Source organism: Rhineura floridana, chromosome 2, assembly GCF_030035675.1.
Source record: "Rhineura floridana isolate rRhiFlo1 chromosome 2, rRhiFlo1.hap2, whole genome shotgun sequence".
Lineage (NCBI taxonomy): Eukaryota > Metazoa > Chordata > Lepidosauria > Squamata > Rhineuridae > Rhineura > Rhineura floridana.
Genome location: NC_084481.1, coordinates 97558738 through 97629442, shown reverse-complemented (window position 1 = coordinate 97629442; position 70705 = coordinate 97558738). Strand labels below are relative to the sequence as shown.

The 70705-nt window shown below is 43.4% G+C and overlaps 3 protein-coding genes across 16 annotated transcripts; 2 read left to right on the top strand and 1 right to left on the bottom strand.

Moving 5' to 3' along the window:
* Window positions 1-15937: 15937 nt before the first annotated feature.
* Window positions 15938-43290, top strand: UBE2L6 (ubiquitin conjugating enzyme E2 L6). Of its 9 annotated transcripts, none has more exons than XM_061609649.1 (8): window positions 16115-16368; window positions 16734-16765; window positions 18967-19062; window positions 19498-19684; window positions 19803-19949; window positions 21450-21476; window positions 30933-31056; window positions 34987-35079. In XM_061609649.1, exons 1-8 carry the CDS (start codon window positions 16362-16364, stop codon window positions 34994-34996), a joined length of 630 nt encoding a protein of 209 aa, XP_061465633.1. In that variant the 5' UTR covers window positions 16115-16361; the 3' UTR covers window positions 34997-35079. The 9 variants fall into 9 exon arrangements, with proteins under 9 accessions (XP_061465630.1, XP_061465637.1, XP_061465633.1 ...); XM_061609645.1 differs by lacking the exon at window positions 30933-31056 and adding an exon at window positions 40660-43290 and having other exon boundaries at window positions 16116-16368; window positions 34987-35091; XM_061609646.1 differs by lacking the exons at window positions 16115-16368; window positions 16734-16765; window positions 30933-31056 and adding exons at window positions 15938-16023; window positions 40660-43290 and having other exon boundaries at window positions 34987-35091.
* On the bottom strand, window positions 22006-40589 carry SMTNL1 (smoothelin like 1). Of its 3 annotated transcripts, none has more exons than XR_009760574.1 (9): window positions 40388-40589; window positions 35519-36025; window positions 34482-34617; window positions 33951-34005; window positions 31536-31703; window positions 29650-29752; window positions 25462-25613; window positions 23347-23553; window positions 22006-22402 (listed from the first exon to the last, which is right to left on the bottom strand). XR_009760574.1 is itself a non-coding variant. In XM_061609644.1 (8 exons), exons 2-8 carry the CDS (start codon window positions 35960-35962, stop codon window positions 23409-23411), a joined length of 1203 nt encoding a protein of 400 aa, XP_061465628.1. In that variant the 5' UTR covers window positions 35963-36025; window positions 40471-40589; the 3' UTR covers window positions 23346-23408. The 3 variants fall into 3 exon arrangements, 1 of the variants encoding a protein (XP_061465628.1); XR_009760573.1 differs by having other exon boundaries at window positions 40471-40589; XM_061609644.1 differs by lacking the exon at window positions 22006-22402 and having other exon boundaries at window positions 23346-23553; window positions 40471-40589.
* A 7635-nt stretch (window positions 43291-50925) lies between the features above and the next one.
* TIMM10 (translocase of inner mitochondrial membrane 10) lies at window positions 50926-59872 on the top strand. Of its 4 annotated transcripts, none has more exons than XM_061609655.1 (3): window positions 50926-51031; window positions 51743-51840; window positions 59550-59872. In XM_061609655.1, the coding sequence occupies exons 2-3, from the start codon at window positions 51770-51772 to the stop codon at window positions 59749-59751; spliced, it is 273 nt and encodes a 90-aa protein (XP_061465639.1). In that variant the 5' UTR covers window positions 50926-51031; window positions 51743-51769; the 3' UTR covers window positions 59752-59872. The 4 variants fall into 4 exon arrangements, with proteins under 4 accessions (XP_061465639.1, XP_061465638.1, XP_061465641.1 ...); XM_061609654.1 differs by having other exon boundaries at window positions 51740-51840; XM_061609657.1 differs by lacking the exon at window positions 50926-51031 and adding an exon at window positions 51060-51269.
* The last annotated feature ends 10833 nt before the right edge of the window (window positions 59873-70705 follow it).

Genomic DNA, 70705 nt, shown 5'->3' with positions numbered 1-70705 from the left:
AGAAAGAAAGAAAGAAAGAAAGAAAGAAAGAAAGAAAGAAAGAAAGAAAGAAAGAAAGAAAGAAAGAAAGAAAGAAAGAAAGAAAGAAAGAAAGAAAGAAAGAAAGAAAGAAAGAAAGAAAGAAAGAAAGAAAGAAAGAAAGAAAGAAAGAAAGAAAGAAAGAAAGAAAGAAAGAAAGAAAGAAAGAAAGAAAGAAAGAAAGAAAGAAAGAAAGAAAGAAAGAAAGAAAGAAAGAAAGAAAGAAAGAAAGAAAGAAAGAAAGAAAGAAAGAAAGAAAGAAAGAAAGGTGTAATCTGTTTTCTAGGTCCCAACAAGTAAGTGCAGAGTCTTATTTGCTGTGCCTTGGGAGTAGGGATGGAGGAATACGCCCATTTCAGTTTCTCGTTGTTCAGTTCTTAATGTTGGTTTTCCATATTTCCATATCAGTTTGCATTTTTTTTTAAAGAAAAGTCATCAGCACTTCAGTGTTAATCTCTCTCTCTCTCTCTCTCTCTCTCTCTCTCTGTGTGTGTGTGTGTGTGTGTGTGTGTGTGTGTGTGTAATTTCCCTAATGCACATTTTTGCAAAGCAATTTTCCAGAATACATACACATTTTACCACAACATACACATTTTTGTACACATTACTTGGCTGGAGAGTTGCATTGTAAAAGTCAAAGAAGTGCGAATTTCAAAGGATGACTGTGTTTTGGTTTGCTTTGCGTATTGCTTGGGAAAGTGTGAATTAGGTAAGTTTGCCTTTCAACACAAACAAGATCTCAGTTTTTCTTTCATCCCTCCTTGGGACCTATCTGCTGTGGAGGCAAGAGCTGACCTGAAAGCTAATATGTGGAGAGCGGGAGACAGAGCTGGGGCTGAGAGTGAAGGAGCTGAACAATGAGTTTTTAGTTCTTCTGTCATTCTATAACATTCATGAACTGTATCTTCTCAGTACAGTACACACTCTCCACCTTAAAATACATCTGGGGTCACTTGTATTGTATTGTGTAGTGTCTTCAAGTCGATTCCGACTTATGGCAACCCTATGAATAGGGTTTTCATGAGGCTGAGAGGCAGTGACTTGCCCAAGGTCACCCAGTGAGCTTCATGGCTGTGTGGGGATTCAAACCCTAGTCTCCCAGGTCATAGTCCAGCACCTTAACCACTACACCACACTGTGTCTCCCCAAATGGCCGAATTCCTGTTTCTTTACACACAGGCACTTTACATGATTGGCTCCTCTCATAAACACAAAGGTGTATTCTTTCTCAGGTCTAATAGCTAACAATCAAGAGCGCTCTCCAGCAATCAAAAGGCCATCTCCTACTAATTACTACCATTAAGGAAACATCAACCAACCACGGCCTATAAACAAGAAATCTTCCTAGCAAAGGAATGGTTACTAAAGTTACTAAAGTCATCTTGCAGTGCTGATTTGTTCAAATTCCCCAGTTCCTTATTCAGGCTGCATCTTGGTATTGAATAAACTAAGAATTACAAATAAGGCAACCAGGAGCCATCTTCAGCGCTGTGTCCAATAGAGAGGAAAGAGCAGAGATGGCAAAATCAGTAGGATGCTTTGCAGGAACTTGCCAGCAGAACAGAGGAGAGCAAAAGCAAACAGGAATTGAACCAAGCCCTTGTGCCTTTATCCTGGGAGTGACATGGCATTAAAGGTGGCTTGCATTCATCCTTTTAAGAATGTTAAGCAACCTTAAACTGAGCAGAGTGGGTCTTGTCAAGGGTGTTTCATTGAAATGAAATTGATTGGATTTATTCCTCAAAAGACACAGCCTGTAGGACAGTATTTGGAATGGCATGGGATCTAAGCAGAAGAGAAGAAGTAAATCCAATTCCATGTTATGGTCAATAAATTGACAGAACTTACTTTTCTGACATCTGAACTGAGCTCCTCTTGATATGACAGAAATGACCAGGTGTGAACTTAGAACTGCTCTTTGAATGGGGTGTAGTCCTTAATTTGGGCTCAGCAGGAGTCCCGGGAGCTCAGCCTTGGCACTTCTTTTCAGTGTCAGGACTGAATCTTGGAAATAAAGGGCACATGTAGAGTGCATGTCCCTCACCACAACTAAAGAGTTTTAGAGGGAAAAGCTCATAACGTCAAACAATTTCCTAGAGATGAACCAATGCATCTTCAAAATAAAAATTGCAGTGTTAAGGATACTTTTAAAAAAGTGTGCCTAGTATAAGTATCCTTAACACTAATACTATGTTTGCAGTAATCAATCAAGAGTTCCTTCTGTTTCCTGTTAAGCACTTTAGCACTGAAAAGGAGACTCCCTCTAGCCTGTAAAAGAAGTGGGGCAATGGCTAGAGTGTCTGACTCGGACCTGGAAGACCAGGCTTCAGATCCCCACACAGCCATGAAACTCACTGGGTGACCTTGGGCCAGCCACTGTTGCTCAGCCTAACCTACCTCAAAGTGTTATTGTGAGGATAATGTGGAGAGGGGGAAAGCCCTGTACATGAGCTTGAGCTCTTTGGATGACCTTTATTGGGAGAAGGACAGGGGGAGTGCGACCTTGTTATTCTTACTTGATCTCTCAGGGGCTTTTGATACCACTGACCATGGTATCCTTCTGAGCTGACTTGGTGAGATGGGTGCAGGTGGCACTGTTTACAGTGTTCTGATCCTACCTCCAGGGTCATTTTCAGAGAATAGCATTGGGTGACTGTCTCTGGCCCCTGGCAATTGTGCTGTGGGGTGCTGCAGGGTACCATCTTGTCCCCAATGCTGTTTAACATCTATATGAAGTCCTTGGGAGTGGTCATCAGGAGATTTGGGGTGAAGTGTCAGCAGTATGTTGACAATACCCAGCTCTATTTCTCTGTAACATCTGAATCGGGAAAGGCTATGAAAGCCCTGGACCAGTGCCTGGACTCAGTGGTGGGTTGAATGAGGGCCAAGAAACTGAGTCTGAATCCTAGCAAGTTGCTTTGCCTGCTTTGGATGGGGAAAGAGCAGGTTCATAGTCTGGGGATGATCCTGGACCCATCCTTGTTGCAGAGGCCCAGGTGACCTCAGTGGCTAGGAGTGCCTTTTTCCAGCTTCAGCTGGTAAGACAGCTGTGGTGTTTCTGGACCGGTATAGCCTGACCACTGTTGTCCATGAACTGGTAACCTCCAGGCTGGATTACTGTAATGTGCTCTATGTGGGCTCCCTTTGAGGTAGGTCTGGAAGCTGCAGCTGGTGCAAACTGCAGCAGTGTGACTGCTCAGTGGGGCAGGGTATTGTCAACATGTCACGCCACTGCTGAAAGAATTGCACTGGCTGCCTATTAGCTACTGGGCTAAGTACAAGGTTCTGGTTTTCGTGTACAAAGCCCTATGCAGCTTTGGACTAGGATGCCTGAAAGATCGTATTACCTCTGATATACTTAGTCAGTTGCTGCACTCTGCAGATGGGGGCTTCCTGAAGATATCGTCTTATCAGGAGGTCTGTTCTGCACAAGGTAGGAAGCAGACCTTTAGTGTATTGGCCCCTACCCTTTGGAATTCCTTCCCCTTAAATATTAGACAGGCGCTATCTCTGGGTTTTTTTCAGTGCCTACTGAAGACCTTCCTGTTTCAACAAGCCTTTTAAGTAGAGATCTTATCCCAGTCTTCATCTATGTTGGAATTGCTTTTTAATATGTTTTTAAAGATGTTTTGTTTTAATATGTTTTTAAAGATGTTTTGTTTTAATATGTTTTTAAAGATGTTTTCTTTTAATATATTTTGAAGTCTGTTTTTAAGATGTTTTAGAGTTTTTTTAGTGTTTTGTTTGCTGCCTTGGGCTCCTTCTGGGAGGAATAGAAGAAGAAGAAGGAGGAGGAGGAGGAGGAGGAGGAGGTGGTGGTGGTTTGATGGGGTATTGAGTTACCCAGTGCCAATATTGCAACTTGCATTTTGCAGGCATCACAGTGTGTATTATGCATATAATGCACGCTCTCTCTGTGTGCCATGCAGATGGGCAAGCAACTGCAGTAGGCTGAATACCTACAAGTGTGTGGGCTACAAGGATTAGAGATGCTGAATATAGGGATGCTGTTCCTTCTCTGGCAAAGCTCCTTTGTCCTTCACAGATGCAAGATTGGCAGAATTTCAACAAGCCAAGCTTTTCCTTTCAATATCATTGTATCTCCTTCCCAGAAAAAAACTGTACCTCTGGGGTGTGGGGGTGGAGGTGGGGGATTGGGGAACACACACTAAACAGCAACGGTTTCCATGCAAAATCTTCTGCAATCAGGGCCTCTCTGACTCACCTTGTGGATCTTACAAAAATATATCAGAAATGCAACCTGCCCTTTGTCCAGGAACGCCTTAAAGAAGCAAGCACATTTGTTACACATAGGTTATGGTGGGTACCATTGTGACATTTCAGCCACTATAATAGCTGATCAAACAAGTGATTTAGCTGGATTCGGGAGCAATCTGGCACATCTTCTAACTCGGGCAGCTTGATTGGGATGTAGAAAGTGACTCCAACTATACAAATAATTATAGAAATACAATAGATAAAGACAGAAAAAAATACGACACTAAAACTTTGTAACTTAAAAGAAGAACAGAGCAGCAAACGCTGGGGTGGGGTGGGGAGTAAGAACAGCAGTAAAAACCCACTAACCAAGTTGCACTAAAATCACTAACAACTGAAGACCTTCCTAAAAACAAAGGTCTTTATATTGTGGTGGAGAACCATTGAGGAAGGGGCAAAGCAGAATCCTCTGGGCAAGAAACTGCAGTGTCTGGGTGCTGCCACTGAAAGTGACCCCCATTACTTTCTGCCATAGAGGTAAAGTGTGTTAGGGCAAAACCTACCTTTACCTTGCTATTGGCCATCCCTTTCTTTGTTGACAGGATCTCTGTGCACAGATGCTATGCAGTGTACGCTGACCCAGTGCACCCTCCCCAGGGTTTCCTGCACTCCACAGGCTTTCCCTTCTGATACGGTCTCCTCCCCATCTCAATGACAAGCATTTTGCTGGACATTTTAAAAAAAATGGCTGCTGATTCTCTTGAGCATTATCCAATGTCTGAATCCCTTTCAAGATTCTATGTGGTTTGCTCACAGCATCCCCTAGGAAACCAAAGCCTGTGAAGACGTTTTGCAGATAGTTTAGTAGTATAGTACATGCATTGTCTGCAGAAGGTCCCAGGTTCAATCCCTGGGCTCTCTAGGTTGGGCTGGGAGAGATCCTTGTCTGAATCCCTAGAGGAGATGTGGGGAACATATGGCATGACTGATGCTGATGAACTACAACTCCCATCATCCTTAGCCACTGGCCATGCTTGCTGGGGCTGATGGGAGTTGTAGTTCGTGGGAGTTGTAGTTCGGCAACATTTGGAGGGCCGCAGGTTCCCTTGAGAGACGCTGCCAGTCAGTGCAGACAATACTAAGCTAGAGGGACCCATGATCTGACTTGGTCTAAGGAAGATTTCCATATTCCTTTGGGCAAATTATGTGTATGTGTACATAGATGTATTTATGGATGCAATATGAAAGGAGGTGAATATGCCTGTGTTGGTATGTGTGTACATTTCTGTATGTGTTTTGTTCCCTGGGGCAGCAAGGGCATGTGAGTCTGTGACTGAGGATGATGTATGGCGACTTAACTTTCTAACAGAAATACCTGACTTATCCTGAGGGCATATTGGAATGACATACACCTTCCATTACATGTTTCATAACAAAGAGACTGTAGAATTAACACTGGAGAAGTCCCATGACTAAGGTCAAGGCTGAGGACTGGCTGCGTCATCTCTGTTACAATTGGCATTGTACAGAAGCCTATGATGGGAGACACAGATAGGCCATACAGAGGCACCAGCCAAGGGGGAAATGGAAGCACAAAAAGGGGAGAAGTTTTGCCTCAAGGTAACTGATCAGATCATTGATAGGCCTTGGTGTGAAACCAATTTTCTTAGTCCCCATCTTAGAACAAAATGTCTTGCAATGACTCACAAGCGTTTAGCAAATTTGGTTTTCCTTGCATTTGAAAACAAAAGGATAGCTAATCTTAACTTTGATACTTTTTAAAAACATTTTAATTCTAGGAAAAACCGAAAGCTGCAACTGTTTTGAAATAGGACTTTTAGGTGCGGTGCATTTTTTCTCTCTGTCTGCAAGGAGTATTGTGAACCTACCCTTCAGAAAGCTTTCTTGTATGTTTATCAAGAATTTTGATAGGTTTACAAAAGGAAATCTATTTTGCAGTGTATTTTACAAAGTTAAGGACTCAGTCTCATTAACTTCAACAAGAATGTTCTACATATTGTTCTCAGCACCACTTCCCCTAATGCTTGCATATGGTTGCATTGTAATGTGCTCTTGCTCTGTTTCTAAACCTGTTTTTTTGTATTAGTGTTCTCATAATACAAGATTAAAATGAATTTTTTTATAATAACAGGCTCCACACTAGTCTTTAACTTTGTACTTATAGCATAATCTATTTTATTTGTCTTGCACCTTTTAGCATCCCCTTGTTCACTGTATCCCTAACATTTTTTTCATATATTAAAAAAAGATGCCAGTCATTTAATTCCTGCTGTTCATACCAAATTTGCTGTTAACTTGACCTTTACATTGCCCATTATGTAAGTTGACATTCTCTTTGGATAGAGGAGGAGTGAGGGGGAAGGTCACTGCCTGGCCTGGCCCTCACATCCTCTCCACCAGTGAGTGGGGAGGGCATATGCACCTCCCCCCCCACCTAACAAGGAAGGCTGGCTATAGGGCGGCTGGCAAGTGATGGGGAGCTCAGCTGTCAGTCCCCCTATTCCCACTTAAGTAAGCCATAAGCTATGGGAAGTTTACTTTGCCCTGTCTGAGGCCGACTAGGAATGAAAGGTGGCAATAGCAAAAAGATGGAAGATGCATTGTTGGTTGTCTATGCTGTAGTGATGGTAGTCCTCTCCTCCAAACTTGTCAACGCTCATATCACTGAAACATTTGTCAGTGAAGACATTACCGTTTGGGGCCAGCGCGCTCTAAACTGGAGTGTCTTAAGAAACATCTTTGCAACACAGAGCCTACCCCAGCCTAGTGATGCTTATCCTAAGTGTTTAGCATTCCTGCATTAAATGCAGAACAAATTAATTTGTTATTTGTAGGCATGGAACAGAAGTTTGATTCAGTTCATATTTTAAGCCAAATCTACCTAATTTGCACTTTCCAAAACAATGCACAAACCTAAACGCAGCTATTATTTGAAATTTGCCCTTCTCCAAATGCTGCAACGCAGTTGTCCAACCAAGTAATATGTACAAAAATGCATATATCAGGTAAAGTGTGCATAAAATGCACATATTACTGATAATAGCATACAAAACTGTTATATTAGGGAACATTTCTTTGTAAAAAGTGTGAATTATGCAGAATTGCACGCAACAGAGAGAAAGGTAAAGGTAAAGGTGTCCCCGCACTTGTAGTGTGAGTCGTTTCCGACTCTTAGGGTGACGTCTTGCGATGTTTACTAGGCAGACCGTATATATGGGGTGGGGTTGCCAGTTCCTTCCCCAGCTGAGTGGACCTCGACCCCTTTTACCGGAGATTCGACTTCCTCCTTCTGTTGGAATCGAACTCCGGCCGTGAGCAGAGTTTCAGCTGCGTTACCGCCGCTTACCACTCTGCGCCACGGAGGATTAGCACTAAAATAGTGATAATTTTTCATGAGGACTTTTTTTGGGGGGAAATCACAAACTTAAGACTAGGGAAAATGAGAAACTGAGAAAAACCCAGATTGATATATTTGCCCATCCTTAGTTGCCTAAATATTTCCCTGTAATGTGGTGTAGCAGTTAGTGATGGACTCGGACTGGGAGACCAGGGTTCAAATCCCCATGCAACCATGAAGCTTGCTGGGTGACCTTGGGCCCGTCACAGTCTCTCAGCCTAACCTACCTCACAGGGTTATTGTGAGAATCAGCTGGAGGAGGAGGAGAACTATGTATGCACCTTGAACTCCTTGGAGAAAATGTGGGATAGAAATGTAATAATAAATAGATAATGTGTCTGTGGTATGTATGTCAACACTCTAGCATTTAACAGCTGATGGTTATCGGCTGATTTAGGGCTTATCATGTTTCATCTGTTTGTTTAATTGTTGATTTGATGATTATGTGGTTTTAAAATTGAAATGTAAATTTATATTTTTATTGTTGTACACCGCCCAGAGAGCTTTGCTATGGGCGGTATAAAAATTGAATTAAATAAATAAATAAATAAATGTTGTGTATAACCAAACGTGCACTGTAGATTTCAGATCACAGCTGTGCAGCTCAACCCAGTAGATGCCTTCTCAGTAATAACTCCCTGGTAAGTGTGTTTCGGATTGCAGCTGAAGAATCCCTGGATTACGATATACAGCTGCCTGCTGTTAATAGTAGTATGATATACAGAACATGGGTGATACAAGCAACTTCTAGCAAATAATGCAAGAGCTATGAGCCAATACTGGTTGACTGGGATTGTAGCCTGTGAAAACCAGCAAGTTGTCTAGCTATAATGGTTCTAGTCCTGGAAACAGATTCCCACATGGCCAGTCTTAAACCTGCCTAACTGGGTTCTTTGCCAGCCCCTGCCAGCCCAGTTGTTTTTTAAACTCGGTGTCAATATTAGGCAACAGGCACTTTGAATTTTTCTATAAATGTCAAATAGGCTTGTATATGCAAAAGAACGTGGCTGGTTTTTCCCCTTCTGCGAGAGATGGCATCCTCTTCTGGGAAACAGGCATTGCCCCATTCATTTCAGTTAAGATCAATTTGGTGGTTGTGGAATGTGGCGGACAGTGAGTCAGGCTGCTGCAACAGGTAAAGTGGCTTGAAGACAGAAAGGACTGGTCCACAATGTTCTGAAGAGTGCCTGCCTGGCTTATGACTAGGCCCCTACTCCTTATGACCCTTCTTCACCTATGCCCTCTTTCCTAGTTAACTGGTTGTTTTTGATAGATTGGTGTGTGAACTGAGGCACTTTAGCCATATTTCAGACAACTTAAGGATGCTCTGAGGATGATTGTTGCCACTGAGTCGGGTCTGCCCTTTTAGAATGTAAGTCTTTAGTGACACAGCAAGTGTCACTTAGACACTCATACCTCCATGCTGACTTTATTAGGCACATTTTTAAAAGGCAAAATTTTTATTTTAACTGAGTGGGGATCTTTTCATGTAAGCTAAGCTTTTGAAATGGTGGGTGAATTCTTTGCAGTCATGCCTTCAAGTGTCTCTCTGCAGCCATAAGGCCTAGAAGCACACTTTTATGTAAGAAAAAAAAGATATTTTGGGTTTTTAACATTCAAACTTTTCAATTGAAGATCAAAGCCCTGAGAGACGGCTCCCTTGCATTATAGACAGCCATGCATACTCTAAAAGCACAGTGCACTATACATGTGACAATACACTAGGCTATGCACCCACCCACTCACCCCCATTATTCCAGGAGCTAAGGGAGTGAGGAGGTAGCCTAGAGGGCCTAAACTGCACATAATTGTTGCTGGGATCCAGATCTTCTGCCATTTCTATCCTTAAAAAAAACAAAACTTTGCTTACAGGGTGGGAGGTGCACTGCAAAATGTAGTGTAATTGTGGTCTCTGCCACTCACCATCTTAATTTGCCCAGAGGCGCTCTGTACATTTATGCAAAGTTGTGTCCTAGGCCTTGAGTCCTCTAAGTACCTAGTGACACCATTGCCAGGAGCTGAAGCACATGTATTTTGTCAATACAAAATCTGCAAGCGAGGGCCTCCTGCAGATACTATATCATCAGGAGGTCCATTCCGCACAACATAGGACGCAGACCTTTTGTACTGTGGCATTGACACTTTGGAATTCCCGCCCCTTAAAAATTAGACAGGCACCATCCATCTGTGTTATCTGTTGTTCCTGGGCTCCTACTTGGAGGAAGGGTGGGATATAAATTTAATAAATAAATAAATAAATATTTTTGTCACCTTCTGAAAACTTTCCTCTTTCAACAACTCTTTTAAGTAGAGACCTTATCGCAGTCTGCATACATGCTGGAATTGTTTTTTAAGATGTTTTTAAACATTTATTTAAAAAAAATTTAAAGATTTTTTTTTGTTTTTAATGTGTTTTTAAGATGTTTTTAGTGTTTTATTGCTTGTTTGCCACCCTGGTCTGTTTCTGGAAGGGCGGGAATAAATTTAATAAATAATGTGAATGGAATGTGGAAATCAAGCATGGATGGAAGGAACGACGGAATCTGAGCAGAATGATGTGACGATGTGGCACTTGTGATTTCCTGTGATTTTGCAACTCCATTAGAGCAGTGGGCCCAAGACTGAGCCCTGGGGTACCCCACTCGTTACTTCCACCCAAGTTTGAGAAGGAACCATTGATAAGCACTCTTTGAGTACGATTCTGGAGCCAACTGTGGATCCACCTGACAGTTGCTCCATCCAGCCCACATTTAGCTAGTTTGCTAATCAGAATATCATGGGGCACTTTGTCAAAAACTTTGCTGAAGTTGAGATATGTTATGTCTAATTGTGATTCTAATTAAAAGGTTGTATCTGACTAAGAGTGTTTCCTGATGTGAATTTATTGTGGAATTGGTGCTGCTCATGCATGAAGCATGCACACTATGTTTTTGTCATCAAAATCCCATCCCATACTTTTTAAACACTTAATCCAGGTTGCTTCTACCATAGAAAAGACGGTAAGTAAAAAGAACCTGCTTATACATTTGCAATCACTGTTGGTGTAAAAGCTCATTAGCACGTTTTGGTGTGTGGGCTGGTTGTCACATGTGTGGTGATATTTTGATGGGTGGCCTCTTACACCACACTCCTACTTCTGTTTGCCCTTCAGCGGAGCACATCCTAGCCGTTTTGTCTCTGGCAGGCCAAATGATACGAAGCTGAGCATGCCTATTTTCACCAATTGCTATATGCTGAAAGCATGTTCAAGTATCAAAAACCCTACTAGGAGGAGCTGTTCTCTCAAGATCGCCAGACGGTACATACAGGGGATTACTGTAATCACAGTATATACAGCGAGCTGCTTCTTTTTTTAAAAAAAAGCATGCTGTTACACTCGGGTCCTGCTCACAGAGTTCCTATAGGCATCTGATTGGTCACTGTGAGGATGTTGGACTAGATGGGTCTTTATAAGGTCTGATTCAGCAGGGCTCTTCTTATTGACTTAATTGGGACTTACTCCCAGGTAACTTACCTAGAAACAACCCCATTATATGCAATACCATTTACTTTTGCCTAGACACGCATAGGATTGCACTGTAACTGCTGCAAAGAGACTGGATAGAGAGTACTAGGGCTGCAGGTTATTTCCTGATCCTGTTTCTCTATCTCTAACAGCACTGTGGCAGGCAGAAATGTGGTGGATGAAGCTTTCCAGGCATGGGGATAAACAGCGGGAAAACTTCCCACCGCTTCACTTCTGTCTTATAGGCTATTACTAGAGAGGCACAGGATCAAGGCCTGTAAAGAAAAAGTTGGCAATCCTGATTCGAGTTCCTTGCCTTTCCTCAAAATGAAAGCAGAAAGGGTGCTGTTCTCTCTAACCAGCATGATGGATTTTCATCAGCTGCCAGCCTTTAGTTTCACTATTTAAAATTAGGCATGTGACAAGAGGCCAGGGGCTTTGTTTTGTTTAAAAACTTTGGCTTAGCAGCTTCAAGAAGTGTATCTCCCTCTTTCTAAAACGTTTCTCTGTTCTAATAGCTAGCAAAGTTAAGATGTTTTCCATTTATGTTTGTCACAACAGAAGATACAAAGAGCAGTCCTCCGTCTGTCAAATCACTGCCAGGAAGCTCATTCTCTTCCTCATGAGTCATTTTATCTGGTCTCCTAGTTTATTCAATTTTCCAGATAACTCCATCCCCCCCCCCCACTACTGATAATCAGAAAATAGGGTGCTATTTTCTGGAAACCTCAGTTCTATTATTTTCTGCACACTGTTTAATCACTATACGAAACTGCTGGGAGACATGTATGCAGCCTTAGTCTAAAGTGTCACCATATGCAGATGATGATACCCTCCTTTATCTGTTTCTTTCATCTGATGTTAGCGAGGCTGTGGCTGTAATGAACCACTGCTTGGGTGTGGTGATGTAATGGGCCAAGTGCAATACTATCTCTCATTAATTTTTTTCATTGGCGATCACTCGTGGCTGAGTAAGATTGTCTTCCAAGATAAGGTCTTTAACGGTGGGTCCGTAAGTGACTGTGAAGGCCAATTCTAGATCCACACAGCCTCCCACAGAGAGGACATAGGTTTCCAGATGGAAGACAGTCGCAATGAGGATTTGCTTGACGTGCCTTCCTCTTAACTCATTTGTCCCTTTCGCCCTGTAGTTGTGCTTCTTCAAAGTCCATAGCACCTTTGATACACCCTCTCTCACACACCAGGGTCGCTAAGCCTGGGCCGGGGATCTTACTGTATTCCGATGGGGCAAATAATGACATCAAAACTAGGTGTTAATGTAGTTTATGAAAAGATAAGGTTAACAGCCGGAACAGCAGACAGTCACAGCCCTCCCACTGTTGGGACATCACCAACAGCCAGTCTCCATGGGTCAGATGACAGGCCTTTGTATGTCTCTCAAGTCCTGCCTGATGTTCACGAGGCGCTGCTATGGGCAAGCTTTTATAATAGGGGCCTGTATGACTCTTGAGCCCCATGCAGCTGAGATGGCCATTTTAATGTCATTTATTATGCTCCCACATTGTTTACTGCCTCTTAAGCGTGTACTGTCCTAGTCAAAACATACTGATATATAAAATATTATTATTGGACTTCTCAGATTTTAAATCTTGTGTTCTAACTTCGGTGCAGTGAGTTTTTTGTGGTTTTTGATTTGATGGGTTTATGTCTTGTGTTCAACTTCTTTTCTTATTTATTATTAGATGCCCAGAGGACTTGGTTATAGGGCAGCATGCTAATGCCATGAATGAATGAATTTATGTACAGGTAGGGCTGTAGGATGGGGACCATGTGATTGCGCAGGAGGTATGGAGCATGTATACAGGATGCTGGTGGCTTAGAACGCAATGTTACACACTTGCCTGGGCATATGTCCTACTACACACAGTGGGGGTTACTTCTGAGTTAATGCATAGGATTGCACTGTTAATTATCCTATAGTGGAGGGTGTTACAGAGTAGCGAAATTAGATATTTGAGCGTCTGAGTGAGCTTTGTGTATCTGAATCTTTGTTAAAGATTACACCTTCCCTGGAATTTAAGCTTTAAAATAAGAAATAGCTACTTTATTCTGGAAGTACATACTTGATAGGAAAGAGATCTACATCTGGCTAACTAGCTAAGTTGGAGATGCAAACACTAAGCCTAGTGTTTGCCCTCATGCTTGGAGGAGAGGGAGAGACGAAGAGGTCTGCTCTCCCTCTCAAGAGAAAGAAGTAAGGAGACCGGAAGATGTGGTCAACGTCCTAAGCATATCAGTCTAGCAGGAAGGGAGAGTCAGCAGGAGATCAAAGGATAGGTATGAGCCTAGCAATCAGGAGATCTCCTCTCTAGCTACCCTTTTAACCCCATGCAGCCTCAACCCATGAGTTCGAGTTGAACCACATATTCCAACAGAGGGTTGGGGAGGGGTCTGCACCTACATCAAAGTGTGTGTTCCACTGAAGTAATCAAAGCTTATTTAAGAGCAAACATGTTTAGGATCAGATTGGAAGAATATATAAAAAAAATATTCTCCTCATAAAACTACAATTTCTGTGTGGGTAGCCGTGCTACTTAAGGATGCAATTTAATTTGTACACACTTATTTGGAAGGAAATCCCCACCAGTAGGACTTAAGGTGCTTCAAGACTGTTGATGTTTTGGAGATGGGATTCAAATGCATCCCGGTAAATTCAGGTGGTACAACTGAAGTGGATTTGGAGCTTTTGAGTAACAAATCCACTTCCTCACTTTTTGTGGTAAGGAAAGTGATGGAAAAATGCACGGGAAAGTGTGGGATAATAACTGCTTGATATGAGGTCATACAATCTCCCTGCAAAGTAATTAAAATGAATGCCCAATAAATATGGTCATCTGGAAGAGACCTTACTTCCTCATAACATGCATAGCCACATATCACTTTAAAATAAAAAAATTGGTAGTATATGAGTCCTAAATGGCAGTCCTTGTCATTTTTTACCCATTCCAACTTGCACCACTACTATAAGGTAGAAAAAAGGGGCAAAATAATAGCAATGGCCAGCAAAGGCAAATGACCAGCAAAGTGGGTAGGTGTGTGTGTGTGTGTGCATGGTGGAGGGGAAGGAAGGATGCTTCCAGTCTCTATGTTCAGGTGGGTTTCAATTATATACCAGCAAATTCAGGTTGTGCAATTCAGAAATCTTGTGCAACAATCCCACTTCCCCCAAACATTCAGACTTGGATTTATAGCTCAAACTGGTTTTCACAGCCACCCATAGTATTGGAGGGGAGGGGCAGGATAAAGACTTCTTGAGAAAAAGGCGTATGATTCCAGTATTCTCAAGCCCCCGAGCAAGTCCTGCACTTTTTACTTAGTTTAGTGCCATCAGTAGAAATAGTTCTGCAAGGGCTGGATGCCATGTAGGTAGATCCTCTTAAATTGATGCAGGGGTCCCAGAAGTTGAACTAAGGGCCTGCCTCCTGTGTCTATCTGGGTAGGTCAATACAGCCACCAAAGATACTTTCCCCCCCAATGGTTTGCAGCCACTGACCTCACAGCTCATACATACAGCACTTTTTAAAGAATGTGGTCAAAACTGAAAGAAACTCTATTCAAAGCAGTTATTCATGTTTTTTATTTTCTTAGAAGAGTTCCGATGAAACGAAAACCAAGAATACATATTTGAAAAATATGAACCACCCTTTAACCACCATCCCATATTTAGTCAGGGTGATTGGCTAAACTAGAGTAGGAAAGAAGAGGTGGGCTTCTTCCTACCCCTTCCACTCATGCGTAAGAACATAAGAAGAGTTGTGCTAGATCAGGCCTGTGGCCATCTAGTCCAACATGCTGTTCTCACAATGGCCAACCAGATGCTTATGAAAAGCCTGAAAGCAGGACCTGAGCGCAACAGAACTTTCAGCACTTGCAATTCCCAGCAACTGGTATCCAGAAGCACACTGCCTCTGTCCACGGAGAGAGAGTACAGCTATCATGGCTAGTAGCCACTGATAGCTTATCCTCCATCAATCTGTCCAATCCTTTTAAAGGTGTCCAAGTTGGTGGCCATCACTGCGTCCTGTGGGAACGAATGCTATAGTTTACCTATGTGCTGTGTGAAGAAGTACTTTTGTTTGCCTCAAATCTTCCAGCTTCATTGCATGTCACAAATTCTAGTGTTATGAGAGAGGGAGAAAAAAACTCTGTCCACTTTCTCTGTGCCATGCCGATAATGAAATCGGAACAAGGGTCCCAATTCTATTCTGGATTAGGTAGCATAGAGTACCAGGGTTGTTATGTTGTGTTCGTCATTACCATGGGTGGTTCAAGAGTGGCTTTCTAACCCACGGGGTCTAACCTAGTTATTGGAAAATGGAAATGGACTGCCTTCAAGTCGATTCCGACTTTTGGCAACCCTACGAATAGGGTTTTCATGGTAAGTGGTATTCAGAGGGGGTTTACCATTGCCTTCCTCTGAGGCTGAGAGGCAGTGACTGGCCCAAGGTCACCCAGTGAGCTTCGTGGTTGTGTGGGGATTTGAACCCTGGTCTCCCAGGTCGTAGTCCAACACCTTAACACAGCACTGGCTCTCAGCCTAGTTATTAGGGGTCTATAAATCCGTCATCTTGCACTGGAAGAGTTGCAACACTTAACAAGCGTGAGACGGGAGTTGCATGAAACGCTGCGGCGAAACCCAGACCCGCCCACCGGTTTTGCTCCACTGTTGCCAAAGGAAAGTCTGCTCTTGCGCCATTCCCCGTTTCTTTCCGCGGTGGGGTGGGCCGTGGTGAGTGGCACCACCGGTGGGAGGGGCATCGGTAGCCACCTCACTTTGCGCAACGTCTCCGCTCCTAGAGCGGGTTAAAGCAAGATGGCAGCTGCGAGTAGGAGAGTGGGGAAGGTAGGCGGGGAGGGGAGGGCGGAAGCGTCAAGAACTTTTCGGTTCTGCGCAGTTGCCTTTTGCCAGCTTCTGATCCGCGGGGTATTTAGGAAGGAAAGAAAAGGGGATGTGGGTCCGGGACGGGCGTGTTAAGGAGAGGAGATGTAATCTGATGTTAAAGGGAGAGCCTGGTGGTGCTTGGGAGGGCGTAACGGTTGCTGTTGTCTTTCCGCTTGTTGTGGGGTGGGTGCCATGGGTTTGGGTGATCGCAGGACAGTCTCCGGAATTTGCCCGTTCCTAGACTAGGATCGGGTTGCTTCCTTTTTGTCGGACAAGGCTCTAGTGCCCTGGACAGCAAGATGAGAGGTGAAGCGTTTCTCAGTACAGCACCGCTAGGCTCAGTGAATGCTACTCCTGTTGAATGTCTACCTGCCACAGAGTGGTTCAGAAGACTGAAGCCCTAACCGGGGGGGGGTATATTTATATATGTTGGAAAATATATAAATACGCTCCTTTGGGTGTGTACAAAGTGTCTTTATTTTACCATTAAATAATACAAAAACCCCTTTTAGAGAGACTTCTAGAAAAAATGGTGAGGAGGCTAACAGACGACAAATTCCTAGGGGCAACTTCCCTCAACTTTTGCTATTAAGGGGTAGCTTGAGTTTACTTAGTCATTATGGAATTGACAAGCATCTCTCAGTAACCACTTTTAATTTGGTAATACGCAGCTGCTTTGGAGAAAAGGCTCAAAACGTCCCAGGTGAGATTCTCACTATAATTCTGAATCCTTACCTGGATGGTGGTGAAAAGAGTGATGCTGCAATAATGTTTGGAAGGGAAAATATCTGAAGGACAAAGGCTCTGCAGTTGTAAATTCATCTGTAGTGGGGAAAGACTGTCAGTTGCTTTCAGTTTCTGTTACTGTTTGTAGGGGAAGCAGCAAGGAAATGGCACAGAAATATAATGCTATTTGCTGCATTCCAAGTGTTCTGTAGCTGAGAAAAGCCATAGGGTGGTATCCAGTGCTACTCCCACTCAGAGTGGACCCACTGAAGTTAACCGATGTGTCTGATTTAGGTTCCTTAATCTCAGTGGGTCTACTGTGTGTAGGACTTAGTTGAAAATAACCCATGAAATTTGAAAAAGCTGATTTGTCTGCTATTATGATCTAAGTTGTTTGTGGAAGTTTCTGTTAGTGACTTGGAAATTACAGACAGGGAGGAGAAGACAGGACAAGGCATGTTTTTGTGTTTGTGTACACTGCTTAAAATTTGAATAATTAAGTGGTTTATACTTGTCTTAAATAAGGATGATGTACAGGTGGGACCATATTTGGAAACATCTATCTCATTTCTAGTAAACTACTGATACCCAAAATCACTATTTTGTTGTCATTTTCATAAGTTATCTTGGTGCCTGGTTTGAACAGAGGGAGAGAAATGAAGGTGATATAGTTGATTTGCAAGAAAGTAAATTACACAAACACAGATCCTGTGAAAAGCATTTGGGACAACTACTCAGTACCCTGACATGTGGAAATGGAGAGAGTGGGCTCTGGCTTCTCTGTATTTTCAAGTCTTTCATGGTATGGCAAGGCTACATGGGTAGAAGAAGAAAATGAATGTGTTCAGTAGTTTTATGTAGCTATTGGCTGCATTCACATGTTGCAATAAACCATGGTTTGTCATGATGGGAATGAGTCTAGATGAGCCTTAGGCTTCTGTGCTCCCTCCTGTCTGCCATTGGTGAAGCCATGAAGAGGAGTTAGGAAGCTTTGGCTTCTGTTTTTGATTAACCACTGCTTGTTGTCATCCAAACCCTAACAAACTGTAGCTAACTGTCAGTTGTCAAGCTGTCTTGTTTCAACAAACCATAGTTAAGATTAACCACAGTTTAGGATTTAGACATAATGCTAGAGTAAACTTAATGGAATATGGAAGTGAAAGCTTCTGCTCTCCTTGCTGTGATAGAGGAAGAGTGAGGAGAGGGCTCATGCACACCTAAGGCTTGCTTAGCTTTGTTCCTGTCATGATAAACCATACTGATGCAATACCAGCTGCAGCCATTATAACCTTCCTCCTGAGAGATTGTGGTCAAGGAAGTAGCAATGATAACAAATCAAGCCCCCCCCCAAATATCCTTATGGCTAGGGCATTGTTTAATCTAGCTCAGTGTTTTGCACACAGTGGGCCTAAGTGCCTCCAGACATGCATGCCCTGTAGCTGTGCCATAGTCTTTTGGCTGGATCAATGCCAGCACCAGCAACTCCTTGCATGCTGGGTAAAGGGGGGGCTGGTAGACAGAGAAATTCCCGGAGGGAGGAGAGAAGGAAGATCTCCTCTGGCCCTTTCCCATCAGTAGTGGTGAAGAGAATTAATTTTTAATCATCATCATCAAACTGGAAGTAGAAAGGAAGGGAATAAGAGATGAAAGCTATTTTAGGAGGAAGAAGTGAATGCAAAAGGACCAGCGAGGAGGAATGAAAGAAACTGGTGGGGGTGGGATAAGGTATAAGCTGAGTGTGAAAAAAGAATGAGAGAAGAAATTACAGGGGAAAGGTAAAAAATACTTTGAGAAACATGTGGGGAGGGAAAGAAAAGGGCCTTTTCCCTGAAGAGCAGAGCCATAGAACTCCTCGCCACAAGGAAAACACTGTGGCGAAGAATTTAGCAATTTACAGATATGGATTAAGTATCAGTAGAAAGTGATGTCAGTGATTGCCAGCAGATCATGCCAAACTCTGCCTCCATCTGCCCCCATTTTGTGACCGGCTTGCCCCCGCACCACCACTTAGTGACTGGTGTGCCTCAGTAACTTTCAGTTGTCTCAAGTGGGCCCTGGGGGTAAAAAGCCTGGGAAATCCTGGTCTAGCTGGAAGGGCATGTGCTGATTGAAATCTGCTTTGTTGGACCATTGTCACCATTAAGGCTGGGGCTATCTTGTGCCTTTTTGCTTTTTCAGGAGCTGGATGCGATTAAGAGGTCAGGGTTCCGCTGCCTCCGGGATATTGAAGTAGATGTGAACAATGTCTTCTTGTGGAAGGGACTTTTAGTGCCGGTGAGTAGAGAGAAGCTGGGGAAATGGCCAGGCCTGAATGGGCTCAAAGGCTACACAGGGACTTGTAAACATAATAGCTTGGCCATTTGGTAGAGGGAGGTTACTGCCACAGGCAATGTTTTTGGGCATCATTAAAGGGCAGCAACATATCATTTTATTTTACTGAGAGCTTCCTGTGGGCTTCTGGTTGGCCACTGTGAAAACAGCATGCTAGACTAGATGGGCCATTGACCAGATCCGGCAGGATTCTTATGTTCTGATATTAGGAGATTCAGATTTTCCACTTGAGCTTCTAAAATGCCTCCTGGCAACAGGAAGGGTCTTCATGAGGCTGGGCTCTTATATATTTTAGGTGGGGCCCCTGCAGAAATACAGGGAAGCACCACTCAGTAGCATCGTGCTGTGATTCCTGACTGTTCCTGTCCTTGTCCTCAGGATGACCCTCCATACAATAAAGGTGCATTCCGGATTGAGATCAGCTTTCCAAGCGAGTATCCTTTGAAGCCTCCGAAGGTAACTTTCAAGACTCAGATCTACCACCCCAATGTGGACGAGAAGGGTCAGGTGTGCTTGCCGATTATTAGCACTGAGAACTGGACACCTTCCACCAAAGCAAATCAAGGTATGACAAAGGGGACTGTGTGGAACAGCATGCTGGGAGAGCCAACTGCCTATTGAATGGCTATGGCTGAAGGTATTTGGCTATGCTCCCTTTGTGATCCTCCTTACTTATCCCGCAGTGATCCAGTCACTGATAATGCTGGTGAATCGCCCTGAACCAGATCACCCACTGCGTGCTGACTTGGCCGAGGAGTTCACCAAGGACCATGAGCGCTTCCTGTCCAAAGCAGAAGAACAGACCTGCAAGTTCAGTGAGAAGCGACCATGTGAGTGATGTGTTGTCCACCTGAACCAGTGCCTGGCCAACTTCCCTGCCTGCCCGTTTCACTAGCTGGCTGGGGAATCTTCCACATAGGCACTGTCCCAGAAGGATGAAAAGCATGTGGGGCCAAGGAAGCCGCTGCTGCAGTTGCTTTATCAACAAAGTAATGTACATGATGGAATCCTGGATTGCTCTGGCCCTTGTGAATAATTCTGCATGCGAGAGGGAGCAGGCCTCAGCCCTGGGCAGGGAGAGGAATAGGTTTTGGACTCATGCTTTCTCCTTGCATCAGTTGGGGCTTGGCTAGCCTTTCTTATTTCCTTCCATCACAATATGTGTGTAGTTTTGGTTTGCACTTTAGCACCCCCTGCTATAAACATTCCTGTGGAAGGGCACAAATGTCTTTCTTTAGTTTGTCTGTGGCAAGTTTCACACTGGTTATTTATTATGGAATAGCTGCATTTTGTTCATTTATTTTTTAATGGGGCATCTTCATGACATTCATGAACAAAATGTTCTCTTTCCATGTTTTCCCTATTCAGCTTCCTTCATTTCTCACTATGCCCGAGCTCAGAAAATCCAACTTTTTTTTAACACAATGGAATAGATGTGCAATTTCCTCAAGTGTAGATGACCCATTGTGCAGATGTTCTGGCTTATACAGACTGGCAATGGTCAAATAGAGACAGTGGTCTAGCTAAATCCTTCTTTATTGTTTGTCTCTCATCTCTCAAAATCAGCTATCACTTTAACCTTTCCCTTTCCAAATAGCATTGCTTATGTGTTTCTTGTCTCTGCCCCCCCATCCCCAAATTGCAGTTGAAGGAGGAATCATGATCAGTAGTTCAATGAGGGAGTGGAGATTGTATTTAACTCTTTGTTACACACAGTGGCCTCAGTGGAAATCCACACACTCCCCCCGCCAAAAAAAATATTTCTGGCTGAGGAAATGGGGACTGCCTCTGCTTCCAGATTTCTAACTCTCTGAGTAGGCATTCCACTTCCACCTTAAAACACAATAGTGAGGATTGGATGCTGCTAATTGTCCATGTGTACACTGGAAGTATCCCGAGAACAGCTTATCTTGGTTTGGATATTTTGAAACAGGTAATGATGTGATGAGCTGGAAGGCTCTGTGAGTAGAGCAGGGCAGAAATGTGGAGCTGGCAAGCAGTCTGCTTCTGTTGCCAAAAATCTATAGTTAGAAAATATTTGTTTTGTAAAAACATGTTTTAACAGCCCAGTTCTAAGCAGAACCTGCTTGGAGGTAAGCTATTCTTGGTCCAGTGGGACTTGCTTCCTAAGCAATGGTGGCTGTTTAGTTTTGGAATGCCATCCCCAGGGAGGTGTATCTGGTGCCGACATTACTATTATTTAGACATCAGGCAAAAAAATATATTCCCCAGACTTCAGAGAACACCTGTTTTCTTTATATACAGTCATGGTTTGTCTGCTTTGTTTTATTTATTTTCTATTTTTGATTGTACTTTGTTTCTCACTACAGTGTTAGAGCTACCCTGGGAACATAAAGGTATGTTGAAGGTGCAGGATATAAATTATGTAAATAGATCACTTAAAGTGGGATTTGCTTCTGAATAAACATGCAGAGATTGGATGGTGAATGCTTTTCTGTTGCTTAAATATATGCAAGCTACTTATTTTCTAATAAGAAATGCTATTCTTCATTCCATTGTCAAATGAATGCACAGTTGTGACAGCTGGTCTTTCTCATTCTAGCTCTACAGTACTCTCACTTTTGGAGTTATCTGGTCATGTTCCCTGGCCACAGCCTTCTATGGCAGCTTGTTTGAAGAATTTCTTCCTAGTGTGTTATCCTAACAGCCATGTTTACTCAAAGTTCAATGGGGTTTTTTTGTGCTTAGGATTGACTGAGTAGGAGTAACTGAGTACAGTGGGACTTCCTAGTAAACATGCATTGGATCAAGTTGCAATTTCTCTGTCCAATTCTGGTATGATTTTCAAGGAGAGCTGTTCATACTTTCTCCCTGGTAACTTTACCATTTAAAAAACCCCAACACCAACCACACAGCATAGTTGCCTTGGACTTGCAACAGTCGTGCTTTAATAGTTCTGGTGCTCTGCAAGGAGAAGCCTGATTGCAGCATGGGTTGGAGGAGGGCTTGCCAGCATTTGCAGCCAAGGGAATAGGATGTGAAATGGGTGATGGTAGACTTCTGGAGAGACTTGCTTGTTCCAAGTCGTGCTTGTTTAGGACAGAGGCTATCCGTTCCTTGGAGGCCAGATCTGTGAAGGTGACTAGTAGCACCTACAGGACAGAGATAATAATCCCTTTCCTGCACATCTCAAAAGCACACTGGCAGATAGCCGGTGTACAGCAGACTTAAGTGATAAAGCCAAGCCACTTTGGTTTAATCCAGTGCAGGAAACGGCAGAATAGAGACCCCCTGCCCAGAGTACATTCCATGTTGCCTTCTCCTGAAAAGCAAACAAAGAAAATCCTGAACCTGAGTCCTCTTTATCCTTACAGAAGCAGAGCAAGATGGTTTGAGAGATATTCTCCCTGATTTCTAGAGTGAGGGTGGCAAATCCAAATGGTTTGGAGAGCCAACTTAGCTGCCAATCAGATGCACCCATAATTTTGCATAAAACACCTGACTGGTTTTGATGGGGGAGGGGACCAGCAGTAGGACTGTGGTCAGCAATGTACTGTGCTTCCACATTTTGCTTGCCAATTTCCCTTCCAATATCAGCACTGCCCCCCATTGCCACTTCACCCCCCAGCATGGGCACCCACTTTCAGCTCGCAACCTGCCATTTAAGCCTTCTTCCTACAAAGCACTGCAAAACAAAATAGCTGTCTCCCACCTCCCAGTCCTGCCAGCCTTATCATCCAAATGCCACCACCACCAACTAATACCTTTTCCCCTTGACTGCAGATATCTATGCTTTGACACCTGTGCTGCTAATCTAAAATTGCCTGGGTGGGGGAGTGAGAGGGTAATTTGAGACATGCAATTGTGGGTCACTCCCCTTTGATCTACTAAGGACTCCATTCCCAGGGCTGAAGGTGGTTTAGCAAATTGTATAGCATGTGGTAGGGATGCCAGATACCTCACCGGGGACTCTGTAGAGCTTGATATAGCTTTGAAAAGATGGACAGCCCTGAGTTAAACCATTGCTCTGCATGAGACATCCTTCATGAGCTTTTTATAACCACAACTCTATAAGGCACTTTAGGTGTTTCAACTTGAAACTGAAAGGCATAGGTATAAATAAGACTGCTCCCCGAGATACGTTACAACTGAGCAGGAGTTCTGTCTCCCATCCTGCCCCCATTTCTATCAGCTACTATCCTTCACAACAGGCTGTGTCTTTTAGAATTTCCCTCTCAATGAAGAAATCCATGGAGTCCTCCTCACCTGGGGTAGCAGACTTCCCTCTGGTTTCCAGTAAGCCTCAAGCATAAGCCTGCCTTCTGTTCTTATTTCTTCTTGGTCTTCACCAGCCCTTTCTCCACCAAGCTGCGATAAAGTTCTTGGATATAGGTGTAGATGCATTTGTTATCAGGAACACTCATGCGCACCATGTCATCCACATCCAGAAGTTGGGCACAATCAGCAAGTTTCCTGGTAAGAGATTGCCCAAGAGCAGCCAGGTTAGTTTGACACTTTACCCTCACTGATTCTACAGGAAACCATTTGAACTAAAAACAATGATCCTCCCTGTACTTCGGAAAATTGGTGCAGGATGGAAGACGACTGCCATCTAAACCAGGAGTGGCTAATCTGTGGTTCTCTGGATGTTGAATTCCCATCGACCTTGGCCATTAACTATGCTGGCTGGGGCTGACAGAGGTTGGAATCCAGCAACATCTGAAAGACAACAGGTTCCCCACCCTTGATCTAAACCATGGCTCATCTAATGATAAGCTAGGGAACAGATTGCAAGACATCCCTATTAGTGCTTTTTGAGACCTGCATAGTTTATGCCACACTCCTCTAGCAAATGTGTAAGGTGTAAGGAGAACTATTCTGCATCCAGAAGCCACTGAGGTTAGTTTTGGTTTTGATTGTCTGGCTACCATGCCATCCCTTTCTCCAATGGCTACTGTCTTTTCCAGTACTGGTCCTTATCTTAACTATTCAAAGGTCACCTCTGTTTTCCATGTGCCTTTGGACCCACTCCTTCAAAGCTCAATGTAGCTTCTGCAAAGGGAAACTAAGAATTAAAGGATACTTTATGCAGGACTGCAGGTAGGCCAGCGTCTGATGCAGTGAACAGTCAGAGGGGATGTCCTCAAGTTCTTGGGGATATGCACTGGACATTGACAATGTGCTTGGAGGAGTGCAGTCTATACCACCTGTTTGCTTGAGCTTTGCCTCTCCTAGTTTACTACATGTAACAGGAAAGAGCTGAGTGGCTAGATCCACGAAGTGGTTAATGTCTCCTTGGAAGAGGGGCTGAACCAGACTACCTCAAGGGAAGCAGGTATGAGGCCACTCCTTTAAAAAAACCTACCCTGGGCACGATACATCATTTAGACTACCACTCAGTTGCAAATATTCACTGTTTGAGCCAGGTGCTTGAGCGGGTGGTGGCTGTACAACTCCAGGCTTTTCTTGGATGAAATTGATTATCTGTGTGTAATAATAATAATAAATTTCAATTTGGTTTCTGGACTGTCTTTGTTCACTGAGACTGGCTGTAGGAAACACCTTGACAGTGCTTAAACAACTTCAGTGGCTGCCAGTCCATTTTTAAGCACAATTCAATGCCCTGTTGCTTACCTTTGAAGTCTTGGCTTGGAACCCAGGAGGTTGGAAGTCTGCCTACTCCAGCCTTTCTCAGCCTGGTGCCCTCTAGATGTTTTGGACTACAACTCCCATCAGCACCAGCTAGCATGGCAATTTTGATTCAGGCTAATAAGAGCTGCAGTCCGAAGTACACAAGAGGGCACCAGGTTGGGGAAGTCTGTCCTAATTCCAATTGAACCTGTCTGCATGCAAAGATCGCCCTCTGAGGCCCTCCTTTAGCTTCCAGAGCATAAGTGACTGCAGAAATGGCCTTCTTGGGTGTAGCACCCTGTGCTCCCTTCATGTTTTGACATTTCTTTGGTGTCGGGGATTTTTTTTAATGATTGCACTCTGAAATTAACCTCTGCTGAAATGTGCAACATCTACTGCTTTACTGTTTTTAATTGCTCAAAATGGTTTGGCTGTGTTTTGGACTGTTATTAATGTTGTTATTCTATTTAAAATTGCCATGTGTGTGTAAACACTGAAGGGGAGGGTATGTATTACATCAGCCTTTCCCAACCTTTGGGTCCCCAAATCTTGTTGGATTACAACTCCCATCAACCCCAGCCAGCACGGCCAACAGTCAGGAATTTTGGCACTTGTAGTCCAGTAACATTTGGGAACCCAATGTTTGGGAAAGGCAGTGTACCCAAGACTATGTAAAAGTGTGGCCTGGCTCTTAATTCCAACCCAACCTGTCCTAGAGTTGTCATGTCTTGGAAAGAAGGGATTGCTCACTCAGCAGTGGAGAAGGCCAGAATAAAGTTCTCTCTGCGATTTGCTGGCTCAAGTGCAGCATAGTCAAAGGCATCTGGAAAGAACTTGTGGGTGAGAGCGCAAAAGGCCATGCCACTGCTCCAGCTGGAGGAGAAGTTCTGGATGTCCACATGCTGGGAATGAAAAAGAGAAACATTAACTGGAAAGGCCTCACCTGTCTTCTCTCCTTGGGCTTACACCCATCTCCACTATTCCCCAGCAACTGTAACAGGCGTATATTATTAGAAGCATATCTGCACTGGTTTGCAACAACAAAATTTTGTATTCCTCCTTTCCTCCAATTATCTCAAGGTCATGTGAACTGAGTTCTCATTTTTTTATCTTTATAACAACCCTGTGAGGTAGGTCAGCCACTGAGTGAGCAACAGGACTGAGTGGGAATTTGAACATCTAATCCAACATTCTAGTATTGAACCAAACTGATCTGGGCATGACATTGCCATGTATAATATTGTACTGGTTGGGAAACACAGATTTTCTTCACTTTTAAAAGATTGCAGTACAAATATGTAGATGGAACAACTACTGAGTCTGCAATATATAAAATTATCTGTCCATTTAGCAAGCATATAAAGTCAAGGGAAATGACTGGAATGATTGTTAGTGTCTACTAAAGCCTTTTAAAGCTAAGCAGTATTTCAGACAACTTTTCCCCGTATTAGTTGTGGGAATATTGTAATTATTGCTTTGAAACAGAAGTTCAGAAGTGACCGAACAGTATTTGAAAGATACGTTAATATTTGTTTGTAAATAGTGCTGTCATTTTAGTAAGATCACATTGTCGTAATAGAACAAAATGTGTTGATCTATTTAAAAAAAACATTGTGGTTGGAGTTTCCATGAATCAGACATTGTGGCTGACACCTCTGAGTACAGAGGATCACAGGTTTGGTTTATAGGTATTTTTTCTCTGTCAGTTTGCTGTTGGTGAGATTGCGCTGTTCTGGATGTATGTATGTGAGAGAGAAACAGTGCTACTATTTTGAGGAATTGCAAAATGTATCTAAGGGTGATAGACATGCAGTTAGTATCAACATAACCCTGAGGGTCAGCCTATTTACACTCTATTAGATTCCATTGTGTAGGCAGATGCAAAGAAATTAAAGCACTTAGTATTTATATAGAGCTTTTAGAATATTCAGTGTGCTTCATTCTTCATGTACGTTCTCTCAGTTTTCCAGAGGTAGCCATGTTAGTCTAATGCAGGAAACACTACAAATCATTTTGAGCCACCTTAAAGACTAGTGAATTTATTTTGGCATAAGCTTTATGTACTCCATAAAAGTATATGCCATAATAAATTTGTTAGTCCTTAAAGGTGCCATGTGACACCGTGTTTGCATTATCTCAGGTATATCCATAGTAAAAAACAGGAAAAAGTGGTGGCACAGCTACTCAATGAGGATGACAAAATGATAACAGATGACAAAAAGGCAGAAGTGTTCAATTCCTACTTTGGCTCAGTCTTCTCCCAAAAGAGAGTCTAATGCCGTCCTGGCAAACGTGGAATTGAAGGGACAGGACTGCAGCTTGAGAATGATAGATAAAATGGTCATGGAATACCTAATCACTTCGAATGAGTTCAGATCTGCAGGGCCCAATGAACTGCATCCTTGAAATTGATTGAAAGAACTGGCTGAAGAACTCTTGGAATCATTGTCTACCATCTTTGTGAAATCATGGAGGATGAATAAAGTGCTAATGACTGGAGGAGGGTTAACACCCTATCTTCAAAAAGGGCAAAAAGAAGGAACTGGGAACTACAGATCAGTCAGCCTGACATCCCTCGGAAAATTCTGGACCAGATAATAAAGTGGTCAGTCTGTAAGCACCTTGAAAACAATGCAGTTATTATTAGAAGCCAACACAGAATTATCAAGAACAAATCCTTCCAGACTAATCTTATCTCATTTTTTGATGGGGTAACCTCCCAGGTAGACTGGGGGAATGCTGTGGACATAATATCTCTTGACTTCAGCAAAGCTTTTGACAAAGTGCCCCATGATATTCTGATTAGCAAACTAGCTAAATGTGGGCTGGATGGAACAACTATCAAGTGGCTCTGCAGTTGGCTGCAGAATCATACTCAGAGTGCTTATCAATGGTTCCTTTTCAAACAGGGGAGGCAACAAGCAGGGTACCGCAGGGCTTGGTCCTGGGCCTAGTGCTCTTCAACATTTTTATTAATGACTTGGATGAGGAGGCAGAGGGAATGCTTATCAAATTTGCAAATGATACAAAACTGGAAGGGATAGCTAATATCCTGGAAGGCAGAAACAAAATTCAAAGGGATCTTGATAGACTGGAGCATTGTTCTGAAAACAACAGAATGAAATTTGACAGGGATAAGTGCAAAGTTCTACACTTAGGAAAAAGAAACCAAATGCACAGTTATAAGATGGGGGATACTTGGCTCAGCAACACTACGTGCAAGAAGGATCTTGGAACTGTTGACCACAAGCTGAATATGAGCCAACTGTGCAATATGGCTACAAAAAAGGGAAATACTATTTTAGGCTGCATTAACAGAAGTATAGTTTCCAAATCACGTGAAGTACTAATTCCCCTCTATTCGGTACCGCTTAGGCCTCATCTTGAATACTGCATCCAGTTCTGGACACTTCACTTTAAGAAGGATGCAGACCAACTAGAACAGGTTTAGAGGAGGGCAATGAGGATGATCGGGAGACGGGAAACAAAGCGCTATGAGGAGAAACTGAAAGAACTGGACATGTTTAGTCTTGAGAAAAGGAGGTATGATAGCACTCTTCAAGTACATGAAAGGTTGCCACACAGAGGAGGGCCAGGATCACTTCTCAATCGTCCCAGAGTGCAGGACATGGAATAATGGGCTCAAGTTACAGGAAGCCAGATTTGACTGAACATCAGGAAAAAACTTCCTAACTGTTAGAGTGGTACGACAATGGAACCAATTAGTTAGAGAGGTGATGGAGGCATTCAAGAGGCAGCTGGACAGCCACCTGTCGGTTCGTTTTAATTTAGATTCCTGCATTGAGCAGGGCCAAGGGGTCAGACTCAATGACCTTCCAACTCTACTATTCTATGATCTTTCAGACAAGCCTGTATGATAGGCCAGTATTTTATGCCTAGGTATTCCAACACTGAACTCTTGAAGTTTAACTGTGTTCTGATAGGTTCTGCATTTGCTTGTTAATTGATTTTTATGTGTTTATTTCTAACTTATCATAGACTGCCCTGCTCTTTGTACTGAAAAGTGGCTTAGAAAAATACATAAATTTATTATTCCAAATAGGTCAGAAAGAGGGGAGGCTGAAGCTAAGATATGGTGGTTAGGTAGGACAAAATTTGAACTGGGAACTTCCTGGTTCAAAGCTCATTTGCTTAACCATTCTGCTGTACTTGATCTCAAGATGAAATTCATAATCAGAGACGATAGGAAGGATCGACTGGTGTGTGGTCAGTGTGCTGTAAGCACTACATGCTCCAATGACAAAAAATAGACTCAGATCATCCAGCAGTGGTGCTGCTGTTTTTCTTCGAAAGCACACGAATAGTATAAACGGTGGTAGATCCCCAGGTCCAAGGAGCTGCTGTTCTGCTGCAGCCTCCATCCTGACCTTTGCTGCTGTGAACAACTCACCTATGCGTACTGAGTTTTCCACCCTGGGGCCAGAAACATACTCGAACCTGCTCATGGAAGTCAGCAGAGGCTAGAACTGTCCCTGGTGATGCCTGCGTCCTCATTATACAAAGCCAAGCCAAAGATAATAAAGCCAAGCCAGACAGGTTGGTGGCAGTACCTAAATGGTAGTTTTGCTAGTGGGTGAGGCATCAGCACATGTCCATGATCTTCAGCCCTGGTGGGGGGTATCCCCAGTTAAATGCTCTTCACCCCCACAGCCATACATGTTTCTTCAGGAGCAAATCCCATGAGTTCAATGGGACTGACTCTCATGTGAGTCATGTGGCCCTAGTGTTTCCTAGAAGCTGATCCCTCCCCCCCCCCACAAACCTCTCTCGACTTGCATTACCAATGCAATCCCTGCAAGGGAAATGAGGATGCCTACTTCATCCCTGGGGAACCAGTGAGGGTCACGAACTGAAGAAGCCCTGGAGGAGGGTGTGTGTGTTGAGTTTCTATCTTCACTGTCTATATCGATTCCTTACCTCATAGCCACGGGTCTTGGCCCGACACCATTCCAGTAACATGGTCTTCACTGTGTTTGCACCTCCCGTCCTCTTGATGTTGGGAGCTGGACCAGTTGCAGCCCTGTGGGAGAGAAGTGAGGAGGAGGATTGTGGCAGGAAGGGAAATGGCCAAAAGAGAGAGAGAGAGAGAAGATAACAAGTGGGTAGAGACAGAACAAACAAGACATACTTCTCAGGAATTCACAGATCACATAGGAGTCAACTGATTTTTTTCACTTGTTCTCATTCTTTTCTCCCAGACAGCAGTCGAGGCACAGATTTGCCTGTTTAGGATCAATGCTTAAACCAGGGATAGGTAACCTCAGGTCAGGGTGCTGAATTCAGCCCTCCAGACCTCTTGTTCCAGCTCTTGGGAATCACCTCAGGCCCCACCCCTCACCAGCCCTGCTCGACCCCCTCTTTGAGTACTTTTGCCTGGCTGGAATGTGTCCTTGAAATGTAATAGCACCTCTAGCTTTCTTGGGATGGAGGGCAGAGAGAAGTGTGTATAGAACCATCTGGCTTTGTGGTTGGAGTCTACTGTGCAAAGGTAAGAGTTGTATCCATAGCTCCTTCCATTTTCCCTATGGCCCTGCCCACCACTGGAATGTGGCCCACAGAAGGTTGTCCATTTGGAAATGCAGCCCTTGAGCTGAAAAGGTTCCTCATCCATGGCCTATTCTCTAGTCTGGTTGTATAGGTTTTTCCCTATTCGCTAATCTTCCATGATGAAATACTTTTGACAAGGCCAGTTTTAGATTTGAGGGGTCTTGGGCAAAGTGTCCTCTGCTGGGCTCTCTTATTTATTTATTTATTAGATTTACATCCCACCCTTCCTCCCGGTAGGAACCCAAAAGGTCAGGAAGAGGGGAGGCTGAAACTACTGTTAAAGTATGTCTTTTCTGTCAGTGTCCTCTGGCAAGCTTAGCTGGCTAGGGTGACATCACCCCAAGCAGTGCTATGCATCTGGGTCTTCCTAGAATGCCCCAGAAAAATGCTTGGGATGTGTGGGCACTGTGTGAAATTGAGAGAGCTACTAGCTCCAGCCATCTGGTGTCACAAGGCCAGATGAAAACCTGAGGAATGCCCAGAGCAGGCATCAACAGTGGGCCCTGCCAGAATGTTGGGGGCTCATCAGTTAACCAAGGATGACGGGTGATGAGGCTGGTGCTGCTTCTTGTTAACTGTCTTTAACATGTAACAATTTATTTCCCAATCTTTTACAAAGGCATCTTTTAAAACTCCGCCCTTTACTTTCTTAGGCTGTGCATACAGCAGGAAAAGCAACAGAGGGATGCATACTAGAAATAAAGCATGTGTCTCTGTGATACAGTTTAGGCAGCCTTTTTGTTTGCCTTGGCATTTGATGGCTCATGATGTCGGCAGGTACAATTTTAAATATTTTGGCTACTGATTATGTCGTGCCCTATTTTTAACTGCTGGATATTTTGCATTATTGTCTTGCTCTTATTCTTGTAGTCCACCTGGAAATGTTTACATGACAGGTGGTATATAAATATTTTAAAATAAAATATTTGAGTGTGTCAAAGTGCAGTACCATTTAATGAAAACGTAAAGCAACTGAAGCTGGCCCCCTGAGCACCTTAGCTCAAAGTCAGTCCCACTGAACCTCGTATGAGTTACTTCCAAGTAAGCATTTGTGGGTGTGGGTGTGGGTTTGGGCTGCAAGACTGACCCTAAGATGCACAGTGCTGTCTGTTAATTGTGGTACAAGCATGTATGCTCTGGAAAGAGGAGGCAGAGGTTGCAAATCATGTTTGTCATGGAACAACCAGGAAAGAGAGAAAAAGAAAAAGGCTGTTAAGGATTTCGACAGAGGTACACTAGAGTAGTCCCAGGCTTACCCTCCAAACTTCTCCATAATGGCTTTGCGGGACTGAGCTCTGGGTGGCATCCGGGGCCTTGTTAGCTCCCTCCTGTCAAAAGTGGGCCTCTTCTTCTTCTCCTGGGCCACGGCTGCTCCCTCAGGAGCTGGCTGTTGCTCTTGATCCCCCTTTGGGACTCCTTCAGCGCTGAGAACCAAAACACAAGTAGCAAAACAAAACAGGGAGGATAAGAGGCACTGGATAAGGGTGTGGCAGTAGGTGGGCTTGGGATTCACCTCTCAATCCACCAGTTCTCAAAATGCGAGGAAGAGAGACAGGGAAGGCGACCAAGAGAAGGGCAAGGCCTTCCCCTCACCAGCCACCACTCATGTGAGAAGTGTCCCATCAATTCTGACGACTCCCATTCTGAGGGAGGGCAGAATGTTATCATTGTAGTAATCCTCTATTGCAGGAGTGAGGGATCTGTGGTCCTCCAGATATTGTTGGACTCCCATCAGCACCAGCCAGCATGGCCAATGGTCAGGGATGATAGGAGTCCAACATCTGGAAGCTGCAAGTTCTCTGAACTTGGTCAATTGCTACAGTTTTCGCTGACTGAAGATCTCAACCCTGCCTTCTTCACATGGTTATAGTTGAAGTGCCAGTCACTGGGTCCAACACAATATTGTATATTGCCTGTCGGGTCACCTCTGGTGATTGTTTTTCCATTAGTTACACTGAAACATTTCCCCCCTTATTCTGAGAACCTGGTACTTTGGGACCACTGGCCACAAGAAAAGACACTAGGAGAAACTTTATTTTATTTATTTGACAAAATGTGTATATGGCTTAATTGTAAATAAAATCTCTAAGTGGTTTACAAAGAATATAAAATATACATTAAAATTGTCATTAAACGTCAAAGTCAAAAACATGGGGTCAGAGGTATTGTTAAAGGGTTGCCCAGGGACCCTCAGCCCTGGATCTTTTATGCCAGGCTCCAGATCTCTTGCGTACCCCCATATTTATTTTTTTATCTTACTTTGCTTACAACAGGGGTTCCCAAACTTCTGAGTTCATTGACCTCTTGATTAGCTTATAAATTTGTCATTGACCCAAACTCAAATTCTTAGGAATGCAAATGAAAGGCAACCAATGTCAATATGTGATCAACATGTATTAATCAGCAGTCACCATTATTAGGAATCATGAAATGTAAAAAAATAAAGAATACTGTTGTATTATGGAATCATCTTATTAAAATATAGAGGTTCCTCATTGGCAAGGGAGGTGCACTCTGTACATGCCCGTGCCCTGTATTTCTGAGGCTCACAGTTCCTAATTACATTTTTTGCATTATACCTTTTTGCATTATATATGTGTAAAAAGCCAGGTTTCATAGCCCACAGGGCCCCTTCAGCTCTGCTGGGGGGGGGGTTCGAAGAAGCAGGAGAACCATCCATCTATTCCATCCATAATATCTGATGGGTGATGTATCATGACATGTATTCCTATGTCCTTTCTATTTTGGCTCTGTGATATGACTTAAGAGTTTAACTCAGTCCTTCAACGATAATAACTTGTTTTAGTTAAGATGTGCCTTCAGAGTTTTATACTTTGATGTTAAATGGATATCCAGCAATTTCTTTTGTGCATATATCTATATCTATATAATTCTGTTTCATGTTTCTGCAATGATGGCTAAGGCCACCTAGAATGCATTTTATTAGCTGCAGTGTACAAGATATGGATAAATAGCATATATTATAAGGACTGTTCTGCTGTCTGAAGTCTGACTCTGTAATAGAAAATGTCTGGTACCTCCCAGACTCAAGAATTCTTGAGTGAGGTCTCCTCTATTCTTTTCTCTGCCTACACTAGACGGCTGCTGTTGATAACCTGTGAGCTTAGGTGACATAACGTTTGACATACAAGGACTCTGTGTAGATACGGGGGAAGGGCGAAAGCAAGAACCCTTGACCCTATGCATACACTGGCAAGGAGGCAGTCTTGCCCGTAACACTCATATCCACCCCTAGGCCCTTTTTGACCTCTAGGTCTTTATCCACCCCCTGCACACCCTGCACAGACCCATCGACCCCAGGGAATCAATACTGTCCACTTTAGGAAGCCCTGGTTTACAGGGTGGCAAGGTGCCCTGCAAAGTGCAGTGCCACTGGCAAGACCCCTCCCCCACCAGCAGCTCAGCGTCTTAATTTGCCAGAGGCTCTCTATACATTCATGCAAATTTGTGTTGTGGGCTTGTAAGCACCTTGAGCCATTTAAGTACCTAGCAGCACTCCTCCATGTGGTGACAGTTATTGTTCAACATCTTTGTCACCACAAACATTGCTAAGCATTGCTTTTTGTGTACTCCCCCCCCCCACCAGGGTGATAAAGTTCACATGATATAGCCCTCCTATGTCAGCCTTGCTGTCAGAGACTCTGTCTCACCTGGTGGTATCCCCAGTGGCAGCTTCCGGAGCAGCTGGGCCTGAAGTAGTGCCACCTAGATGAAATTACCAAAAGTTGTACTATTAAAAATCTCACCCACATTAAAATGATGTGATAAATGGTGTGTGGAGACTGAATGAATAAACACATATACAAGCAATACTTCTCCATAATTGTGCTCTGTATAGCTGGCCCCCACCCCCCAAGCTGTGCTATAGTTAGAGAAATGTGATTGAAGACTATGAGGGATACTACCCTACTGGGGAGCATACAGTCATGCAGGAAGTTCCAGTATTTTGGAAGGAGAGTTTCTGCTTGCTTCCAGATTTATCTCCAGAACTATGGCTAGAAATGTGTGTGTGTGTGTATAGTACATTGAAAGATAAGTTTCTCAGGATTCAGTGGGTTTCCAGATTCCATGCCAGGTAGCATCTCAGTCAATAAATCAAAGGTGCCACCTCCAACTCTATAATGAAGTGTATTTTGTGCTACTCATTGAATTCTCAGTGTGCTCAATCATGTTTTCCTCACCTGTCTCCATGCTTTTGAACTCTGTGGGGCTCTGTGGACTCTCATCAGGTGAGCTTGGAGAGAATTCTGGCCAGAATTCTTCTTCCTCCTCTGGTTCTGGTGAGAAAGGCTCATCTGAAGTGCTGCCAGTTCGACTCTACATGCCCGAGAGAGACCAGCCAAAATGATTTTTTGTAAGCTGCTGAGGCCACATGTGATAGGGCAGAGTAAAAAAATTATAAATGAATTGTCTCCATGAGTTGTAGGATGAGGCATAACCTTGTTTACCATTCCCAAGTTCTTTCCTGAATCCTCACATTTTCCCAGAAGCTATTTGAACACTTCTGCCGGAGCTCCTATTAGGATATCTGAGTATGCATGTGTTTGCAAAGGAGCCACTTATGCATGGAGACAGAAACAAGTAGCTTTCACAATTGAATATGCATGAACTCCCTCTAACATCAATCTTGGTGTTCTTCCATTTTGCTTTCTAGCTCAGAGCTGATATAGTCATTTGCAATTGCAGACCTGCTTAGCCTCTGCGTCTGGTCGCTGCCTGGATGGAGGACCCACTGGGAACCCTGTGTATGCCACCTTGAGTTCCAAGATGGAAGAAAAATGGGATATAAAGGTACCAACTACTGGGAGCAACGTCTTAACGGAAAAGCAAAAAGTCTTGTGGCACCTTTAAGACAAATGTGTGCAATAGACCTACACAGAATGACTTTTTGTGAATGTGTGTGCTGACTGGGGCTGATAGGAGTTGTAGTCCAAAACATCTAGAAGGGCGAAGGCTGTTGTAAAGCAAAGAAACAAACAAGAGCTGAAAGTGAGATAAATCAGTGAAGAGGATGAGAAAGCATAAGACTAGGGTGGAGACTAAAGTGTTTTGCCTATCTGCCCACAGATCCAAAAAAGAATCACATAATTTAGTAGGTAAAGTGAAGACATGAAGGGGGGGAGGGTAAAGTTGTACTTGGTACATGAAAGGGAACCATTAAAGGGATAATGCTTTTAAAAAGTGGAGGATCATGACCTGAAATACACTCAGTTCCCACCTCTTTGCTGGAAACGCTGGTATTTCTCTCCAAGGCATCAGCTTTTCCTCCTTTCTCTTCCTGCAGTTCTTTTGGTGGTGCAGAAACATCAGCTTCTTCTTTCGGCTCTGTTCCAGATACACCCACGGCCACTTTATCCTCGGACTCTGCCCTGTCGGTTTCGCTGGCTTCCTCCACTTTCTCTTTGGCCTCAAATCCCTGTACCTCCTCAGCCCCCGAAGCCTTTCCTTTGAGTGCATTATCACCCTTAGTCTCATTCCCAGCAGCCCCTTCTTTTTCTGCCTTACTCTCTCCATGAAGCTCATCCCCAGTCCCAGCAGCCTCTGTTTTCCCTGCCTCGCTCTCTCCCTTAGACTGAATCAGAGCATCTCTTGACTCCTCCTTTCGCTCTAGTCCATTGATCTTCTGGCTATCCTTCTGCTCCTTGGTGCCTTCAGTCTCCATGATACCACGCTCCTCTGCTGTTTCAGTGGAGTATGAAACAGGTAGACCCTTCCAGCTCCAGTTCTGGAAATATACAGCACAATGGATAAAATATGAAAACGAGTGCTAAAGGACACCATTGTTTTATACAACCATTAGCGTTCCCCCAGATGAGTAGGCTGCACTTGATTTCTCTATCCCTGATTACTGTGTGCTTGATAACTGGCAGCTAAACGTATGAACTGATTCCATTGAAAAGCGCTGGATTTTGGAGGCAATATGGCAAATCTTTCTATGATGCCCTATTACACATGCAAGGCATCGGTGTCTGCTGCAGTCATCAAATGATCAGCAAGCATGTGTGGAGTGGCTCACAGAATAGGCCTGGGGAACGTGTGGCCCTACAGATGTTGTTGAACTCCAATTCCCATCAGTCCCAGCCAGCACAGCCAAAGGTCAGGGGTGATGGCAGTGGCGAGTCCAATATCTGGAGAGCCACAGATTCCCCATCTCTGCCCTACACCTTTGGAATACAAAGATTTCTTTCTCCAGTTTCACCAAGGATTCCACCACCTGTGTTTGGGAGGGGGGGGAGGTAACAGGGATGCCCTCTTCGGGGTGTATGCTATAAATACTCTTTAAGAGCTATGGAAATATTAAGCTACACAATAGGAGCCCAGCCAAACTGGGGCTCCTGGTGTGTGATACAATTACCTGAGAAGGTAATTACACCCAAGGCAGTAAAAATACCTTGTTGTTTCATGCACTGGCTGCTTTATATTTCTCTGCCACTCAGAGCAATAGTGTGACTATCCTTTTACCACAAGATGGTAATAGAACTATAACCCAAGTTTTCAGCTTGAAGGAAATTTAGAATACACAGCCACTTTAGAATAGCATCTGGATAACCTCTTCACTTCCGAAATCCCAGCAGAAGAGGCTGGGCTGCACTGACATGCATCCACCTGTGTCTATGAAGAGGAAACAGCATAGCCTATAGGTCTGGAATGGGGGGGGGGACAAGAGATGGCTCAGTCCAACATGTGTTCTAATCCAGCCTTCTTTCTATGGAGGTAGGCAGGGCCATGCAGAAGGCTAAATGCATCATGAGAATCCATGGCTAGCTTTGCAGGACTCCTCCAATACATTTTGCTGCCTGAGGTGGAGCAGGAAATAGCAACCCACCCTGGTCCCTCCCCAAGTCAAGGTACATAATAGTATGCAAAGCTAGTCAAGTTCTTTTGGGCTCAGAAGGCTGCAAATCCCATGAGTACCCCTCCTCTCTCTGGTGGTAAAAATATAATAAATAACTAACGATTTGCTGTCCATTCATGACACCCCAAAACAGGAGCCTAAGGCAGCCTCCTATCTCTGCCCAATGGTAGGGCCAGCCCTGTAAAATAGCAGCAACTTATTTGAAGCAAAACTTTACAGATCTTTTAAGGATCGGTGTGTGTGCGTGTGTTAGTCCCTGCCCCCCTCCTTTCTTGTCACTTAGTAAATAATCTTTAAATAAAACCTGCTGACAAATGCCATGAACAGCCAGTGACTCAGGCATGAAACGTGCAATTGGCAATTATGGGGCGAAGGGGCAGGTGAGTTGCCATGTCACCTGCTAAAAATACCCCCCTGACATTTTCAAATACAGTTGAGAGGTCAGGATGCCCAGGATGTTCCAGCAAAGAGTGGCTCTGAGCTTAGTCCCTCCCCCCGGCCCAATAGGCTGCAATCCTACATCTTCTTACTGCTGGGAGTATGTCACATTGAACTCGATAGGATTTCCTTGTTAGTAGTTATGTATAGGATTGCACTGAAAAGGAAGGGACTCTTTCAGCTACGAATGCTACATATTCATACCAGTTTTTCATAGAGCTTGTTATGGCATCCTACATGCTGTAAGGAACCGTGTCTAGGGTTTGTGTTTGAAGGAGCGGGAGGGAGAGATTGGTGTCTGGAATGTTAAGGTAAGTGGGGGGCAGGGGAGTTGAAAGGGAGCACAGAGTGACCGTTGGGGCGGTGGGTGAGGATTTTGTCAGCTGACAGGTGGGAAAGAGACGAGGGATTAGCTGGCTGGGAATGCATTTAGATTCCTGGGTTGAATTGCATTCACCCCAGACTTCAGTACGCTGTCAATTTGATTTTATTGTTCCTCATATAAACACTCTGTCACTAACTCTGGGTAATTGTCAGTGCAACCCACGCTTAAAGAGTTTGAACGCCTACCCCATGCCTACTTCACAGAAAGATTGTGACTGTGTCCTATACAGAGACATATTCTAGGAAGCATTCTGACACTATCAGAGAAGGAAGTTCTTGTATAGGAAATGAGAAGAAAAAGGAACAGGGAATTGCAAGTGAAGGTGGATCACTGGGCCGTTTGTCCAATAAAGCTGTATTAGCGTCTGAAGTATAAAGACATCTGAGCAGTTATTCAGAAACAACTGCATATATCCTTGGCCTCTTCTGCACATCAACGTTCCCCCAGTCCCTTCTTGGTCAGTCCTTGCTGTGATCACATTCCTGATAACATGCCTCAGTTGCAGCTCCTTGCTTGCTGTAGCAACCCTTGATTTCCTACAAGTGCACACAACATTTAATGGAATCCTAAACTCCTGTGCTGGCTGGAATGGTCTGATTATACTGAATCAGACCATTGCTCTATCTCACTTAGTGCTGTCAACAATGACTGACAGCAATTCTTCAGGATTTCAAATGGGTGTCTCCCAACCCTACCTGGAGATTGAATGATAGGGGTATACAAAATTATGCATGGTGTGGTGAAAGTATATAGAGAAAAGTTGTTCTCCCTCTCTCATCACACTAGAACTTGTGGATTGAACTTGGGACCTTCTGCAGGACAATCAAAAGGATGAAGGGGATGGAATAATTCCCCTATGAGGAAAGGTTATAACATTTGAAGCTTTCTAGTTTAGAGAAAAGGCAAGTAAGAGACATGATTTCTTGTGGGATCTGTATTCTGAACTATCCACATGACGTCATTGGCATTAAAATGCTAACCCATATTTTCTCCCCATTTAATCTGCATTTACCCTTTCTGGGGTAAATCTGATGTTAAAAAAAAAAACCCTGTTACCAATGACTCATTTGCAAATCAAGTCCCCCGTCTGGAAGCACCCTGAATAGGCATACAGTAGGGCCCCACTCAAACAGCAGGTTACGTTCCAGACCCCCTTGTAAAGCGAAAACTGCTGTAAAGTGGAACTCATTGAACAGAATGGTGCGCGATGCCTGAAAACCGCCATAAAAGTGGAACAAGCGCTGTATGAATGGGGCTTTAGTCTAATTGCATTTAATTGAGACCACTATATTAGCTAATCGCTGTAAAGCGAATCGCTGTAAAGCGGGGCCCTACTGTATAGGATTGCACTGTCTTGATGTACCTTACTTCCCCACACATACAAATAATAACTGAAATGTTTTAGCCTCAGTCCAGTAATAGTTTAGCTCTCTGTGGCCAATGTGTTAAACCAGAGCGACTCAGCAAAATCCTTCTTTTCAGAACCACAATTCAGAGACCTTGCTGCTGCTGCAGTCCTCCCCTAACAGCTCCCCTAGGGTAGCTGCCATTTTAGAATGGACAGAGATTCTGTGCCTTTAACCAAGTGATGTTAGTGTGTCTTCAGATGTCGTGGGACTGCCATTCCCATCAGCTCCAACCAGTATGGTCAGTGTTCAGGGATGATGGGAGTTGTAGTCCAGCAACATCTGACAGACACCATGTTGGCTACTTCTGCTTTAACCCATTGCACAATCAGCAAAAATTAAGCAGGTACAACACTGCACGTTACTACATCTCTGCCAGAAACGACTTCTACATATGACTGACAGGCAGAAATTAAGAAGGTGAAAACACAGAGCCACTGTCCATAAGAATGCAACTTCAGTGTATTATTTTAGGGATGCATACCCAGTCTTTCACTGAATTCCCAATTTAAAACAAAACACTGATGACAACACAATTTAAAAGAGCATCATAAAAGCAATTAGCAAAGGTATAACAAATACAAAGCACTGTTAAAACAAGTAGAGGTAAAACAGGTAGGATTTAAAAGCCTGGGAAAATAGAAAGGTCTCTGGCTATGAAATGTCATCAGAGTAGGCACCAGCTGAGCCTCTCTGAGAGAGTATTCCACTGACAAGGCCTCTTCCCTGCTAGTCATCAGCCACAGCTCAGGTGGTGGGGACAGCTGAACAAGGCCCTGTGTTGCAGAGGTGCTAAGCAGTCCCACACAACTTCCTCTCAAGCCTACTTTTTGTGTCTGTTTCCATGCCAGCGTTCTCTTCGGTCCTGCCTGAACAGGAGAGCATTTTCTCCTCCTAGTCTACATTCACAGTGAGGATTAACCCTCCTCCCATAATTCTCTCTAGTGTAGATCCAGAGCCACGTTTTGGCCATCTCTGCATGTCTGCTGAACAAGCACTTACCTGGGCACATGCATGCAAACTGCTCTTTTTTCAGCCCCCACTGAGGACTTTGGAAGGGGCTTTGGAAAGCAGGCTGCACCTACCAAAAAGCCAGGCTTTCGCTCAGTCTCGCTCACTGTCTCTCCTTCTCGCGCTTCCTCTTCCCGGCCTCCTCTCAGCCTGTCTTTCCCCCTCCACTGTGCCTGCAGTGCTTTTTCTCATTGTTTACTACTCTGTTGATACCCCCACCCTCCCTACTGTGATGGGTAACTGGATGCTCCTATTTTTATCAGGCGGCCGACAGGTGCTTCTTTCAATCACAGCTCCCACTTCTCAGAAGGGCCAGACGGAGCCAGGAGAAGGTGAAGAGAAGTCCATTCACTTCCAGCAGAGATTCTAGCAGTCTCTGGGCAACTCCAGTCTTGGTGATGAGAATCACAGGAAATATTTTTTCCCCTATAAGGGGAGAGTGCTGTCTAGTGAAGTGCCCACAAGAGACCTGGTGTCCTGTGGATTGCTATCTTGAGCCATTGGGCACGTGGAAGTGCATTTGGGGTGAGATGCATTTCATCTGTGGCAAATGTCCTGGAGCTATTAGCATATCTGACTTTCTTCATAAACCATGAGACATTCAGATGAAATGGGGAAGATTGCCGACAGGGATTCAGAGACCACACAAACACATTTATCTGGCAGAAAAGAAACTCTTTTCAAGAGGATACTTGAAACAAATGAAAAGTTGCAGTCCATCTGTTTAAATCAGGATTGTCATTTGCACCCAATCTGTTATTTAATGCAAACTGCTGTCTGTGACTAACCTAAATAAATAAGAACAGGCATCTGGGATTCTGTTGTTGTAGGTGGGGCTGGAAGAGGGTGGCAGTGGTGAGGCTGCCTGAGAGATTGAAAGACAGTCTTCTTTATGCCTTCCCCCTCCCCACTCTTTGACATTTTATTATATTACTCCCACAGCAAGGTCCTAAGACTCTCTCCATCTTTTTAAGGTGAGGAGGAATTCTATAGGAGTAGAATATTTGGAGGCAAGTTGAGCTATTGCAGCTTCATAAAGACACATTTCTACCTTGACCTATCTGGGCCAAGGCAATAGGGGGCTTTAGATCGTAAACCAGCTCAGCACAAGGCAACAGTATTTAGATATAGCATGAGAGCAAAGCAGCCTTCTGTTTAAATGGCTGGGGCATGTGAGAGGCTGAGAACACCCCTTCCTCTAGGAGATAAGAGCAAACAAGCCTCAGGACCTGAGCCTTACATCTCTCCTCCCACACATACACAGCTGGTCAGAAACTCCACAGAATGCAATGGAATTTAATCCCTGGTAAATGTATTTGAGATTGCAACCTTATTTCTCTAAAGGGACAAATTAATCCCACAGATAGTACTTAACCTCCATGTTGAAATCACAAAAACTGACTAACAACCTAGACATAAGATTAGATTCCAAAGCATGTTAAGATCCTGATCTGAGCAAGCCCTAGGAATCGAATCCCAGCATTTCAGAGTCAGTCAAGTTCGCACAGGGAAAGGTCTTCCTTACTGAAAAAGACCTAAAGAATATTTCATTGACAACACAAGCTGCACAAATATTATCATCACCCTTTTTTGCATCTTTCACAGCCTTACAGAGCATGTTTCCTGTAAACATTGCTATGGGAACTAAATGGTGATAGTTCTCTGCTGGTAGAAACCCATGGCTTGAATCCATTGTTTGCCAAGGCCTTTACCCCTTGTAGGCCTATTTTAAAATGTCTTCCTGGGGTGACAGTGAAAACTATATGGGATTAACCTCTTCAGCATAACACTCACTCAGTTCACTCCAGTAAACTCTCTCTCCTTCCTCGGCTTTTCATTTCTGAAGCAGCTCTGACCTCTTGTGGCCAAACTGGGACTGAATAAGCCCCTAAACTGAGGCTGTGTAATAGCAGCACAAAGGGGAGTGGGGGAGAGAGTGAGTAGGAAGAACTGGGCTATGCCCCAAAGAAGAAACGGTCCTGCAGTTATATCACATGACCCTTTGTCACCTGCAATAGGAATAGCAGATTTAGTAACATGTTATGAAGCTTTTCATTTATTATTGCTATTATTACGATTACTACTACTACTATTATACCCTGCCCTTCTTTTCGTGAAACCCAAGTTGGCTTACATATGGCTACTCCCATCCAGGCACCGACCAGACCTGACCCTGGGGCAAGGAGAGGATACATTTGGGCAATCTGTCAGGGTAGAAGAAGACTCACTTGTGGCTGGTACTGTATGTCCAAGAGCTAGTAGAAGTATAGGATAATCATACATTTCAGAATATAAAAACATAAGAGGTGATCCTGCCTCCTTTCTCCCCAAACATTGGTGTATAACTGCCCTCCCTACTCGCCTTTCTGATGCCTTGTGGCTGTCTGCTGCTGATTTATCTTTGTTACTACCCTAGTGGTAAAATGATCAAGTTGTTATAAAAATGGTTCATATTCCCAGCTGTCTGTCTGATTTGTTGTATGATTTAAGCTAGGCCTCCTCCCTTTTCCATCATGCCTCAGTTTGTTGTCCAAAATACATGGAGAGTAACTAAAGTGACCAAGAGTGAGCTTCCCACCAAAAGAGCAGACATTGTTGGCTCATGATGAGCAGCAGAGGGAAATGGCAGATGTTGCTTTATTTGCTGCTTACACAACAAGACTACACAAGGGTGGGATCAAATTACATAAGACATAAAAAAACAACAAAGGCCACTAAAAACTGTTGCATGACAACATTTAAATATAAGCATGCAGCAAAGAGTTGGCTCCAAGCAAACTGTTGCAAATTGCCTCAAGAAACTCGTTCCTTTTGCAACACTTCCAATATCTGGTCCACAAGTGGGCAGATTCCAAGTAGCTGGAAAGAAAACTGAGCCAATTTATTGTTGGCATGTGTGCATTGTTGTGTGAAACAGCATACATTACGTTGGAGTTAAGTTGAGCAAGAAACTTCTTCAGAGCATGTTAAGAGTCTTTATTGAAAGACATTAAGGCCAGAGGCTTAAGAGTAAATACATGTAGAGATTCTTCAGTCACCCCCCTTCTGGTACATCTCTCTCCATAGATAAACACAAAAGACAGCCTCTCAGCTCAGAGGCATAATTCAGAAGAGCGACAACACATAGACTCTGTTAGAACTTTCCCAGTCGCTATCAGACGGCTACCATAGCAACGGCCCTGGCCGTCCGTTCCCAGACAGGGCATAGACATAACTCCCCCTTAACCACAGTTACGTCTTCACACTTGCAGGCTTCATGGAAAACTACTAGAGACAGTAATGCCTACTGGTCACCAGCCCAACATTTATCCCTTGGGTGTCAAAATTCAGCCTTGATGAAAATAGCTCCAATGAATGTTTCATACGATTCACCTAAAATCTTTGCAGCTGTCTTTGTTAATGCCCCACTGCAAGCTATTTGGCTTCATGAATTGGTAAGCATATAAGACAGAAGGAAATGACTGCATCTTGCCAACCCTAGCTTTTCCAGCTCAATGGATCATGTTTCCATTTTACAACGGTGTTGTTTGAAAATGGCCAAAAAGTGCATGAAGACAAGTGGGAATTTAACCCATAAATTTAAGGAATTTCATCAAGGTTCCACACCAGTTTACTGGCTGTGCGGTTTAAGTCTGTGATGTAACTATGTTCTCAGGGGAGCAACCAAGTACATGTCTTTTCTCAGTGCACAGCGTTCAGGCTTTGACAGTGACTAATGGGTAATAGCAAGACAAAATAAATATGAACCCTGGGTAACAGCATTGTTTCCTTCCTTGACAACGTAAAGAAATAAATGTATTTTGGTGAACAACAAGGGGTGTGGGGAAATCTAAGGATTACAATGTGCTGCAGTTTTGCGCTACATGGAATGATCTATAAGACCTACATCACTTATGCACCCGATTCCTGAAAGTGCTGCCAGATTAGAAATATTAGTTTATCCTGTACCAAAATGGTTGTCCCTTTGCATTATCAATGTGGTTTACTTTTTTAAAATCCTGTCAATGAGGTTTTCGTTAGACTTGTATGCTCACAGGATGTCCTGCACAAGAATACTTTCAAAGTAAAAGAGAAACGCAAAAACAACAGGGTCCAGTAGTATCTTAAACACTTAACAAATGTATTTTGGCATAAGCTTTCAGGGACTAGAATCCAGGGACTAATCTTTCAGGGACTAGAATTGCATGAAATTATATCCTCTGCTAGCAGATGACATACATGTGTGTGTACACACACCTACACACACACACAGGTGCAGAGGAAACAAAGAATTCAACAGTGGAGTCAAAAATCATGAAATGTAAAAAGTACAGTTTGTGACAATTCAGCTGAAGTTCAAAGGACATGTAAAATAAGCACAGTGACCATTCACAACAGCAGTATTTGGGGCGAACAGTCATCCTTAACATTGCTGAGCTAATGAACGTCTCTAGGGGGCAGTAACCATAATTACACATTCCCCACATACTGAAATAGTGCAACCTCATTTATATACTTTTTTTCAATTGCACATGAAACAACAAAACTGGACTGCAACTCATAGAAGCCGAGGGAGGTTTCCTTGCACTAGGTCACACTGTTTGTCCAACTAGCCCAGTACCGCTTGTTCTGACAGGTTACAGCTCTTTGGCAGAGGTAATTTCCATCACCTGTACTAGAGAGCCTCTTACCTAGATCCAGGGACCTTCTGCATGTGAGCACTCGGCCGCTGAGCAGTAGCTCCATTCCAAATCACATTGTGTGATATGGCATCACTTTTTACCAACCAGAATACACAAGAGTAATCCAACTCAGTCTACACATGCAACTTTAGGTTGGCATGAGGCCTAGTAGTTTTCCATCAAGTCTGAAAGTTTTGAAAGTAAAGAGGAGTTATGTCTTTGCCAGTCTGGGAACGGACACCGTTGTAAAATGGAAACATGATCCATTGAGCTGGAAAAGCTAGGGTTGGCAAGATGCAGTCATTTCCTTCTGTCTTATATGCTTACCAATTCATGAAGCCAAATAGCTTGCAGTGGGGCATTAACAAAGACAGCTGCAAAGATTTTAGGTGAATCGTATGAAACATTCATTGGAGCTATTTTCATCAAGGCTGAATTTTGACACCCAAGGGATAAATGTTGGGCTGGTGACCAGTAGGCATTACTGTCTCTAGTAGTTTTCCATGAAGCCTGCAAGTGTGAAGACGTAACTGTGGTTAAGGGGGAGTTATGTCTATGCCCTGTCTGGGAACGGACGGCCAGGGCCGTTGCTATGGTAGCCGTCTGATAGCGACTGGGAAAGTTCTAACAGAGTCTATGTGTTGTCGCTCTTCTGAATTATGCCTCTGAGCTGAGAGGCTGTCTTTTGTGTTTATCTATGGAGAGAGATGTACCAGAAGGGGGGTGACTGAAGAATCTCTACATGTATTTACTCTTAAGCCTCTGGCCTTAATGTCTTTCAATAAAGACTCTTAACATGCTCTGAAGAAGTTTCTTGCTCAACTTAACTCCAACGTAATGTATGCTGTTTCACACAACAAGGCACACACGCCAACAGTGGTAGCAGAGGATGGTTTCGCTCCACAGCGCATTACACCGGAGTAAGTTGCTGGTCTGAACGGCAGACGGAGTTCCAGAGAGGGCAGCTTGATTGATTGTACCAGACGGAGGTGAGCAACATGGCTGTAAACCTGTCTGGGGGAGGCTTGCCGATGGAACGGCTTAATGAAAAGAATTTTGCCAGCTGGAAGCTGAGGATGAGGGCTTTGCTGATAAAAGAGGATTTATGGGACACAATAGATGGACCCACTCCGGCGGTACTGACTGCGGTTTGGACGCGTAGAGATCAGAAGGCGCAGGCTTTTATACTTCTGGCTCTATCTGACTCTCAACTACTACACGTGAGAGATGTTACAAACACCAAGGAGATGTAGGACCTGTTGGAAGGCATTCATGTGCAACAGACCGCGGGATCTAGATTGTGTTTGGCACGGAAGCTTTATCAAATGCGCTTCACGGGTGAGTGCGACATGAGTGAGCATCTCACGGAATTCAGACGCCTGTTTGCTGAGTTGACAGACCGAGGCGTCAAACACTCTGAACTTCAGAAGACCTATCTGATTCTGGCTTCACTTGATGGGACTTGGAATAATATGGTCATGGCTTTCGAAGCCATGCCTGACGTTGCGTTTATTGAGGAAAAATTGACCCAAGAATGGCAGCGGAGACAGGAGGCGAAAAGAGCCGAGTCGATGGAGGCTGTCAGGAGGCCAGAGGTGAAACATGCCGTGCCGAAGGATAATAAACAGGAGCAGCAACAGAGGCTGAAGGCTTGTTTTGTTTGCGGAGATCGACGACATCTCCAGCGGGATTGTCCAGTCAAGCGAAACTCCAGGGACGGAGGCTTGAAGCAGGGAAGTGTGAACCTTGTTTGTAAACAGAAGTCTAAAGACTTGGAACAAATTAACTTTATTGTCGACAGCGGAGCGAGCCATATATTAATTAAAGACAGACATTTGTTTTACGTTTCAGAAGAAGTGAAAGACTTTGTTTTACTTGCTGATGGATCACGGAAATCCGTAAAAGCTAAAGGTCTGGTGAAATTTGACAAGCTTGGAATAATGACAGACTGTTTGTTTGTTCCGGAATTGGCTCATAATATTTTATCAGTGGGCAAACTGGTGAGTTGTAATTATTCAATTTTGTTCCACAAAGACCAATGTTTTATAATGAGGGGAGATGAAGTGTGCATGCAGGGAAGCCTTAATGATTCACAGTTTGTAATAAAGAGCAGTCAAGCAGGGTGTGCTGTGTTAAACGCTGAGGTACAGGTACATCAGGGCTGCGTCCATGAATGGCATCAAAGGCTGGGGCATGCAAACCTTGACACGATAAGGAAAACTTTGCACAGTGAAGACATGCGTTTAAAAGATTGCGGACAGTTAATGGATTGTGATTCTTGTAATCAAGCTAAAATGACTATTGCACCAATAAACCGGGAGGCTGAGAGAACCACAACAGCTCCCTACCAGCTAGTACATGTTGATTTAGCAGGGCCAATAAATGCTTCACGAGGAGGTGCGAAATTCTTCATGGTACTGGTAGATGATTTTTCAAGATTTTGTCATGTTTTTCTGTTAAAGCATAAAAGTGAAGCTGAGCAGAAGCTGAAACTGTTCATTAAGAGAATCGAAACTCAACACTTGGTCACGGTGGGGGCTATACGCTCGGACCAAGGTGGGGAATTTACGAGTAAAGCATTGAGTGACTTTCTGGAGAGTAAGGGAATAAACCAGAATTTCACTGCTCCACACAGCCCGTTTTCCAATGGAACTGCTGAGAGAAAAAATAGGGTGCTTGGGGAAGCAATGAGAGCCATGCTGCTGGATTGCAGTTTAGGGAATTCTTTCTGGGCAGAAGCAATTCTTTATGCGAATTACATTCACAACAGGGTGTTACACAGTGCTATTGGAATGTCTCCTTATGAGAAACTTACTGGCAGAAAGCCTAGAATACAACACATTCAAAAATTCGGGGCAAGGTGCTGGATCCACATTCCACAGGGAAAAAGGAGGGGCAAGCTTGCGCCCAGAGTACAGCAAGGTTTTGTTTTGGGATTTCAGAATGCATATTACAGAGTTTGGTGTCCAGAAACACAGCAGTTAATTCTGAGCAGAAGCATTAAAGTCTCAGAAAAGCCTTGGGATCAAAGGGAGACAGTCCTTCTTACAGGAACAAATGACACACAAACACAAACACGAACACAATCACAGAAATTTAAGCCAGATGTTGACATTAAAGTGGAAGGTACACAAATACCTCTCAGAGATGCTTTGATTGAGCTCATTTCTGGAAAACGCAGATCAAAGAAACGAAAAGCTGAGGAAATGGAAGCTCCTGCGCAGGTTGTGCCAAGCACAAGCACAAATGGGGGGGCAGAGAGAGCCGAGGCTCTGGTTCCTTTAAGACGCTCCACGAGAGCGAATTTAGGCAAACCGCCTGACAGATTTACTGTGGGATTAATAACAAGTCCTGGAATGAATAAAGTTGTAGACATGGATCCTGAGACACTTTATTTGACATGTGTTGAACCAAAGTTTGAGTGAATAAAGTTTTGAACTGTACTGAGATGTAATTTTGAACTGTACTGAATTGAAAATGTATGATGCAATGTACTGAAATGTATTGCAAGAGGTATTGTAGAAATGTATTACTGTATGAAGATGTATTGTTGAGATTTCTTTGTAATTGACAGACATGATGAGAAAAAGGGGGGCTTGTTGGCATGAGGCCTAGTAGTTTTCCATCAAGTCTGAAAGTTTTGAAAGTAAAGAGGAGTTATGTCTTTGCCAGTCTGGGAATGGACAGTGAAGGCTGTTGCTATGGTAGCCATCTGATAGCGACTGGGAAAGTTCTAACAGAGTCTGTGTGTTGTCATCTTCTGAATTATGCCTCTGAGCTGAGAGGCTGTCTTTTGTGTTTATCTATGGAGAGAGATGTACCAGAAGGGGGGTGACTGAAGAATCTCTACATGTATTTACTCTTAAGCCTCTGGCCTTAATGTCTTTCAATAAAGACTCTTAACATGCTCTGAAGAAGTTTCTTGCTCAACTTAACTCCAACGTAATGTATGCTGTTTCACACAACAAGGCACACACGCCAACACTTTAATGGTTAAATATGGGGCCAGTCCACCATTTCTGTCCCCAGGCTCTTTCTGACATTTTGTGCTTTAAAGGGATTACTTGTCCCATTTCATGGTGGTGCATCTTGAACTGCACAAACACAGCATCTGTCTGTGCCTGCATCACTTCCTAGCACAGAAGCTAATCAGTCACGAGCCAAATCAAATTTCATTTTAGCACTGACCTACAGTAAACCCAAAATGCAGAGAAGCATCTAGTCTCAGAAATCGTGCAGACAAGCTGTCCTCTCTAGACTATCTTCCTGCAGGTTCAGAAAAGCACAGAAATGGCTCTTTTCAAAAGGAGGCATCTCCAATGAGCCCCAGCTCATTTAATTGGCAAGGCAAATGTGTTTTTAAATTTGTATATTTGTTTTTAATGTTTTTAATTGTTGTAAACTGCCCAGAGAGCTTCGGCTATGGGGCGGTATACAAATGCAATAAAAATAAATAAATAAATATCAGACTTAGCTGTTCAGTGTACAGTTTTAAAGCCTCAAATTTAATGGGATTTCCCCAGACATTAGGGCACTTTAGATTTAAAAGCCCTGGATTCCTTTTTATTGCAAATAAGTCATTAGATTTATTCTAGGCCTGAGAAAGCAGTGTCAACCGGAGCTTTGAGGTGAGTAGGAATATGGCTTTTTCCATTTTTCTTCAAAGCTGTCACTACAGAATATATAAAAAGGTTATAGACAAAGAACTTTTTGTGGCTTTATTGGGTTTTGCTCTTTTTTAGCCCAATATCAATTATTTGGTCATCTTTCAGTTGTGCCTTCAGTGACTAACAGCTGCCACTCTTTCTGCCTGTTTACAGGGATTATCACATACATGTACCCTGGGGTTTTTCTTGGGCGGGCATGAATTTTGAGAATGCTGCCAAAAGTCTGTAGGTGAGCAAGAACATCTACTTTAGAAATGGAAAAGTTTCGGATGGTTATGTTTCCATACATGTCAACTTATGAATTTGGGTTAAGCCCACAAATGAAATCAATATAACTGTGTGACTGATTACACTTAAATGAACACAGTCAGACTTACTTCAGAGTAAACGATCATGCACAGAACCCACCTTCATCTTGTTCAGAATAATGGAGTATTTCAGTATACAAGATATAAATCAAATAAGTTTGGATAGTTGTTAAGGAAAGTTTGAAGCGCAACGTGCTTAATTTAGCTTATGTTTCGTTTTTGTAATGAATTATAAGGTATCTTCATATATAGATTCCATCTTTGTACTTCCGCTGGGGATGGAGGGAAACCCTGTCTTGGGCACTGTTGCATGTATTGTTGCCTGGCAATGATCAAAGTGTTTTGACTTGTAATCCCTCTCTCCTTATGCCTTTTTTTTAAGAGAAGGGCGGACAATGAAAATACTAAATAAAAATACATGAAATAAATCATGTAGGCATGAGGCAAGAAGTCCTCACGTGGCGGGCGTCCGACGACATAGGTGCTTCTAAACTATCCACAGCGCCCGAGACGTTGCTTTCCCATACCAACGACGGTGTCTGAGGAAATCCGAGCCTTGAGTGGATGGAGCACTGATGACTCCGCGGTAGTAAACAATACAGACATTATCTCCAGCGGGGCAAACCCTCCTTATCTCTGCTCCTGGCCCGCCTCCTTCTCTATGATTACACTTTCGTAAACTCTATGGCAATGTGAGCGGTGGTCTGTCCAAGCGTCCAGCTTGCCGCTCCCTCCTCTCTTTGGTTTGAACTTTCGTTCAGAGAGATAGGAATATACCCTTCTTCGTTCCCTTCCAGCTCTGCAGAGGTTCGGACGCGGCATCCGCACCCTTAGCCAGGCTGCTTTAAGTTCAAGCCCCCCCCTCTCGAAAAACTGCTGCCTAGAAGGCATTATTCCTTTTCCGGAAGTCTCTATGGCATCCAAGAAGGGAGTGAAACGAGAGGCGCGCTCGCGGAAGTGTGTGTTCCTCGTGTTTCCGGTTGGTATCGGAGGCTGAAGGTGAGTTTTCCTCTAGTGATCTTGGAGAAAGACTGTGTAGTTGGCGGAAATTTATCTACAGAGCAGCCCGCAGGGAAACGAGGGGAGGAAGCGACCGGCCTTTTCTGCACACTTCCCCCCCACCGCCACCGCCTCTTGGGTCGTGTTGATGTAGCACTGGAAGGGGAGGGTCTGGCTGGGAAGTAACGAACCGGCGTGATCAATGTCGCTACCACTTTTCACTTTGGAAAACAGACAGGCTAGTTCCCATAACGCATTTTCCCACCCCACACCAGCAGCAACAGTGCTAATAATTTCAAGGATGTTCTTTTGGATCCAGGTCAGGTATCCCCTGTTAATGCAGGCTCAGGGAAACCGTGATCCTCCAGGTGTTGTTAGATTATCGCTCCCGTCAACCCTTACTATTGGCTGTGCTAGCTGGAGCTAGTGGGAGCTGCAGACCAGTAACATCTGGAGGGCCTTAGGTTCCCTGCCCCTATTTTAATAAGTCAGTACAGTGACACTGTTCCCTGTTGTCACAGCATTCATCTATTAGGTGGAGTGTGAAGTGACTTATGTTTACTCGCTTCTATTGCCAGAAGTGCAGATAGGCCTGGCCACTGAAAAACTGGGCAGGGTTCTAAGGTACTGACCAAGGGGCAACCTTATTTATAGTGTGTGTATGCCTGTGTGTTGAATTGCTGGGTTTTGATGTTTTGTGTTCTCCAGCAGCATCAAGGGCAAATACTTTAATGTGTGATGGATCCTGTACGGGCTCAGCAACTGGCAGCTGAGCTGGAAGTGGAGATGATGGCTGATATGTACAGCAGGTATTGACTAAGCACGAGGACACTCTTCAATGGTACTAATTTGAAATTTCCAACATGAGAGCTATATGCTATGAAAATATAATTTTTGTGGATGCACAACATCAGGCATTATATGCAGTGGTCTGTGCTGTACTTTTCTTTAAAAATCCCAGACTTTTTCTAAGATGATTCTTCTTTTAACCCCTAAATGTTCTACATTAGAACCAATACTTTACTATTGTACAGGACATGGGATAACATAGTAAAATTGCCTTTTCAGATCAGAGTAAGGCCTGTCTAAGTCCAGCTGGGAAGCTCACAAGTAGAGCACACAGACAAACATCCCATCACATGTTGTCAGTCCTAGCCTAGCATCTGGTGTTCACAGGAATAATGTATCTGAACAAGGAGGCTCTGTTTAACTATAATGATTGATAGATCTGTCAATGACTACCTGCCATGGATTTGCCTAATTATTTTTAAAGGTTATTCACTAATAGGCAAAAAAACCCCTTGTGGTTTAAGAACGTACCTGTAGCCAACAGATATTTCTATCAAACTTTTAAAAAAAGGGAATAAGGGCAGCTATAGTGAATGCACTAGGGGAGCAGGAGACCTGACCTCTCCGAGATATTGTACTGCCCTGCAAATTTGTAAAAATGCAAACACCGTTTGGGTTGGTCTTTCACAGTCCTATCCACTTCCTGTGTAGCTTGGAAGAATTTGGTAACGTGCCTTTGAGCATATGGTGAGTGGTAGCAACACCTGCAAGGTCAATAATAGGATTACAGGAACTCTGTGAACATTGCTGATTTTTAATTAATTTCAACGAATTATGAGAACTCTGACAGAAAAAAGTCCAACGGGTCTGGGTTTTTTTTCTCTTTTTACACTTTGAAATCTTGATTCTCTCTGACTGCTTTGTGTATCACCATGGAAACACAGAGGGTTGTTAAGGAGGTGTTTCCGAGTTCAAGACTATAAGTTTTGTAAGGTTGTGTTTTGAAATGAGCTTATGGGAAGCATCAGAATGGCCTGGGGGGTGCTTACAATTTAACATTGTGGAATGCGAAAAATCCATGCTGACTATAGTATACAGCCACTCTTGTGGCTGTATAATTTAACCTGGTGGCCATCATCATCACATCTTGTGCCAGAGTGAAGAACTTCCTTTAGACCATCCTGAACCTACTGTTAGCCTATTTTATTGGGTAACCTTGAGTTTTCATATCATGAGAGATGGTAAAAGATCTCTCTATTCATTCAAAATATTATAAACCTCTGCCATGTTGCCCCTGTAGCATTTTCTAAACTAAAAAGCCCTAAAAGCTTTAACCTTTCCTTGTTAAGTGATCCAGGTGACCCTGCCCAAGGGGATTATCATCTATTAGATGGACAGGACAGGGATTTGAAAGCAAGAGTGGGACTGAGAAATGGGAGAGGGACATCTAATTTCTTTTCTGTCACTGAACTCATATGGGAGCCTTTCTGTTTGCAATGCTTTGGCACTGTTGGGCCATTTGTAAAGCAGAATGCAAAGAGTGTGATGTTACTGAGGGGGTAAGAGTGCTAGTCTAGCAAGTTTTCTGTCTGTCCTGAATATTCTAACATTCAGCTTCATTGAATGGCCCCAAGTTCTGGTGATTTAAGAAATGGAGAAAAACTTTTCTTTATCCACTTTCTCCATTATATGCATATTTATCCCCTTATTCTAAACTAAAAAGGCCCAAATGTTGCAGCCTTTCCTCATTGGAGAGTTGCTCTATCCTTTTGGTCACTTTGGTTGCCCTTTTCTGAACCTTTTCCAGCTCTACAGTATCCTCTTTGATGTGAGACAATTAGAACTGTACAGAATATTCCAAGAGTGGTTGCACCACATATTTATATAACAGCATTATGATTTCGGCACTTTTATTTTCAATCCGAACATAGAATTTGCCTTTTTCACAATTGCTGCGCATAGGGTTGACATCTACATTGAACTATCAAAGGTCTCATCCCTGATCATTCACTGCCAGTTCAGACCCCATGACCGTATATGTGAAATTAGGATTTTTTTGCCCCAGTGTGCATCACTTGCTTACATTGAATTGGATTTGCCACTTTAATGCCCATTCACCCAATTTGGACAGAACATTTTGGAGCTCCTCTCAATCTTTTTTTGTTTCAATCACTTGAACAATTTAATATCATCTGCAAACTTGACTGCTCGCCCCAAACTCTAGATAATTAATGAACAAGTTAAAAAGCATAATACTGTTCCTGAGGGCCCCACCTTCTACATCCTCCCACTGGGAAAACTGCACTTTTATTTCTGGTCTCTGATTCCTGTTTCGTAGCCAGTTACTGATCCATAAGATAACATCTCCTCTTATTCCCATAATTGTTACGCTTATTTACAAATCTTTGGTGAGGAACCTTATCGAAAGCTTTTTGAAAGTCTAGGTACACAGCATCAATTGGATCACCTTTTTCTGTTTGCTTGTTGACATTCTCAAAGAAAATAGGTTAGTGAGACAGAATTTGCCTTTGCAGAAGCAGTGCTGGTTCTGCTTCAACAAGGCTTGTTCTTCTATATTCTTAGTGATTATATATTTAACAATGCTTTCCTCCAGTTTTTCCAGAGCAGATGTTAAGTTAACTGGCCTGTAACTTCCCAGATCTGCCCTGGATCCCTTTTTAAAAATTGGTGTTATGTTGGCAAGTTTCCATTTCTCAGGTATAGAGGCTGATCTTAGGGATGTTACATATTTTGTTAGTAGATCAGCAGTTTCACATTTGAGTTCTTTAAGTACCCTTGGGTGGATACCATCCATACCTGGTGATCTATTTGTTTTTAATTTGTCAGTAAGGCCTAGAAGATCATCTGTTGTTGCCACTTTTTGCCTCAGTTCTTCAGATTCCCTTCCTGTGAGAGTTAGTTTAAGCACAGAGATCTACCCTTTATTTTCTGTTTTGAAGAAATATGCCAGGGTGGGGAACCTCTGACCTGCGGGACAACTTCGGCCTGCCAAGGTCTCAATTTGGCCTGCCAGGCCATTCCTGACAAACCACACCCACCTGCTGCACAGTTGATGTCATATGATTTGCCCCAGGATCAGGAAGGGGTTTGCGTTAAAACCTCTGCTAAAAAGCGGGGGGGGAATTCAGTTTTAGCAAGGATTTCATGCCAACCTCTTCATGATCCTGGAGCAAGTCTCTTCGAAGGCACACTGGAAGTAGGCACACCTTCAAAGAGACTTGTCACCTAGTCAGGCGATTGACAGACAAGTGGCCTCACCCACCTGTCAGATTGGGCCGTCAAGGGATAGGGCAAATATAGATCTGGTCCACCAGGGTTTCCCATCTCTGCAAAATGTAAATAATTCATTCCTTCTTTACCACACCTTTAACTCCCTCATTATCTGAAGTTTCAACAGCCTCCCTAGCTAGTCTCCTGCTTCTTACGTCTTTAAAGTCATAATCATTCCCCTCATTCTTGGGGCACTCTCCTCAGCTCCTATTGGCTTTTCTTCCACAATCAGTTTAAAAGCTGTTCAGCCATCTTTTGTATTTTAAGTGCCAACAGTTCTGGTTCCATTCTAGCTCAAGTGGAGCCCGGCCCTTTTGTTCAGGCTTGGCTTATCACACAGTATTCCTCAGTGCCTAACAAATCCAGCCCCCTGCGCTTGACACCACTGTCTCATTCATGCACTGAGACTATGAAGCTGTACCTGTCTAGCCAGCCCTCCATGTAGAACCGATAGCATTTCAGAGAAAGCTACCTTTAAGTTCCTGGCTTTCTATCTCCTATCTACATTTCACATCCAGGACCTCACAACTGTATTTCTCCGTGTCATTGGTGCCAATGCTCACCATGACCACTGATTCCTCCCCAGTACTATCTACCAGGTTAGCTAGACAATGTGCAACATCCACAACCTTCGTGACAGGAAAGCAATTCACCCTGCAATCAGCATGTCCTTCACACACCCAGCTATCTGTGTCCCTACTGATTGCACCACCGACTACCAGGATCAAGGGGGATCCTGGAGGAGTATCATTGGCATGAGAGGATAACTCTTCCTGTCCCAAGGAATGGGTCCTTTCTAAGAGATCATTTCCCTCTTCCTTCCCTTAGAAGCAGCGGAGTTGTCACCTTGGGAACAGGACCCAGGTAGCATGTTCCTGAAGGTCTTGTCCACCAGCCTCTTTGCTTCTCTCAGCTTTTTTAGGTTAGCCACCTTGCCCTCAAGAAAACAAACTCATTCTCTGAGGGCTAGGAGCTCATTACACCAAGCACCCACCTACAACCTTTGTTCTACATTCTACATTCTGTAGAATACATTGGAATTGGAAAGCCCCTGCACCCCTACTGACTTTTATCAGGGGAGTGGACAGTGGGTGATTAAGTGGGAGTGGATAAGTGGGGGTTAACTTGCTGTTGAAGTTTTCTTTTAAAATTGAAAATAGTTTTAACTGGTTTTACACTAACTGAAACTTGAACTGAGGCCTACTGTTTGACTTTAGCTTGTGTGCTGCACTTAAATCAGGCCTGAACTGTGCTTGAATAGAGGCTTTTAAAGTGCAAATTACCCTGTAGTTTTTAAGTTGTAACATACACTCTGGTTTTGAAAACCTGAACTCTTTCTAACTGGTTTTAAACTGAACTGAACACTGGAACTTTCTGATGAGTTACATATTAGTTTATATGCTGCCTTTTTTTTAACCTAAAGAGCCTTAACCTTTTTAATCTAAAAAAACTGAAATCTACACTGACCTTGATGTAAAAACTAAGCCTATGTTTTTGAATCTAAGTTTACTCTCCCACTAGGTTGATCTGTACTAGGGTTGCCAGGCTCAGGGCCTGAGACTGATCCTGTATCTTTAGGAGAAGAGAAAGTCAGCCAAATGCAGGTGTTCTTGCAACCCTGTAATGGGAAAAACCACAAGGTGGAATTCTCCCTTCCCCCTGCACAACTTCTAAAGATACAGAAGACCTCTTGGTTGCCAGGCCCGGCCTCCAAGTGGTCTTCTGTATCTTTAAAAGTTGTGCAGGGGGAAGGGAGAATTCCACCTTGTGGTTTTTCCTATTACAGGGTTGCAAGAACACCTGCACTTGGCTGACTTTCTCTTCTCCTAAAGATACAGGATCAGTCTCAGGCCCTGAACCTGGCAACCCTAGTCTGTACTGTAGAGAACTATATATATCTGAGATTGATTTGATTTTTTTTAACTCCCTCTCTAAAATTAGAATTTAATATATATTTCTGGTTTACTATGGCCCCTCAAGACTCCGGTACTTGGGTAGAGCTGAAAACGGAGCTTCTACAGACTTACCACCCCTAGGATTTAGCTCCTGAACTCTTTAAATTTTACAGGATTAGGCTGTTAGTACACAGTGCTCTTATTACAGTTTAAACTGATGATTTAAATAAACAGGTGGTACTTACCCTCTAGTTGCTTAGCTGTTTAACTTGCTTGTTACCTTGATACTTTGCCACTGGGACTGAGGCACTTTGTTTGCAAGAGATCTTTTTCAGACACCAAATAAGGCAAAGGAGTCAGGCAGGCACGCTTGCTACTGCAATCTTCAACTGGATGAAAAACATTTATTGAGATCTTTCTAGCCTGGAAGGCCTGCAATCTGATTCTGTGCACATTTATTCAAAGGTTAACTGGGGGTTACACCCAAGTAAGTGTGGAGGGATTGTAGTCATGCAGACTGTTTCTGTGCACGTATTCTTGGTTGTGGCAGCTTAGATGTACCTGAAACATGTTGGCTGCTCAAAATTAATCCTTGTTTGTCTTAACAGACATCTTGATCATGTCACTGTAAACGGACACACAGTCTGTGACAAAATGAATGTGCAGGGTAGGGGGGCATAGATTTTAAGAATGTTGTACAATATTTGTATGCTTATATAATTGTAAGCTAGTGTTTGGGAAATTACTTGCAGTAAGCAATCCTAACCATCCTTACTCAAAAGTAAATTTGAATTTAATGGGGCTTACTCCCAGGTAAGTGGAGTTAAAGTTACTGCCTTAGAATCTTTATTTACTGATTTACTAAAGAAATATTTTAATTGACAGAAGAAATACCCCGCAGTCAGTGAAGGAAGATGAACTCTCATCAGTTGAGAGAGAGAGAGAGAGAGAGATGACAGATGATAAGGGCTATGAGAGACAGCAGAAGGAAGGAACATTGCATACCAAGGGTGGAATTCTATTTAGTCCTACGTGAATTAGACCCACTGAAGTTAACAAAACAAATTTAGGTTCATTCATGTCAATAGGTTTACTCTGAGTAGAACTTAGTTGAATAAAACTCCAAAGGATTAATTGGAAGAAGATGTTTACGCTAAAGTAAAAGTTATCAGAGTGGAAGTACTTTACATTTAAGAGGGCAGAAACAGTTAAGATTTGAACCTGCTACAACAGAGAAATAGAGATATCTTAACTAACTTTTTAAAATCTCAAAGTATATGTTGCTGAGTGAGATTTAGTAGCGGTTTTAATTTGAATGTATTGTATTTGTTCTCCTTCTCAAGAATAAACAGTTCCTTTTTAAAGAAAGCAAGTTTGTTGTTCACCTCTCACATCTCATAAAGACCTACCAAAGAGGTGGCAGAAAATATGAAGTTCTTCAACAAAGGACTTGACTAGATGGCATGGTGAATTTGAGACTGCATATTAAGAGGTGCAGTTAAAAAAAAAACCTCTGGGGGCAACAAAACCTCTGAAGAGGTAGGCCAGCAACATCTGGAGGGTCACAGGTTTCCCATCCCTGCCCTTGATAGTGATATATTTAGCATATTTATTTAAGTATTTATAATCCACGCTTTTCTTAAAAGTGTGTCAAGGCAGTATACAACATGCAAAACTATAATAAAACCAGTAAAAGCATCCATAAAAACACCAATAAAACAGTAAAAAATATTTTCCTTGTATTCACTAAGCAAAGGGACATGTTTTTTCTGAAAAATTAAGCACTGGAAAATGTTCTGCCCGACATCAGTAGCAGGGAGGAGGGGCTGGATGCACTGTCTGGAGCCACTGCTTTAGAGGAAGGGCTGTTGCTCAATGGAAGAGCAGAGTACCAGCTCTGCGTGCAAAAGATCCCAGGCTCAGTTCTGGCATCTCCAGGTAGGGTTGGGGAAGACTCCTCCTTGAAGCTCAGGGGACATGCTGCCAGCCAGTGGAGACAATGCTGAGCTAGTTGGAACGGTAAAGTAGCTCCCTTAATTTCTATGAACCGGGGCAAAACAGGCAGTAGCTGAGTGATGTGCTATTACCCATTTTGCCTGAGTGTCATATAGGTTAGAAAATTTTGAACTTAATTTTAGCCTAAGAAATGACAGCTAGCTCTTGGAGTGGCAGATTCCAGAACTCTGCATACACAAAACAAATAAACCAAAGTAGGTTTTGTTGAGGACAACTACGTCAGAGATTCTCAGAATCTTTTGTGGATGGGTCGGGAACATGATGGATTTTAGGCATCAGTAGATGGCTTTAGGTAAGCACTGTGGGATGTTTGTTTTCAGCTTTTTCCAACCTTTGGGTCCCCAGATGTTGTTGGACTACAACTCCCATCAGTCCCAGCCAGCATGGCCGATGGTCAGAAATGATGGGAACAGTAGTCCAGTACCATCTGGGGACCGAAAGGCTGTTTGGCTGAATATAAAGCTGGCTTGGAACACCTCAAAGACTACTAATTTGTCATGCCCTACTCTTTTCTTGCTCTACCCCAGAATGACCAATGCCTGCCATCGCAAATGTGTCCCTCCACACTACAAGGAGGCTGAGCTGTCCAAGGGGGAGTCTGTCTGCCTGGATCGTTGCGTCTCCAAGTATTTGGACATCCACGAACGCATGGGCAAGAAACTGACAGAGCTCTCAATGCAGGATGAGGAGCTGATGAAGAGGATGCAGCAGGGGGCTGGGCCAGCGTAACAGACATACCCCTTTGTTCATAGGCGACATGCCCACCTACTTTCCTTCTCCTGCCTTCCCTCACTTAGTGCCTGGACTCTGTGTTCACCCCTCCTTTTGCCAATAAAACATGAATGTTAAATTTTCTCTGTTAACTGCCAAGTATGCAGGAGCTTTATCTTCCCTTTTTAGGCCTGCTGGAAAATGGGGACAGCCTATCATTCTTTTGTGAAGGGAGATCATCTGAGCGGTGGGGTCCGATAGGACTTTCTTGTAGATGTGCATAAAGTTGGAGGCTGAAAAATAAATGCCTTTTCGGCATGTTTTTTCATATGGATTTGCTTATCCAAAAGCCAGTTTTGCAGGTGGTTTGGGGTGACTTTGCTATTGGCTGCTTCAAAATGGAGCTGGCTGCAATTGCAGCAGCCAGCCACTAGAGGGAACTAAAGTCTGCAAGATCCCAATTTGGGGGTGGGGGCACAGGGCTTCCCAGAAGTTCAAGAGAGAGAGTGGTAACATGCTGATGAAGGGATGAGGATGGATGGCATCTCTCTGCTAAGAGTTGGACATAACTAAACTTTAATAAACTATGCACTCAGAAAGAAGGCCATGTGAGAATTTTGGCACACTGAAAAATTGGGTATGTGACTTCTGATAAAAATAAATAGGTACTGACTGGTTTGCCAGCTCTTATCATGTCTGCTAAAACAGTTATTCTTCTGATGTGCTTGTTAAACCAACTCCATTCTGGTGCTTTTTCCTGGAGTCATTGAAGCATTCTCTGTACAATTTGAACTGGAGATTAAATGTCCCCTCATTTTCTCTTGTCTGGTGCAAAAGAGGTGACATACAGTAGGGCCCCACTCATACGGCGGGTTACGTTCCGGACCCCCGCTGTAAAGCAAAATCCGCTGTAAAGTGGAATTCATTGAATAGGATGGTGTGCGATGCCTGAAAACCGCCGTAAAAGTGGAACAAGCGCCGTATGAGTGGGGCTTTAGTCTAATTGTGTCTAATTGAGACCGCTGTATTAGCGAAGCGCTGTAAAGCGAAGCACTGTAAAGCGGGGCCCTACTGTATTGGTGTTTTTCATTAAATTGCTATTGCCTCTCTTTCCAGCATCATTGTAACTAAATAGCAAGTGAACAAGCGTGTTTCTGGTTTTGCTGCATTTTATTGCGTCCAGCAGGGGGCATATGAAAGCACAAGGCTTTTTTTCTCTCGGTCACAACGTATGAATAACAACTTTGAAGCGCTGTTAATTTTTTTATGAGTATGGCTCATAATTGGGCCCCTTTGATTTCTTTTAGCCTCATTCTGTATTTTCTAATTAAATAGCAGCTGTGTTTAACCAAAGGGTGACTTATTCAATTAGAGATGCTTACAGCAATTAGAAGTTATTTAAAACCACATGCTGGAAGTTATTTGGCAAGCCTTCCTTGTGGTTTGATGCCTGTGTAGGGCATGATGTTGTGCGGCGGCTGCTTTTGCGGAGCTCTTGAGTATACCCTGCAGTGGCTGGAAAGGGCAACAGGAGTTGTAGTGCAGCGGTGGCAGCAATGAAGATGGCTAGTAAAATTCAAGCCTTCTCATATCCTGCTTGGAAAAGCTCACAGCCTCAGCAGGATTGAGTATATCTGGATGAGAATCTGTGGCTCATACTTCCTCGAGATTTTCTGCCGCAGTGAGCTTCAAATTTACACTTTCAAGCGATACTTTCTGCAATGCCCGAGACAATCCTACATCTTTGCTGTCAGTTGAACCAGATTCTGAGTCATGGTCTGGGACAGATTGTGGGCTTGTGGGATCTACTTTGGTTCTTACTAGAATGCCAAGGTCCACCAACAGGAGAGGAACTATGTGTAGGCTGGGGAACCAGTGGCCCTCCAGGTGTTGGACTCGCAGCTCAGTCCTCCCTGCCCATTGGCCGTACTTGCTGATGCTGATGAGAGCTGGAATTCTTGCTGTTCACACTTACCTGAGAGTAAGACCCCATCTACACTATATATTTGAAACAGTATCATACCAGTTTAAACAGTCAAGAAACCTTCAAAGAAACCTGGAAACTGTCATTTGTGAAGGGTGCTGAGAGTTGTTAGGAGACTCCTATTTTCCTCGTCGTTATGTGCCTTCAAGTTGATTATGACTTACAGAAACCCTATGAATCGGTGACCTCCAAGAGCATCTGTCATGAGCCACCCTGTTCAGATCTTGTAAGTTCAGGTCTGTAGCTTCCTTTATGGAATCAATCCATCTCTTGTTTGGTCTTCCTCTTTTTCTGCTCCCTTCTGTTTTTCCCAGCATTATTGTCTTTTGTACTGAATCATGTCTTCTCATTATGTGTCCAAGGTATGATAACCTCAGTTTCATTATTTTAGTTTCTAGTGACAGTTCTGGTTTAATGTGTTCTGACACCCAATTATTAGTCTTTTTCATGGTCCATGGTATGCGCAGAGCTTTCCTCCAACACCACATTTTAAATGAGTTGATCTTTCTCTTATCTGCTTTTTTAACTGTCCAACTTTCACGTCCATACATAGAGATTGGGAATACCATGGTCTGAATGATCCTGACTTTAGTATTCAGTGATACATCTTTGCTTTTGAGGATCTTTTCTAGTTCTCTCATAGCTGCCCTCCCCAGTCCTAGCTGCCTTCTGATTTCTTGACTATTGTCTCCATTTTGGTTAATGACTGTGCCGAGGTATTGATAATCCTTGACAAGTTCAATGTCCTCATTGTCAACTTTAAAGTTACATAAATCTTCTGTTGTCATTACTTTGGTCTTTTTGATGTTCTGCTGTAGTCCTGCTTTTGTGCTTTCCTCTTTAACTTTCATTAGTATTAGTTTCAAATCATTACAGGTTTCTGCAAGTAGTATGGTATCGTCTGCATATCTTAAATTATTGATATTTCTCCCTCCAATTTTCACACCTCCTTCATCTTGGTCCAATCCTGCTTTCCGCATAACATGTTCGGCGTATAGGTTAAACAAATAGGGTGATAAATACACCCTGTCTCACACCCTTTCTGATTGGGAACCAATCGGTTTCTCCATAGAATCATAGAATTATAGAGTTGGAAGGGGCCTTGTAGGCCATCGAGTCCAACCCCCTGCTCACAGCAGGAAATCCACAGCTAGAGCATCTCCATATTCTGTCCTTATAGTAGCCTCTTGTCCACTGCATAGGTGGTGCATCAGGACAATCAGATGCTGTGGCATCCCCATTTCTTTTAAAGCATTCCATAGTTATTCATGATCTACACAGTCAAAGGCTTTGCTGTAATCTATAAAGCACAGGGTGATTTTCTTCTGAAATTCCTTGGTCCGTTCCATTATCCAACGGATGTTTGCAATATGATCTCTGGTGCCTCTTCTCTTTCTAAATCCAGCTTGGACATTTCTGGCATTTCTCACTCTATATATTGTAAGAGCCTTTGTTGTAGAATCTTAACCATTACTTTACTTGCATGAGATATTAAGGCAATTGTTCGGTAATTACTGCATTCCCTGGGATCCCCTTTCTTTGGAATTGGGATGTATATGGAACGCTTCCAGTCTGTGGACCATTGCTTGGTTTTCCATATTTCTTGACAATTTTTTGTCAAAATTTGGACAGATTCAGTCTCAGCTTGTAGCAACTCTATTAGTATGCCATCTGTTCCTGGTGATTTGTTTCTTCCAAGTATTTTAAGAGCAGCTTTCACCTCACATTCTAAAATTTCTGGTTCTTCATCATACAGTTCCTCCATGAATAAATCTGTCATCCTGGCATCTCTTTTATAGAGTTCTTCAGTGTATTGCTTCCATCGTCCTTTTATTTCATCTTGCTCAGTCAGTGTGTTCCCCTGTTGATCATTCAACATCCCTACTCTTGGTTTAGATTTCCCTTTAATTTCTCTAATCATTTGGAATAGGGCTCTCGTTCTTCCCTTTTTGTTGTCCTCTTCTATTTCTATACAATAACTATTGTAATAGTTCTTTTTGTCCCTACCTAGTAGTCATTCTATTGTTGCATTAAGGGTTCTGACTGTGTTTCTATCTCCTTTTGCTTTTGCATTCCTTCTCTCTTTAACCATTTTAAGAGTTTCTTCAGTCATCCATTGGGGTCTTTCTCTCTTTTTAACTAGATGTATTGTCTTTTTGAATTCTTCCCTGATAATGTCTCTGACTTCATAGTTCTTCTGGTTCTCTGTCAACTAAGTTTAAAGCCTCAAACCTGTTCCTTATTTATAATAATAATAATAATAAAACTTTATTTTTACCCCGCCCTTTTCCAATAGGACTCAGAGCAGCTTACAACTAAAAACAATATCATTAAAACATACAGAGTATATTATTAAAAAAGAATTAAACTATCAGGGAAAATTAAAAACTATAAGATAAAAGTTAAAACAGCGAACAATTTAAAATAATAAAATCATATAATATGATCACCAAGCCTATAAAACATTAAACCTGGTCGTTCTCTGTCTCAAATCCTGCTGAAATAAAACAGTCTTTACTTGTCGCCGAAAAGACAGCAAGGAGGGAGCTGATCGTACCTCACTCGGGAGGGAGTTCCACAACCTAGGGGCGACCACCGAAAAGGCCCTATCTCGTGTCCGTGTCAAATGTACTTGCGAAGGTGTAGGGAACACAAGAAGGGCTTTGTAAATTTGACCTTTATATTCTTCTGGGATGTTATTTAAATTGTATTTTGGCATTATGATTGCTTTGTTGTTCTTCTTTAGCTTCACTCCGATTTTCGATACAACCAGTTCACGATCTGTACTGCTTCTGGTCTTGTTTTCGCAGAAAGTATGAAACTTCTCCATCTTCTGTTACCAATTTAATCTACTAGCAAAAAAATCAATTTGATTCCTATATTGACCATTTGTTGATGTCCACATGTACAGTCGTCTTTTCAGTTGCTCAAAAAATGTGTTCGCAGGAAACAAATTATTAGCTTCACGGAATTCAATAAGTCTTTCTCCTGCTTCATTTCTGTCTCCTAAGCCCCATTTCCCCACAATTCTTAGTTCTTCTCTGTTTCCTGCTTTTGCATTCCAGTCCCCCGTGATTATCATCACATTTTGTTTTGGTGTGCGATCAATTTCTTCTTGTACTTCTGCATAAAATCTCTCCAATTCCTCTTCTTCTGTGTTTGCCGTTGGGGCGTAGACTAGGATGACGGTTGTGTTAATAGGTTTCCTGTTTCATCTCATTGATATAACTCGCTCAGACCTTGCTTTGTAGCTCCTAATTGCTTTTGCTACATCACTTCATTAGAGCAACCCCATTTCTTCTTAATTTCTCATTTTCTGCATAAAATATTTTGTAGTTGCCTGATTGAAAATGTCCCATTCCCGTCCATTTTAGTTCACTCACACCAAGTATTGTAATGTTGATGCATTCCATTTCTTGCTTGACAATTTCTAACTTTCCCTGGTTCATGCTTCTCACATTCCATGTTCCTATTGTGTGCGTCGTACAACTCTGGACCTTTCGCATTTGTGTACATTAGCCTCTAGGCTTCCTTCTGGCTTTGACCCAGCTGTTTCATTAGTCACAGCGCTACTGGTACTTGTCCTTTATTCTTCCCCAGTAGCTCGTTGAGTGCCTTCTGACCTGGGGGTGTCATCTTCCAGCACTAGCTTGTGTTGCATTTTGGATACTCTGTTCATAGGGTTTTCATGGTAAGAGATATTCAGAGGTGGTTTACCATTGCCTTCCTCTGAGTTTGGATGCATCTTAGTCTGGTGTTTCAGCTGTGACCATTCCGCCTTGGGTGCCTGTGACGATCCCTCCTTTGGCTCCCCCTGTCAGGTTCCCACCTGCTTGTGGCTACCGCCTTTCACTAGGCACCACCTCAGGACACCACCAGTCAGGATCGTCATTTTTATTTGTTCTCACTCCGCTCTAGCACAGATCACACAAGATCCCACTGCTAGGCAGCACCCCAGTCATTCCCTGTAAACAATACTGCTAGAGACTTTGCCTCAGTCTCTCTGTAGCTTGTTACTTTGTGTCTGGGTGCCCTTGCTGTCCACAACCCCCTTGTATCTTTGTCTATAAAGCATACAATCCTGGGTTGCTCTGGATACTTGACATTGTTACAATATCTCCCTTCACTGCTGCCACCATATGATACAGTTTCCCTTCAGCCTTGGTAATTACCCTGCCCTTCTGGTCTGTGTATTCCCAGGCAAGGATCAGGCTTTTGGTAAACCAATAAAAGTATTCATTTGATAACACCAGGAAATAACAAGATTACTTTAGGAATGGTTAACAAGCGTATGGTTTCATATAGTGTCACTCTTTATATTTCTGGTCATATATATACTGTCTAAATATCAGCCAAATATAATCCAACCCTCCCTCAGAACTTTGCCAACCAACCCATCCAAATAACTCTCCACTAAAAACTCTCCAACAACTCTCACCAACCGACCCCCTCTCAACTGTCATCCTCCCATTTATACCTTCAGCCATTCAAACATTCAGCCAATCATCATCCAGCATTCTCCAGCCTTCCAACCCATGCTCTTCCCCCCTCTCATTCAATTCACTTACCATATATCCCTTAATAAACCCGTACTTACCATATTTACAGGTTTTAACATATAAGGACATCACAGTGCCCCTGCTAGGAGTCTAGCCTCTTGGTCTAGACTCCTGACGACATTGCTCTTGGCTTCTTCAACACTCTCAAACCCCCTCACCACGTTAAGGTGTGCATCCTAGAGGGGGCCTATTTTCCTCACAGAGCTACAATTGCCAGAGTTCCTTGGGAATAGGGTTCGATTGTTAAACCACTCTGGAAACTGTAGCTCTGTGAGGAGGACATATGGTCTCCTAACACTCTCAGCACCCTTAAACTACTGTTCCCAGGATTCTTTGGGGGAAGCCGTGACTGTTTAAAGTGGTATAATACGAGGTCTAGTGCAGATGGGGCCTTAGTAGCTATGAACTCAGTGGGGCATGCTACCAAGTAGACCTTCAGAAGACTGTGCTCTAATAGGGTGATGAGAAGGTGGACATACACTTAGAAATAAGAAACAGGGTGCCTCTGGACACCTCAGCTCAAGAATTTGTTTTCAATATCTGAACTGAGCTTGCAGTTCTTTCAACCCAAACCCCACTTCTAGTTTCCTCTCAAATTCTCTTGATATATAGCAGTTGAATGTGGGGCTGGGGGGATAAACATTTTTGTTACTGGTTTGAAATGACTGGGAGTCAATTGCTGATCTGTTGCAGGCCAGATATCTACTAGAAGGTCCTGATCTATTATTATTTTTTAAAGTTTGTTTTAAGAACATACACGTCACCTTTCAATAAAAAAATATTTTTGGGCATCTTACTGATAAAACAAAATACCAATTTACCTGCTGCCCGCCCATGATCTAGGGCTCATGGTCAGTTCACAGAGGCACTAATCTGGCATGGGGAACATCAAACCTGGAGGTCTGACTGCGGTCCTCCAGACTTCTCTCCCCAGGCCACACCACTCACTGGCCCTGTTTTGGACCTGGAGTGTTTTTGCTTGTCTGGGTTGTGTCTTGAACTCTGCTAATGCCCCTTGTTTGCCTGGGTGAAGGATAGAAAAGAGCATGTAGAAACTAGTTTTCTGTGCAAAGATCAAATTTATATTCCTTGCTTCACCCATTTTTACCTGTGATTTGCCCACTGCTGGCTTGTGGCCCTTGGAAGGTTGCTCAGGAGGGAAAGTGGCCCTCAGTCTGACAAAAGGCTAGCCCATGGGTCTCGCCATCCCCCTGTGTGAACTGAGAATGTGCTCTAGGACAAACGGAATGAACCCGCAGCTGTAAATTACAGAACACCAGAAGCTCATCTGCCAGTACAGATCTTCTCTTTGGGGGAACTCTCCCAAGATTTAGGAGGAATACTGTTCTGTGGGCTTTTCTTGGAACTCGCCCTCACGTACGTCCCTGCAGAAGCGGGAACAAAAAGGAAGCAACTTTGCAGAGTTCATCGGAAAGGCCCCGAGTCACCAATGTCTGGAATTGTTTTTAAGAGTCCCAACTGGCTTGACTTCCTATATCCTGGTTTCCTTAGAGATAGGATTTGTCCTCCCTTTCCCCCACTCCACAGGTCTGTCTTCTATTCCCGTACTTGTACAAGCTTCCTGGAGTCACTGCTTAAGTGTGGGCTCAGCTGATCCCCTGGTGGTGTTGCTGGGATTTCATTCTGCGCTGGTGCTGTTTCCATCGCCTTCTTGCATGTGATGTCTATCGATGCCCGAGTTGTATCTGGCTGTGCTTATTAATGCATGTCCCTGCTTCCATTGTAGGAGTGTCAGTAGCTGGCAGGGCAGAGCTGGTTATCGTGCCTGCGCTTTCTAAATGCAGAATGCTGGGTTGGCCGAAGGAAAGCAAACCTGTGTTTGTTCCACCAAAATGAAAACTGTCCCTTAAGCTTCAGGCAGTCTTGCCTGATGCTTACACATCCAATTAGGCCTGGAGCCGCTTCCCTCGGGCTTCTTCACCTTGCTTGGCATTCATATTATACATAATCTATGCACTGTTGGTTATGACCTTTGAAACTCTTGTCTGCAATCCGGGGCATGTAATTCTGTAGCCCAGCTCACCTCCCTCATTAGCCACCTACCTTGACTCCTCCAGAGCTGCCCTTTCCAGATAACTTAGTTGCATTTCTAGTTCCATTTGCCTTCCAATTAAATTGGGACAGGACTAACTCAGCATCACTTGCTTCGAGGTTATTTCTGTTTTATGTATTCTATCATCGTTACCTAGAGGTGCTGCATCCAACAGCATTTTTCTGGTATGGACTGAAAGAATTTGACACCCTTCCTATCGAGGAACTCCTGGAGAGGGATTGGGCGGAGAGCTTTCAGGCTGGATCTTATGTGTTCAGTCTGTTGAAATTGCCTGGAACAGGCTATGTTTCTTAACCCTAGAAGAATCTTGGCATTATTTCTCTTCTGGAATGATTCCACATAGCGTTGTCATAAATAAAATGGAGGAATGTGGATGAGAAAGCTGTCTCATAAGGTGAGCTGTGTGTCACATTCTGGAAAAGGGCACTCAGAATGTAGCAGCGAATTGTATCACAGTGAACGAAAAAGCAAGGGGTGTTTCCAAAGGAATATGTGGGTGTTCCTGTGCTATTTGTTGTTTTTATAAACAACATGCTTCAGAAGGAGTGGAAAGGATGTTCATCTAATTGACCAGGAATACAAAACTACTAGTCCAGATTCTGAAGGTCGGCATTAAACCAGTCTAGAGGTAGCCACTGTGCTGCCCTCCCGATGTTGCTGGACTGCAATGCCCACCTATTCTTGACCGTTGGCCCTGCGGGCTGGGGCTGATGGAAACTGGACTCTTCCAGCCTCTGGAGGGCACTTTGTTGGCTACCCATGAACTGGAAAATGAAACTGATAAACTAGAGCTCTGAGCCGACCACAGAAACACGACATTCAACGAACAACATAAGAGGAGCCCTGCTGGAGCAGACCAAAGAGCCAGACTTGGAGCTGCGCAACCAGGGTTCAAATCTCCACACAGCCATGAAGCTCACTGGGTGACCTTGGGCCAGTCACAGTCTCTCGGTCTAACATACCTCACAGGGTTGTTGTGAGGATTAAACAGAGCACCCTGTATGCCACCTTGAGCTCCTTAGAGGAAAGGTGGAATTAAAATACAATAAATAAATACAATAACTAGTTCAGCCTCCTGTTTCCCACAGAAGACTAAAGCAGGACAGGAGGGCAATGATCTTCTGCTGTTGTTCTTCAGTGACTTCTTATTCAGAGGCACGCTGGTTCTGATCTTGGAGGCAGTGTGCTGCCTTCATGACTAGTAGCCATTGATAGCTGCCTTCTCCCTTCTGGAAAGAAAACTCAAAGGAACAAATGCAGAGATGTTTCACAAAGGAGAACACCAACAGGCCTGTCCCATTGGAAGGGAACCCCCCCCCCCACACCATTTGATACTTTGTTATCAAGGGGGCATGACAACGGAACAATGCCAGACGTTTATTTTTTAAAGGGTTTCTGTCCTGCTCTTCTTTCCAAAGGAGACCAGAGTGGCCCACAGCAAGCGCAGTAAAAGTATCACGGGCCACAGAAAACCAATAGCAGATAACACAGCAGCCAAAATATAACTGAGGGTTCAAATTAAAAATAAAATAAAATAAAAGGTTAAACTGTCCTCCTGATGTAAGCAATGAGATGTAAGCAAGTCTCCTAGAGGAAGACATTTCAGTGGTGGGCGCCAGAGAAAAGGAAGGCCCTCTCACATGCTGCCATCTTAAAAATACTGAATAGCATGGCAGAGCAACAAAGGGGGGGGGGACTTGTGATAACATTGTATTGGGTTGAGAAAAACCACCATTATCCAGGGATGAGGAACCATTTATGCAAATGCCTCCTGGGGAAGCGCATGACTCCCTAAGGCTGATAGCAAGGACTCACAAGCTTGACTCTGTGCTACACTAGCCTTTGGCAAGCTGGTGCCCTCCAGGTATTTCGGACTATAGCTCCTGGCAGGCCCCAGCCAGTAGGCCAGCCTTTCCCAACAGGTGTGCCTCCAGATGTTGTTGGACCACAACTCCCATCAGCCTCAGCCATGATGGGAGTTGTGGTCCAACAACATCTGGAGGCACACTGGTTGGGAAAGGCTGTAGTAGGCTGATGGGAACAGTATAGCCCCAAACACCTGGGACCAAGTTGACAAAGCCTGTGCTCCACTGTCTCTGTGACTGGGTGAGGTCCAGTGGCATTCTTAGGGATCCTCCTCATAGGAATGGCAAATTCTACATCCCAATCCCACATGCTTGGGAAAGCTTCCCCCCCCCATTGAACTGTGGGTTGCAGGAGTGACAGGAAAAATGCCTTAGGCAGAGTTACTTTATTGTAGTGTGGATCAGTATTTTGAGCAGCCTTTTCTTAAATTACACCTGCCGGAGGGAGCTCCTTGAAAAAAGCATTTTCTGAACAAAAGCTCAGTTCCTT

Coding starts and splice junctions, on each gene's coding strand:
- UBE2L6 (XM_061609645.1), top strand. Junction 19,063..19,497: donor GGAAGGGACTTTTAGTGCCG/GTGAGTAGAGAG, acceptor CCTTGTCCTCAG/GATGACCCTCCATACAATAA. Junction 21,477..34,986: donor GCTACCCTGGGAACATAAAG/GTATGTTGAAGG, acceptor TTGCAATTGCAG/ACCTGCTTAGCCTCTGCGTC.
- SMTNL1 (XM_061609644.1), bottom strand. CDS start 35,962: ATGGAGACTGAAGGCACCAAGGAGCAGAAGGATAGCCAGAAGATCAAT. Junction 34,618..35,518: donor CCAGCGTTTCCAGCAAAGAG/GTGGGAACTGAG, acceptor TCGGGCATGTAG/AGTCGAACTGGCAGCACTTC. Junction 31,704..33,950: donor GCCACTGGGGATACCACCAG/GTGAGACAGAGT, acceptor TTTGGTTCTCAG/CGCTGAAGGAGTCCCAAAGG.
- TIMM10 (XM_061609655.1), top strand. CDS start 51,770: ATGGATCCTGTACGGGCTCAGCAACTGGCAGCTGAGCTGGAAGTGGAG. Junction 51,841..59,549: donor ATGGCTGATATGTACAGCAG/GTATTGACTAAG, acceptor GCTCTACCCCAG/AATGACCAATGCCTGCCATC.